Raw genomic sequence first — 72,089 nt, forward strand, 5'->3', positions numbered from 1 at the left:
AACTAACACTCGGTACAGGAAAAGTCGATCGAGAAAAGCTACCCTGAGACTGCTGGGAATTATAACCCTTCTGTCTCCTACCATCATTCTGACCATCCTGACTCCTCTTGGAGCCCTTCTGCCCTTCCTCCTCCTCCTGCATCATGATCTCCATATGGGCTGCAGCATCAACCATACGCCCATAATCTCGAATCATAGTTCCCCCAACTCTCAGCTTGAGGCCACGCCTCAACTTCTTCTCAAACTCAATACAACGGCGTTCCTCAGACGCCACCAACTCAGGTGCAAACCTGGACAAACTAGTAAATGCAGCCTCAAATTCGGCCACTGAAGAACTCGCCTGCTTAAGCTGACAAAACTGGTCTCGCAGCTTCTCCCTGACTGCCGGAGATAAAAACTTCTCCTGGCATGCATTCACAAAAGCCTCCCATGTACCTCCTATACGCCCCTTAGTAAATTTCCACCACTGACCTGCATCCCCCTTCAACTGGAAAGATGCCAAGGTCACTTTCAACCCCTCGTCTTCGATGCCAAGCATCTCAAACGTCTTCGTTGTCTGTTCGAGCCGCTCATCTGCCTTAAGCGGCTCTTTAGGATCACCCACAAATTCATCCGGATTAGACCGGAAGAACTCCCTCTTCAGAAAGGAAGGTCCTGCATCTGCAGCAACAACCTGAGCTTGATTCTCAGCTCTAAGAATGCCTACTGACTCCCTGAATGCCCCTGCTATCTCTCGGGCAAGAGCGCCCATAGCCTGCTGGCCTACTGGCTCGGCCACATTGGCCTGGCCAACTCCCTCCTGAACTGCCGGAATCTCCTCTGGCACAGGCACCTCCTGCCTACCCGGCCTACCACGCCTACCGCGTCCTCGTCCTCGTCCTGACATCCTAATAAAGGAAACAAAGACATTAGCACATTAATAAATGTGCCGAAGCTAAACACTCGCGTCCTAATGCAATGGACAACAATAATTCATTCCACATAAGCACATAATCACATAAGCACCTACGAATTTCATTCCCGGATAATGATAGTCCCAATGCGTTACTATAGTTCCAGTTGGAAGCAGCAGTGATCAAGTGCCTTTCCAACAAGACTACTAGAAACTCAAGGGTCCAATCAGCATCCTAGAAACTACATTCCATACCCACATAATCACATAAACATGTTATCACATAGGCATATAACATTACACTAAGTCTCTATCAAACGAGACGAACCCATTGTGATACTAATCACTTCCCACGTACCCAAAGTATTCAAACCCGGTACGCTCTGATACCAAGTTGTAACGCCCTCAAATTAAACCCATAATGTACATAACATTAACGTGCATTATTAAAAGAAAATGAATCTTTTGAATTATTCATCAGAGTACTTTTATTAAAAGTCATTACATGGAACATCAAAATAAATGCCCTAAGGGCTTACATCTTTCCAAGCTAACACTTGGACACAAAAGAATGAGTATTAACCCATTTACAAGTTAAGCCCTTGGCTTGAATGTTTACATGTAACCTTATTTAAAACAAATAACTAAAGACAAGTCTTCAAAATCCGCATCCTTCCAAACTAAGTCCTGGGAGGTTGCTTATCACCTGTTCCCATAAAGGGTGAGCCACAGCCCAGTAGAAATATACTAAACCACATATAAGCAATGAATAAAGCAATAGTATTTGACAGATGGTTAACCAAGATAATCAACCACTTCATTTTACAGTCTCATGACACTATTGTCTAAGATACAATTTACTCTCCAATTTTATCAACATGGCTCAGAACCTGGCCAACCTACAACAGTGAATTACATATACCATATTCACATCCTTCCAATATCAACAAACAAATGAGACTCAAGCTCAATTCACAACACTTCATACTTCCAGATTGATACACATTTTAGTGCTGTATCAATAAAACACTTCTATATAAATAAGCACACATAAAAGTGATGCTAATGGAGTCCATCCCCTATCTCCTCCCAAACAAAATCCGGTTTAGAGGTCCATCCCCTATCTTCCCCTAAACCGTGGAGTACATCCCCTATCTCCTCCCACACAAAACAATGTATGCAAATGCAATGCTCAATCAATACACGTATTTTCTGTATCAATGCAATAGTCAAAGTAAATGACTTAACCAATGTGATTAGTTTCAGTTATTCCTAATCCACATGCAATGTCTACAACAATCACGACTATCCTCCACCGATAGCCCAAAACAGTTATTTCTAAACAGGAAATAAATGTATCAACTAACATAATTCCAACATTTTCATAGGTGAGTGATTAAACTAACCAACTACACCATTTAATCAATAAATTCATTAATTCCATGAATTCAACTAATTTCCCCAATTTTCCCTGAATTGATTATATAAATTAATTTATTACAACAACTAGGGTTTTCCCGAAAATTACCAAAGTAACCCAACACATCAAAATACCAAAACTTAGAGCAAAACCTATAAAATGGAGTAGGAAATCCCTACCTCAAAGAAAACAACCCAAAAAGGTGAAGAAATAGATGAATGCCCAAAATACCAAAGTGCTCCAAATCGTCAAATGCTCAGATTAAATGGTAGCCCTTGCCTCACTCTATCTTTTTAATGAAGGATCTAGGGTAGAAACACACCCTATGTGGATCAAATCTAAGAAAGAAGGTGAGTAGGGAGAGAGAGAAGTCGAACCTGGGGTTTTGAATCAAAAGAATATGAAAAAGACTGATCAAATCCCGCTGCTGTGTATATAAACTGGACAGGCTCGCTCGAGCGAAGACTTGGTCGCTCGAGCTACCAGACACAGAGAAACTACGCTCGAGCCAAGGAAGCCTTGCTCGAGCCAACAACTCAAATGCTCGCTCGAGCGAAAGAAAGCTCGGTCGAGCGAAAAACTCAAACCCTCAGGTCTGAACCCAGACACACGCTCGAGCGAAGGAACTATAGCTCGAGCGAAGGATGAACTAACTCGCTCGAGCGAAGAAAAGCTCGCTCGAGCCAAGAATGCTCAGCTACAGGTCCAAATCAAACACTACCTCTCGCTCGAGCGAACAACTACTCGCTCGAGCGAAGAACCAAAAACCTGGACAGCAACTCTTGGTTTCTAAACCCAACCAACCTGAAACAAACCTGCCCAACACATCCTATAATTCCAAAAGAGAAAATAAGGAAAAACAACAACAACCATTATACAATGACAAAATCTACGGAACAGTCCGGATACAATAATTAAATGGGAAAAGACCAGGGTCGCTATAAAGCCCTTGTATCCTGTTTGTTTTCAGAAGTAGAATGGAGGGGATTGATAGTGAGGGAATTAATAGTAAGGGGATTGATAGTGAGGGGATTAAGTAAAATTGTGTTTGTTTTGATGATAGTTGTTAGTGTAGGGATTGTTAAATTATTTTTATATAAAATAATAAAACAAATAAAAAAATACAAGAACATTAAACATTAATGTTTAAAAAAAAATGCCCAACATGTAAAAAATTTTAAAAAAATAAAAATAAAATAAAATATTTTCAAAAAAAAATAAAATAAATAAAATAATGAGTTTTACTTAACAAAAAATACAAAAAATTAAACATTAATGTTCAAAAAAAAAATGCCAAGCATGTAAAAAATAAAATAAAATAATTTTTTTAGTCCGCCGGACTATTTTTCTAATACTAAGTCCTGGAGGCCCATCCGAATCCCATCTGCAAGGCCTATCCTAAGCCCTTCAGCTTAGTAGTCCCTTTCTCAACTCTGTAAACAAACAGCACATTAAATAAGGCCCACAACTATCCTAATCTCAATCCCCTTCTCATACCCCAAAACAAACGGGGTTGTGTCATTTTACTCCTAATTTCAATTGGCTCAATTTTGACCCTAAATTTATAATTTTATCTTCATTTGGTCAAATTGATTACAGTTGCTAGCATTTTTTCGATGGAAAATGTGCACATAAGTGCCATGTGTCATACTTTTGTAGGCAAAAATTGTGAACTTGTTTAACTCAGTGGGTTAACTAAAACCAACTTGGTGACTTTAAAAAATAATAATAATAATAAATAAATAAATAAAAACCCTAATTGGCGTTATCAATTAAACTAAATTCTCAAAAAATCTAAAATTGGGGGTCAAAATCGAGCTAACAAAAATTATAGGAACCAAAATGACACGAGGCAAAATGTAAGGACTACTAGTGTAATTTATTTTTTATTTTCTTGCGAAGTGCTAACATAGCTTAGTAATTATATTCTTTTTGGTCTTGAACAGAGACTAACAATTATATTTAGGCTCTACAACCCTTAGAACAAAATTTACGACAATGTCCTTTGAATTAGCACAGAGTGTTTCAACTTTCACCAATTTGGTGCAAAACTTCTTCAAATTTCAATATGAGAGAAATTAACTACTTGTGCTACTTCAGCTTGACAATGTCCAACATTATTAAATATGATTTCTTTGCAATCAAAGACCCACACAATCCCCCACACCTTTCACTAGTCATCAACCAAAGAGAGATTTTTTTTTATTTGTATCCAACTGTGATGTCAAAACATACTTTCAAATTATAATATAGTCAAAGCTAAAATCATTGTCCATAACCCAATTCTAAAGATATACAAACATTCTAATACAGATATATCAATTTGCAAATTTTGAACCAAAAAAATAATAATAATAAAGAAATTCTCAAAAAGTGTACTTAATACAACAATATTAAAAGAAATGAATTAGAGTTCAGGCATATGACACAATAAGGCAGCTATTATCTATACTATCTACACTACTATATAAAGTCAACAACTCACTTGGTATCCAAGTCATGCTTGCTTCTCCTTATGCCGTGTGTCCCTCATTTTTCTATTTTTTTTTAAAAAAAAAAATTAGATAACTGGGAGGAGTGGGACTTGAACCTTTTACCACTTGAGCAACACACAATATACAGTAAATATTTTGTTTTAATTTTACTTGTTTGAATTGCACATGAATCGCATATGCCAACCGCTAGTTATATATAATTCTTTCCACTTCACAAATTATATTATATGACAATTTCGGAAATGGTAGTCTTAATTACAAAATTCCAATCTGAAAAAGAGCATGCGTACCAGACCTTTGGGGCATCACAAAATGACTTTAGCAGCAGGTTGGTCTGCTCCAATGCTTGCCAAACATGCTCCTTTGCAGCTCATTTTTTTCCACACACTATTTGTAACAAGAATAACAGATAAAGATAACAAAAGCCAAAAAAAAAAAAAACAATAATAATCAAATTTGCAGACACATCAAAGAATCAACACCGCAGGAAAAAGCATTAGGAGTGGGGATGGCCAAAAAGTTCTCAATGTAAGCTACACATTTCAATAATTTCATGATTGTCCACAAATAAATCTTCTATTGTCCACACCTCAATGATTCATTTGTTCCGGGGGGGATTTCATCCCCTAAGATAATAATTGAAATTTTCAAACAATTAAAGAAATAGAAAGTTTCTTTGAAAGCATCTAATAACACCTATCCATCAAAACCCAAAGAAAGGGTTATTTCACAAGGAGAGATGAAGAAATCATCACAAATGACAACATAACTGAAATGTTTTTTCATGATAATTGCAGAAAGGATCCCACAAATGATACAAATTTTTTATTTTTATAAATATATAAATAGAGAATCCTTCTAAATAATACAAGAAAGAAAAGTCATCTAGAATGCTATATGTGTCAAGCCCCGAAAATAATCCATCAAATAACATTCACTAAATAGTCATAGCAAATTCCCAACCTTTACATTAAGAATTTTAAATGTTTATACAAGAGTTCCACGTACGAATTATACATTCAACGATAAAAGAACACATGAATCTATAGTATGTGAAGCATCTAGTCCCAAAACAATAAAATGCCCTAAAGGGCTTACATCTTCCAAGGCAATAGTCTGGTTACACAAAATGGTCTCTCGGACCCATACCCGTTTAGCCCTTGGCTTTACAAAATTTACAACAAAATAAGAGAGCTATTTACTCTTCGCAAAAAAAATCCACTCCTCAGTTCGGCTGGATCACCACATCTTTACCTGCACCAAATCCCATAGGGGTGAACATAAAGCCCAATAGAGAATTCCTTAACAAAGTATATGCATTTATGTAAGATATCCAATATTAAATGCAAATGCAAATGCAAATGCCATGCAATGCCATTTCAAAATAATCCCATGACGTGCTTTTCTAAAAAAAAAAAATCCTCATGCTTTCAATAACGTTTTGCAATCTCATTAACTTTCAAACTTCCATTTTAAACATAAGGGGCGGTAAATACGACTCTGGTAATCCCTAGGTTGGTGTCTGCAAGTAGGCTCATCAAGCACTACCAATAACCCCACTTTACCGGTTGCTAACCGGAAGGGAAGTGGTACCTTCTCCGGGCGTGTTTTCGGTCTTTCACCCCAGACACTCAGGCCAACTTAACAAACTCATCTACACCGCCTAACCGGACTTACCAATGTATTTACCCCAAAACATTTCCAAAATTTCAATCACAATATTACATTCTCAATGGAAGTTCCGATTTCAAAAAAACATTTCTCAAGATATGCAAGGTATTCGTAATGTCAATGCAATAATCAACTATACTACTTTATGTTTCTCTACATTGACCAAAAACATAGTTAACCTTCCATAGAGGTTCATAACCTCCATTTTCCCCTTTCCATGCCATTCCATCAACCAAGAGTGTAACGCCCTCAAAATAAACCCATTATATGTATATCATTGACATGCATTATTTAAAGAAAACAATTTATTCATTCATTCATCAGAGTATTACTAAATAAAAACATTACATGTAACATCAAATTAAATGCCCTATGGGCTTACATCTTTCCAAGCCATCACTTGGACACAAAATATGAGTTCTAACTCAAATACAAATAAAGCCCTAGGCTTGATTATTCATCAAATAAAAGCAAACAACTAAAGCTAGTCTTCAAAATCCAAATCCTTCCAAGCTAAGTCCTGGGAGGTAGCTTATCACCTGGACCTGAAAATGATGTTCCCATAAGGGTGAGCCACAGCCCAGTAGAAATATACTAAACCAAATATAAGCATTGAATAAAGCATTAGTATTTAATAGATGGTTAACCAAGATAATCAATTACATTACTATCCAGTCTCATGACACTAATGTCTAAAACACGTTTTACTTTCCAACATTATCAATCTGGCTCAGAACCTGGCCAAACTTACAACAGTGAATTATATATATCATATTCACATTCTTCCAATGTCAACAAACAATTGAGACTCAGGCTCAAATCAAAACACTTCATACTTCCAGTTTGATACACATTTTAGTGCTGTATCAATTAAACACTTCAATAAAAATAAGCACACATAAAAGTGATGCTAATGGAGTCCATCCCCTATCTCCTCCCAAACAAAATCCGGTTTAGAGGTCCATCCCCTATCTTCCCCTAAACCGTGGAGTACATCCCCTATCTCCTCCCACACAAAACAATGTATGCATACACATAACATATACAACACACAATCAATACACATAATGTCTGTATTAATTCAGCAGTCAATATTGATGACTTAATCAATGATTAGTTTTAGTTATCCCTAATCCACATGCAGTGTCTACAACAAGCATGACTATCCTCCACCGATAGCCCACAACAGTTATTTCTAGATTTGGAAATAAATATACCATCAATTCAATAGGCGAGTGATTTACATTATCCAACTACACCATTTAACCAATAACTTTCCCAATTTCATGAATTTAACCAAATTCCCCAATTCCCTTAAATTAATTATACAAATTAATTAATTAACACAACTAGGGTTTCTCCCAAAATTATCAAAGTAACCCCAACATATCATTATACCAAAACTTAGAACAAAACTTATAAATTGGAGTAGGAAATCCCTACCTCGAAGAAAATAATCCGTATAGAGAAGATGGAGATGAAGACCAAAGACCAACGTGCTCCAAATCCCAAGTTTCTCAGATTAAAACGAAGCCCTCAACTTACTCTAACTTTTTAATAAAGGATCTAAGGTAGAAACTCACTCTAAGTAGATCAATCGTAAGAGAGAAGGTGTGTAGAGGGAGAGAGAGAGATAAAAACACTCCAGGGGCGGTTTTTAGAGGGTTATGAAGGAAAAGTAGGTCAAAAAGTGATCCAAAAAGTGAAATCACGGACTGATATAATCGACTCTACGCTCGAGCGTAGAAAGCCCCGCTCGAGCGTAAGACACAGAACCATGCTCGAGCGTGAAGAAAGCCGCTCGAGCGTCGATTGCACCCTTCCAGAAGTTTTGCAGGCGCTGCACCCGCTCGAGCGTCAAACTCCCCGCTCGAGCGGAGGAGCAAAAACAAGGGATCACGCTCGAGCGTAAAAACTACCGCTCGAGCGGAAGAACTGCAGAGCAAAATACTGGGAGATGGAAAATCCCGCTCGAGCGTCAAAAATCCCGCTCGAGCGGAGAAGCAACAACGAAGGGACCGCTCGAGCGTTAAAACTTCCGCTCGAGCGTGAAGGCCAAAATCTGGGCATCACCTATCGGCATCTAAAATCAACCAACCTGTAACAGACCCGTCCAACACAACCTATACTTCAAATACAAAGAGATTAAAGGACAACAACAACCAAAAAGTAATGACAGGATCCACGGAACCTAAGTCCGGATACAATAGTTTAAAGAGAAAAGACCGGGGTCGCTATAAAGAGTTTGTCATTAAACACCCATGTGCCACAACAAAACCACACTTTGTGTTTCTTTTAACAATTAATCATTTCAAAACATAACATTATGTACATGTCACCCCCATGTCCCAAAATCTTTCATATAGTAAGAAATTCTTCACCAATGAAAATATATTTATATAAACATTTGCATACAACAAACATTTCTTATCCTCTTGTCCACCATGTCGCACACTAGAAATGTATCTATCAATATATATTTATATACACATAAATATAACATCAACATGAGCCTTTCCCCTATTTCATTCAAGAAACCCCCAAATTTCTAGATTTTCACAAAAACCCTAACATTTCCCATCTCTTTTGTAAAACCTCATAACACATCTCAATCTCAACCCATGTGGCTCAATGATTTAAGAAAAATCTTTGAAAGAAAACAAGGACAAATTACTTCAACAAAACTAACCATTTCTTGAGCCATTAAACCCATTTTTCGGAATAGACAAAAGTGGGCTCATGAAATCAATCAAAACTTGCATAAACACATATATAACTCAAAGGAAACCCTACCTCAAAGTTTGATGAAGAAATGGAGATGATGAAAGAAGAAAACCCTAGAAATCAAAGGTTGTGGAAGTAGATCTCCACCGTACACCACGTAGTTCTTGAGAAGTTTTCAATCTTTGATGAAGGAGCTAAGGTTGAATCTCAATGGATGGGAGTGGATCAAAGGTTTTGATCTTGTTTTTGAGATAGAAACGTAGAGAGAAGGAAGAGATATATATATTATGAGAGAGAGAGAGATGCAATAAAAATGATATACAAACAGTCCCGAAAGGTGAAAATAACAGAGTCTCGGATCTGGGTCTCTCCCGCACGTGCGGCTAGTCCTTCCTGCACGTGCGGCCATCACTACCGCACGTGCGGCACCTCCCCCCACCTCCCTCACGTATGTGCATTTATTACCGTATGCACTGCCCAACCTCCCCTGCTCCCCGCACGTGCGGCACCCATCCTGCACGTACGACCTAGGGCCCTGCACGGGCGGCCCTGGCCCAGCAGCACAGATTTTTTTGGTTCAAACCCCTGGGCATTCCGGACTCAACCGAGCATCCTCCGCAACTAGTGAAATTCAACACCGACAAAACTAGAACAAGAACTTAACTGAGAAGACCCTCCGGAACAAAAGAAAAGCCAACTCAAGATGAACAAGTATGAGAATAAAAAGAAAGGGGCGTCCGGACACAACAATTCTAATAAAATGAAAACGAAAATACGTAAAGTAAAACCGGTCATTACAATATGGAACAGATAGAATCCTTTCATTATGTGAACTTCCACATCCCCTGAAGTATTTTGTATTTCGCAAAAGAGAAACAAATAAAAGCAAAAAAGTGGCATACATATGGCAATTATACAATTTGCATTTGATTATTGTCCGAGAATAGGTAAATAAGATGTAAAAATTGAAAAAGAATCCAATTGACAATGTAAAAGCAAAAGTACGTTTTCACACAAGTTGCTCAGTTTAGTTATTGTAGGTCAAACCCAAGAAGCTAGATAAATGTCATAGCCATAAAGAACAATTAGCATGGTCAGCTATAAAATCTGCATATGCATATCAAATAAAAAAAAAAATAAGACAGAAAAATGTACTAAAGATAAAGCTTACATTTAACTTTGATTAAGCACTGATAGTTTGTTTGAAATAACATGACTACCCATTTGATTTGAAAAGAGAATCGCATGACTCCCCTTGCCTTTCTCCCACGTGATTCAAAGCTCAAAAAATTAAAACCAGCTGAAGATTGGAAATGTAATAATCAAAGAACAACAAAATAACCAAGGCAGCTCACCTTCCATAGATAACATTGATGCCATTCTTGTTTCCACAAGTGCATCAGTAGTCCCTGTTGTATTGTATCATAGTTGTCTATTCAAGAATCCTATAACGAATCAAAATCCTAATTGTGTGAATTGTGAATCAAATTGAATCAAGAATCATAAGATTTAGCATAAACTATAAAAAATGGTGTTAGACAATTGTATATATTGTGGTGGGGGTGGGTTTGGCACAAGTTACAGTTCTATTAAAGTGAGTAATACCATCTAATTTCTAAGATACTACCTTCAGATGTGGGTCTAAATCCCACAAACAATAAAATATGAAAAAAATATCAAAAACCAAACAATTAAGAAAATATGAAATAATGAAGAAAATATAAAACAAAGAATTGTGAGACCGCAATAAGAACTACGAAAATCAATAAGAATACACAATGACCAAGTAATCAAATTAAAAACAGTCACTGATAAATTTGCAACAGTTCATTTGTCATATAATTAAGGAAAAAGAGAGAAAAATGTGCCTACATAAATTTCAATACAATCATTTAAAACTAAAACAAAAAAAAAAAAAAAAAAAATCATAATACAAAACAAAATATAGGAAATTTATTTAGAAACTAAGGCTATAATTTTGATTGCAAAGAAAACTTAGAGAAAAGCATAGTCTCAATGGAGACTACAAGAAAGAGAAGTCACTTTTACTAATCCCAAGCACTAAGATCCAAAACTTATGAATTCTTTTATGAAGATATCTTGGCAAAAAAACAAACCAAAAGGCAAAGGAAAATCAAACAATAAATAATATATTTATAAAAATAAAATAAAACTATTTAAGAAAATTTTTGGATAATAAAGAAAATTTTAAGAGTAATGCTACCCTTAAAACATTTTTATACCATCTTTAGTGTACCACCTTATGTGTTAGCACCTGCATTGGAGATAGACATGAGTGGCAGGACCCATTACACCAATGAGGTGCTGACACATGAGATGGTACACTAAAAGTGGTATAAAAAGGTGGTAAGTGTAGCATCAAGATCTAAAAGTTATGAATTTTTCTCTCAAGATTTCCTGGCAAACAAACAAACCAAAAGACAAAGAAAAATCAAGCAATAAATAATATATTTACCAAAAGAAAAACAAACTATTTTTAAAAATTTATGAAATAAGAAGGAAAATATTAAACGAAGAATTGTGAGACAAGAATAAGAACTACAAAAATCAATATAAATATACTTAATTACCCAAAAATCAAATTAAAAGTCATCGTTGATATATTTGCAACACTTCATTTGTCATATAATTAAGAAAAAAGAGAAATTGGAAGAAATGCACCTATATAAATTTCAATACTATCAATTAAGACAAAAAAATATCGAAAAACAAAAGAAAATATGAGAAATTTAACTAGAAACTAAGACTACAATTTTGGGTTGCAAAGAAATCTTAGAGAGAAACTTAGTCTCAAAGGAGACTACGAAAAAGAAATCTGTTTTGACTACTCTTAAGCATTTGAGATCCAAAAGTTACAAATTCTTTTCTCAAGATTTCCAGGCAAACAAACAAACCAAAAGACAAAGAAAAATCAAGCACTTTACCAAAAGAAAACCAAACTATTTAAGAAAATTTATGAAGTAATAAACAAAATATTAAACGAAGAATTGTGAAACAATAATAACTACGAAAATCAAAATAAATATACATAATTACCTAAAAATCAAATTTAAAACCGACACTGATATATTTGCTACAGTTCATATTGTACCAAATTAGAAAACCATCACTTATAAATTTGCAACAATTCAAATGTCATATAATTAACATATATATATATATAAAGAAATTGGAAGAAAGGTACCTATATAAATTTCAATACTATCAATTAAAACAATATATATATATATATATATATCAAAAAACAAAAAACAAAACATGGGGATGTTAATTAGAAACTGAGACTATAATTTTGATTGCAAAGAAATTTGTGAGAAGAAGTTAGTCTCACTGGAGCTACGAGAAAGAGAAGTCGTTTTTTTCTAATCTGAAGCATTGAGATCCAACTAGTATGGACCCATTGTGTGTTGCACAATTGCGGGTGGCAGTGGTGATTAGGAAGTGATAATTTATATACCCAAAAAAGATACTAAAAGAGCTTTAACAACTATTACAAGATTTGAATTAATATACAACAAAACTAACTACATAGTCTTTATTTGTTCTTTGAATCAAACAATTAAACAAATTTATGGATAATCATAAAAGAAAAATTTATAACTCTAATTACACGAACCAGAAATTCGGAAACAAGTCATGTACAGAATCATAAAAGGTTGCCAAGTATGAAACATCTACATACATGTGTGAATTTTCTGAAATAGAGGGAGTCAATGCAAACTATGATTGCTTGTTGGTCTATATATTTGAAGATAACCAAACCAAACCAAGCCGTAAGTCCCATTAAATGGGGTTAACTGCATTAATCCTTCTTCTCCACTAAACTCTACCCAAGGCCATTCCATTAGTCAAATTAAGGAGATTCATATCTGTATTTACTATACTAGTCCACGTCAATCTAGGTCCACCTCTTCCCCTAACACTACCATCTACCGCCACTATATCACATCTCTTCACTACTACTTCTATTGGTTTCTGTTGTATATGACCAAACCATCTCAATCTATTCTCTCTCAACTTATCTTCTATCGGTACTACTCCTACCAATTCTCGAATATACACATTCCTAACTCTGTCTATTTTAGTTTTGCCACACATCCACCTTAGCATCCTCATCTCAGCAACACTCCTCTTCTCTACATGTTGTTTCTTAGTTGCCCAACATTCTGTCCCATACAACATTGTTGATTTAATAGCCGTTCTATAGCACTTCCCTTTTAGTCTTATGGGAACTTGTTTATCGCACAGTACTCCAGACACACTCCTCCACTTAAGCCACCCCGCCTTAATTCTGTGGACCACATCCGCTCCAATCTCCCCAGTCATTGTGATAATCGATCCTAAATAACAAAAATATTTACTCTTAGGTAGTTCTTAGTTCTCAATCTTTACTTCTCCTCTGCTCCCATTGTGACTGTTACTAAAATTACACTCCATATACTCTATCTTAGTCCTACTTATCTTAAATCCTTTAGATTCAAGTGCTTTCCTTCAAAAATCCAACTTAGTGTAACTCATTCTTTAGTCTCATCCATTAACACGATATCATCTGCAAAAAGCATACACAATGGCGCATCATCCTGAATATCGCGCGTCAACTCATCCATAACTAAAGCAAAAAGATAAGGACTTAAAGTTGATCCTTGGTGTAACCCTACAGAAATTAAAAATTCACTCGTCTCTCCAACAGGTGATTTAATAGTGGTCGCCACAGCTTCATGCATATCCCTAATCACATCAATGTAACGTTTTGTCACCCCTTTCTTCTCTAACACCTACCAGATTATATCCTGAGGCACTCTATCATATGCTTTCTCAAGATCGATAAAAGCCATATGAATGTCTCTTTTCTTTTCTCTGTGCTTTTTTATTGCTCTCTTCAAAAGATAGATCGCTTGCATTGTTAACCTACCAGCTATAAATCCAAATTGATTATCCAACACCTTTGTTATATCTCGCAATTGACGTTCCGTCACTCTCTCCCACACTTTCATTGTGTGACACATTAACTTGATTCCTCTATAGTTGTCACAATTCTGGACATCTCCTTTATTATATATTGGCACTAAAATACCCTTCCTCCACTCCTCTGGCATTTTCCTAGTCAACAAAATCTTGCTAAATAACCTAGTCAACCAAATAACTCCCTTCTTACCCAAACATTTCTACGCTTCAATAGGTATATCATCAAATCCTAAAGCCTTATTCAATTTCATCTTCTTTAGTGCAAATTCTACTTCAAAGTCCATAATCCTTCGATAGAACCTATAATCCTGGTTTCCTTATTACTACCTACTTCCTCCCTTTTTGACCTACCTCCATGTTCCTCATTAACAACTTCTCAAAATAGTTCTTCCACCTCTCCTTAATCTCTTCATCCTTCACCAACACCTTAGTGTCCTCACCCTTGATGCACTTAACCTAATTAAAATCTCTTATTTTCTTCTCTTATCTTAGCCAGTTTGTATATCCTTTTTCTCTCCCTCCTTACTATAGGTCATCATAGGCTTTTGTTTGGGATAACCTACAAAAGCCAAAAAGTCAAAAAGTTACTAAAAAGGCCAAAAAGTCCATACTATTTAGGGGAAGCTTGTGTAGGAAGCCTAGAGGGCAAAATTATTCTTTTGCCCTTCGAATTCAACTACCCAAAAGTCAAAAAGCTAAAGGTCAAAAGTTAACAAGGGTAGAATGGTCATTTTAATTTTACTATAACATTTTATTACACATTTTTTCATAAAAAGTCAAAAAGTTATCCCAAACATACATATTTTTTTCTCTACTTTTTTAGCCAAAAAGTCAAAAAAAGAAAAGAAATGGATGTATTTCTCTAATTTGTTTGGATAATTTAAGTAGAGAGAAATGAGAAGAAATAGAAAGAAACGGAGAGACACCCATTTCTCTTATAACCCTCATTTTCAATCTTTCCAAAAGTAGAAAGATTGGGAGAGACAAGAAATCAACAGGTTCTTATATTTTCATAATACCAATTTTGTCCCTGTAAAAATAAAAGAAATAAAATGATTGACACCCATATGCTCAAGGGCTTTTATGTTATTTTGGTAATATAACATAAAATAGTTTCCTTTCTTTTCTGTTGTGAAATCTAACCAAACAAGGAGAGAAATCACAATCATTTCTTCTTTCTTTTTTTTCTTACTTATCCAAACAAGGAGAGAAATCACAATCATTTCTTTTCTTTTCTTTTCTCTTATAACTTAAGTAATCATTTCTTTTCTTTTCTCTCTTAGGTTCCCAAACATAAGGTTAATCATTCTGCCACTTTTTAAGGCTCTCTTTTTTTGATGTTATTACCGCTTAGACCTCCTTCCTTCACCACCAAGTTTCTCTAAAGTTGGGTCCCTTTCCTTTCGACTCTCCAAGAACTTCCTTTGAGATTCTCCTCATACAATTGGCCATTGAGTTCCACATAGTGTTAGCATCATTACAATATATGAAGAAGATATGAAGAAGAATATTCTTGGGACTCCAAATCATTACAATTTTAGAGAAATTCCATTATACGAACACCACTCACTGTTGTAGTAGCTCATTAACCAAATGGATACCTATAGTAATTATCATAGTTAAAGTAATTGGCAATGGTTTGGGAGGAAGAGAACATCTAATTAATGGATTTGAATGACTGCATGATGCTGCTTTTGATAAATTCTAATTATAGCCGAACACGCATTTCAAGGACTTCATCCTCTTCAATGGCAAGTGTGTTACTGAGTAGGAAACTGAAATCACAGCAATTTATACTCATGTAGTCTACTCAGACACAGAACTAAAAGTATTTTTACATGTACTTGCATGTATATGGAATCATTTAGCTAATAAATATCGGAGGAACCTGCTGCACATATATTAGAGCCAGAGCAAATACAATGTTATTATTAATTACATATGAGCACAACCCGTAGACAGCTCCATGCTTAACATGACAAACACCAAATGAAGCGAATACTTGGAAAACACACCGACAAATAAACATTTAGCCTTTATTTTGTTGCCAACAAAAAAGATGAACATCATTTCAAAGAGTTAATTGCCTCAACTATTATGCTTCAAACATAATGAACACAGCAAAATGATTGTATGAGAAAAAGACATGATGGATACCAGGGATTTTTACTTTCTCAAGAGAAAAAATGCCCATAAAGACTCCCATCTAAAAAAAGGCCCATAAAGACAAAAGTTCAATTGTGAGAAAATTTTAGGCTCTGTTTGGTAGAGCTTTTGAACTTTAATTCCACCCCTTGGTTTTCACTTGGTGTTTGCTTATAGTTTTCAAAAATTGATTCCACATCCACTTTTCAAAACACGTCTACCCGGACGTCCGGCCGGTTGACCAGAATAGTGTTCGTGTTTTTTTTTTGGCACCTGTTGTTTTCATATTTTAAATAAAAAATATTTGCAGATTTTTTTTTAAAACTTTTTATGAGCTTTGAATAGAATTTTGGGTTGTGTGTTTAGTTATAAGTTGTAAATTTTTGAATCAAATATCATATGTCACATCATTCAATTCAAACTCTATTCAAAACTCATAACCAAACAAATTTTCCACTATCAAATCATAATTTCAAAACTCACAAATTCAAAATATAACTCTATTCTCAAATCAAAATTATAAAGCTCTACCAAACGCATGTTTGGTATAGTTTTTGAAATGAATTTTGAGTTGTATTTTGAAAGATGAGTTGTTCGAAAAGCGTTTTGAAAGTTGGAAATTTGTGTGGTTATGAGTTTTGAAAATAGTCGATGATTTGTAGGTTTTTTTATTTTTAATTGAATAGATGGGTGTGAAAGAAAATTTGATTGATTGATTGATGTATAGAATGTGAGAGAATGATAGAGGAGAGAGAAAAAGTGATTGATTGATTTATTAATAATAAAAAAAAGGGAAGGAGAGATGAGAGAGAAAATTGAGTTTTGAGTTATACTGTAAAAGTTTGCTAACCAAACAAACTTATATATATATTTTTATTCTAATCATGTTTTCAAAACTAAACTAAACATTACCTTACATTTATATGTGCAGACATGCAGGGACAACACTCAGAACCTAAGAAGCACGGACACAGATGCAGATGCAGATACGGGAGACGGCAATTTCAAAAAAATGGGGATATGGACACGACGAGGACACGACAATAAAAAAATATTTTTATTTTCTATCTAGATTAATATTACATCCACAAACAATCAATATTAACAAAAACTAACTCTAATTCTATATTTCATTTTGTTTAAAAAAAATAAATAAATAAATTAACACTTACCATTACCGTTTATATATTTTTTTATGGATGATCTATTAAGTATTTAAATCTATAAAAAAAAATAACAAGCATTCAACATTCATCAAAAGTACTAAAGAAAATGAGGGAAAAGACTAGTTGGCATATCCCTAGTGTGTCCCCGGCGTGTCCCCTGAAAATAAATTAATTAAATAAGGGGACATGCCACACGGACACTTTGGGGACACATATGGGACACGCCCGGAAACGACACTTGTTTTGAAGTATTGGCGCTTCATAGCTCAGAACCAGTTTCTATACTGGGTAAAGCCCCAAAAAATCTAATTTAAAACCCTCCATATTATTTCCTTTAATAAATAAATAAAAAATATATTTAATTATTTTTCTATGCACGTATAACCAGGCTACATACTAAACGAGCAAGCTAACAAAACAAACAATCACAACAAATATACCTTCAACCAGAGAAATGCAGAGCAGACAACTTTTCTTGTTTATGCAAAGGAGTGATCTGCATAACAGAAGAGGTCGTGAAATGAAGAACATGTTTAACAGATATATAACTACAAAAGCAGGAGCCCATGTCTAAAAAGCCAAGAAAAACCAAACCTTAAGCCAGAGAAATGCAGAGTAGGCAACAAATCTTCTTTTCTCATGAAATAAACTGGTCTACATAAGAGAAGACGACATGAAAGGAAGAACATGTTAAAGAAATTTATTTCAAAGCAAAAAGGAGGGTCACCATGCCTTAAAAAGAATAAAATAAAAAATCGCACAAAACAAAAGTAATAAATAGTATATTAAATAAGACACATGAAAAGGCTTGCTGGCCCCCTTCTCCACCACCAGCAGCTACCACTATCCTCCCCTAAGTTTACTACTTGTTTACCATGACCACCATCCCTTTGTCCACAACAACAATTTTGGCCCCCTCACAAACCTCATCTCCTCCACTGCCACGACTGCCACCAGTCTCACTACTGCAACCATCTGACCTCCCCTTCAAATTCCAACCCAAATGTGATCCACAGAGACCATGTATAGTATGCCCTCTAATTCATGAATCAACATAATCATCATCAAAGAATAATAATTTCTAATTCATTAACGATGAACATATAAAGTAAGCAAAAATGAGCAAGTTTATCTACAATTTGCCTCATGAAAGGAAGTTCTCATAATTCATGTACTATTCTAGCCTTGTCAGTCTGTAGTTTTTCCTTGTCACAACAGATCTTTCCCAAAAACTAGCCTGAAACTCAAACTGGTGAAAACAAACAAAAATAAATAAATAAATAAATAAATAAATAAATAAATAAAAAACCCATAATTTAGTGAAATACAGAAAAACAGTAACTATTGTTTGGTGTTCCAATCTAATACGAACAAACAATTAGTTAAGTAATCCCAAGTTGCAACAATAATATATAGAGCTAGATTAATATTGCAATAAAAATGGTTAGGAGGGAGAAAGAAAACAAATCATATCAAAATCATCAAGGTCCATTTCTAATAACAAACTGCCTTGAGATATTAATATGAATCCTAATAAAATGTAAACACAGTCTCTAAATGTAAATCTAATTGAGGCACACTTTCTAAAAAACAAAAATCAACAACTTCCTGTGAATTAAATAATTGGCAGCACCACAAAAGCAAAACATATCAGTTAGAATCAAACATGCAATACACTGCTCGTATGCAACTATAACAGACAAGGGAGAACAATAATCTACATGTCAACCCTATAAAAAATAAACACAACTTCAAGATCACAATATTATATCCACCGGTTACAAATAGAACCACTATAAAGATCCTTTGCAAGAATTACAAGAAGATACATGACAGCACACAAATATCATTAATCATGATATGTTCAAAAAAGACAACTCTCAAACTTGCGAAAGAAAACAATGGGCATTCGTTTTAAGGTAACCACAGATTCTAAAAAAATTATAAGTGGGTTAAATGGAAAGAAAATAAATTTTAAAAAAAAAAGAAAGAAAGAAAAGAAAAGGAAAGACTGCGAATCAAACCTAAATTTACAGACACAATACAAAGAACCAATACGACACAGAACTAGTGTGGTTAGCAAAATTGGCGTTCACATATAATTTCAAAAATTTCAACCAATTTAGTTAAATCATACAAGAAACAATGCTAATGGAAGATTAATATGAATACTGGCATGAACAACAAAGAAGAAGAGATTTGAAAATAGTCACTGACCATTGTGTAAAAATATCCAATAGGCTGTGTTTGGTTCATGGAATCCGTGAACCAAACACAGCCTTAAGCAAAGTTAATTATATATGATTTCCATCACTTAATTTTGTTAGCCTTCTAGATTCTGGAACCACCACATCATTCTGCATTTTGATTTGTTGATTTGCAAATACGAGAGCAAAATAGAACCGATCAATCTCGAAGATGAGAGATGAGAATGGCTGAAAGGACTGAAGTTTTGAAGAGTGAAATATGAGAAACCGATGCTCACATTCTCTGCGAGAGAACAATAAGGCTGTAATCGAAATTTACATTCGAACTCGAAAAGCACAAAAAAAAAAAAAACAAACAAACAGCGAGAGAGAAGAATGAATCAATTCTTGGCATCGATATCTGAGAGCATCTCCAATGCATGCTCCATATCTTCAAATATGGAGGATCCTCTCCCAAAAACAACTCCAACCCATCCTCTATATCCTCCTCCATTTGGGAGGAGGATGAATTGATCCTCTAAATATAGAGGGAGGATGAAAAAATGGAGGTTCACTCTAAAACACTATTCACTCTTTTTTTATCTTTAATTTTGTCTTTATAACTTAATATGTATATTCAATATTTATAAAATTAGTTTCATTAAAAAGATATTAACAATACCTTTAAAATGAGACCAATATTAATTATGTTTAACAAAAAATTAAATAAAATAATTTAAATTTTGGAGAAAAACTGGGTAAAATTTGAAAGAAAAGTGAGAAGATGTTCAAATTTTTGAAGAAATAGAGATGTATGATTGGAGTTGTCATAAATAATAAGATCCTCTAAACTCACTTTTTGAATAAAAAATATTATTTTGTTCCTCTATATTAGAGAAATAGAGATGTATGGGTTGGAGATGCTCTGAAGAAGACCAAAACAGAGAGAGGACACGCGTGCGATGAAAGCTTGTTTGGCATGTTTTAAAAAAGTCAAAAAATTATTATTTTATTTAAATCATATCATTTTATTTAAGTCAAGTCACATCACATCTCTAATACATCATTTCAAACCAATAGTGCACTTATTTAGATCATCCCAAACTACCCAATTACCTTTTTTAAATAATTTTTTTTTATTTATTTATGTTTAAGATCGGGCGTTTAAAATTTGTAAAAATTGTTTGATTATAGTTTTTAAAAATTATTTTTAAATGATTTTTTGTTTGTTTTTACTGATTTTTTTTTCATGTTTTAGTTATGTTTTTACTTTATATATTCATTAAAATTAGATACAAAGAAAATTTAACTAAAATACACACAAATTTTTGTTTGTTTTTAGTGATTTTTTAATACTTTTAGTTAATTTTTTTTTTATTTTTTAGATGCATCTAAAAAAGTATTAAAAAATTAATTAAAATATCAAAAGTAATGATAAAAATTAAATAAAAACTCCTCTAAAAATAATTAAATAGACATTTCAAGGCTATGTTTGGTAGAATTTCTAAAATTAATTCCACATTTACATTCTAATACTATGTTTGGTTTGAGTTTTCAAATCATAATTCCAAATCAATTTCAAAATACATTTTGAAAACATGTTTGGTGAAGCAGAAATTTTTTGAATTTTTGGTCTACCCGGTCGTCCGGCCGGACATCCTCCCGGATGTCTGGCCGGTCATCTGATCGATTGACCGAAACAGTACTCTTTTTTTAACAATTGTCAATCGCCACTCGTCATTTGAAAAAAAAAATATTATATTTGTTTTTGATATTTTTTAAATATAGAAATTATTTTTTTAGACCAAAATGATAAATTATTTTTTTGAATTGAATTTTAAAAAGAGTTTGGTTATGAATTTTGAATAGAATTTTTAATAAAGTTTTGAGCTGCATGTTTGGTTATGAGTTATAAGTTTTTGAATTAAGTTTTGAAAACTTTTTTCAAAACTCATAACCAAACAACTTTTCTCATTTTATATCTTACATCAAATATTCAAAACTTAATTCAAAACTCATAACCAAACAAATTTTCTTTTTTCAAATCATAATTTCAAAACTCACAAACTCAAAATATAACTCTATTATCAAATCATAATTTTAAAACTCTACCAAACACTGCCTAAGTTTTTAGATTCAGCTCTACGAGACAAATAAAAAATTAAAATCCTTCAAAACAATAAAAATAAATACAAAATAGTAGACTTTTTTTTTATTTACTTTAATTTTATTTATTTTTTGTATTTGTCTACACAAAATGTGTTGAAAAAATAAATTTTTTTAATATAATTTTTTTAAAAATCATTAAAAATAAATTTAAAAAAAAAACGCTTTCTTTTTAGATATATCCAAACATCAGTAAGAAAAAAAAAAGTGATCAAATAAGCAAACCAAAGCATTGCACCCTCACCGACCTTAATATTGCCAAGCTATTCTATGTTGGGATGGTCATGGGATGAGTTTGGAGCGGGTTTGTCATTTCTGTTTCTGTCCCTGCTTTCTAACCCCACCCCCATCCCTGCCCCCGTCTTGCTATACAGGTGGAATTTTTCAATCCCATCCCCACTCCCGCGGATACCCCGACCACATTTCAAATAGCCAAAAAAATTGAGAACCATTTAAATCATTTACACACTAAATAATTTCTCTTGTTTTCATATATATAAACAACGAGACTTTTAGTATTATTATTTAGGGATATTTACCAATAAATCCCAAATATTGATCTTATGATCCAATTGTTCCCATATATATATATATTTTTTTTTCTAATGATCCGATCAGTCTTAGTGTTTTTTTTGAAGACAGGAATGCCCTCAATTTACATATTAATATATGGATTACAGTTGTGTTTGGGGGATCTGGGTTAGGCGCGTATGGAACAAGCGTGTGAAACTTAGAGGGCGGTATTGTATGTGTGGCATGTGATACATAGTAGGGGTGTCACAAAAGCTTAAACTACAGTAGGGGGTTTTGATCTTAACTTGTGTATTTTGTGGTTGACACCAGGCACACAGCCCAATGTATGTAGGGGTTTGAATTAAACCTGAGTCCATATCCTCATTCCTACACACATGCAATGTTAACCCGTTTTGTACATCCATAGTCACATAGCCATTGTGCTTGGATGATTAGGAACGTTGGAAACCCTAGATTTGCAATTGCCAAAAATTTTACACTTTTGATTGACCATATATGCCATTGTGTTATTCGAGGGTGGAGAGGACAAATTGTGGAGGTTGATTGGGTCAATATTGTTGTAGCTGTGTTTCGTTCGTGGAACGACGGTGTCACATTGCAAACAATTGACAGCAACGGAACCCTAGTGCGCATATTTTATGGCCGTTGCTCTGTTAGAGTTCTGCTATGGACGAAATGGGTATGTTCTGTGACATTATGTATTGATTTGTTTGTGTCAGTGTGCTGCATTGGATTTATGTTGTTTTCTTGTCGATTCCATTTGTTTTATGTAATAAATCATGTTGAGTTTCGTTGTTGTATGATTGTTTTTTGTTTTGTGTAGGTGTTTGTTGGAGGAACATGAGGTTGTGTGTATGCAAATAAGTGGTCAAATAAGTTGTGGTAATGTGCCAATGATGGTTAGGACCACATATAGTGCTAAACAATGATTTGGTGTGGGGCTGGGTATGTGTGGCTTTAGGCTTTATTATATTGTTTGTACTGTAGGGGCATGAAAAGGGATTTTTTTAAAAAAAAAAAAATCTTGTATGGAAGGTCATAGGCCATGGTTTGGCAATGTGACTTTAGGGTAATTGACTGTGTTTGGGGGGTTTTGTTTGTTGTTGTGGTTTGTGTTTGTGAAAGTGTGGTATGTGCAGTATAGTTGTGTTAGTAGTCGGGGTGTCATCGGCAGTTGTGTGTGTGGTGGCATTAAGGAGTTATGTTAGTGTGGAAATGAATTATGTGGGGGTGTGGACTTTATTAATTTGGTGTGCTGCAGGGGCATGAAAGGGATGTGTGTTGATTTTGTTTCGCCTGTGTAGAAGGTAGGTATAGGCCATGGGCTATATGTTGACGACGTGGCTAACAGGTAGTTGTGGCATTTTTTATTTTTTTTATTTTTAGTAATTGCTTGTGTGTGTGTTAGTGTGGTATGTGCAATTTAGTTATGTTAGTAATTTTGGCGTGGGCATCGGTTGTGGGTGGTGCGGCATTAAGGTATTGTGCTAGACTGGAAATGGTTGGTGTAGGAGGGATATGTGCTGTTTGGGGGGGGGGGGTGGGGGGTAGTGGGGGAGGGGGTAGGGTGGGCGTGTTAGTCAGGGGATGGTTGTGTTGTGACGATGGTTGTGTGGTGAATATTGTTGCGTGAATGGGTTGAAGCAGGGTCGAGGGCACATGTAGTTGTTCTTTTCCATTGCTGTTTAGGAACAATGAGTTGGGGATGTGTGTGCATGGCATGGCCACGTAAGGGGTTTGTCATTTTGTTGCTACGTGGTTTTTCTGCGTGACGTATGGTTTTTTAAAATGGGTTGTGTTTGGTGTTGTAGATTGCAGTAGAGTACATAGTCCGTGGATACGGTCATGTGAAAAGCGCCGGGGTGTGGAAGTATCTAGGTCAAAGGCAAACGGTTTGAGAGTGAAAATGCAGGGTCGCATCCTATTCAAGCAGGCTAAAGTCGTGCACAATGTAGTGGGCTGCAATGTGACTAAGTGTACAAAGGTCCAACAATGGCAGGCACACACGAGGCGCAACGACCGATCAAATTTTGCAGGGATAGTGAAACTTGTTAGCTCAACAAATTGAGGGAGGCACATTTGAAATAGCTACGGAAAACGCCGTTTTGGATTATGATCGAGGCAATCCACACCAACAATTTGAACCACAATGAATTTAGGAAGTGTGATGATTTGATTTCGAAGATTGTAAGAACGTACGATCCGCGGGATAATGCATTTCATATTGGAGGGGCCAGTGTCAAATTTGGTAGTAGCGACGTGAGATTAATTTTTGGTTTGCAATGCGGGAAGAGGCATTTGGATTTGTCTCCGGGACAGTGGCCATTGTCGGACTTCATTCAGCGAAGGTGTCGTGACACATTGCGGTTAACATCGAAGCTAAAAACTTTGTTCCTGGAAGCTGTGAATGGACGGACCAAACAAGATGAGGAAGACGCAACAAAATTGTTGGCATTGTACAAGTGTGGCAAGCTTTGAAACAATAAGTTGGGCATTTGTTAGGTATATGAACGACTTGAACACTGTGTGGATATATGACTGGACTGGAGCAATACTAACAACATTGATGGGTTCAGTAAAGGAGTTTCATCACACGCCAGGGAAGGTGACGGGCTGCATGGTCGCGTTAATGGTATGTGAATTTTACATTTAGATAATGGTTATCAAAATACTAATTCCATTTGCTGGTATCAGTAATTGGCTGATATTTTGTTTTGTGTTTTGTTTAGTATTGGATATGTGAACATTCGACAATACTTGAGCCGCAAACTGACAACATGTTCCCCAGATTCCTGAAATGGGACATTGGGAAATTGCTGAGTAAAGCTCAAGGGGTCGATCTCTCTGGTCTAGTTAACTTTCAGGTATGGGTGTCGAGTTTTGTTGCTACATGAATGCATGTAGTGTACTGTTAGGGCTTGTGTTGAGTTTTTTGTAATTTGAAATGTTGGTATGTTTGTGTATGCACAGGTTAAAGTTCACCAACTAAGGTTGTTTGATTATGAGTGTGAAGCTATGGGGGCAGACGTTGTGGTGTGGGAAAATGTTAAAGCAGATGTCGTTGAGTGTGACGGAGGCGACGAGCATTTCGTGGATGAATTGACGGTAGATGGGGGACACACTGAGGCAGCGGCGCATGGAGGCAATGTGGAATTTGGATGTGGCAATGGACGTGAAGAGTGCCATTCATAGGTAGGGCAACAACCAGACAATAGTGGAAAAGGCAATAGGGGGTGAATGACAGGAAACTGAACGAAGCATTAACTGCAATCGCCGCCCTGGAATTGCAGAATAAAAGAAAAAAGGATGAAATGGTCGCGTTGCTTGACAAAGAAGTTGCTGGGATGAAAAGGAAACTTGAGGCGCAAGTTGTGAACATAGTAGGGGGTTTTGAGTGTGTACTGGAAATTAAAAACGATGAGGTGGAGAAGTTGAAGAGTGAGAATATGGAATTGCAGAGGAAAGTAATAGTACTTGAGAATCAGCTTGCGGATCGTGATGTGCACGATGTGATGCAAGCATTTAGGAATGTGGAAGTACGGCGTGATATCGGGGGTGATGGGGAGGGAGGAGTTCGATTTGGAGGTGCAGTGGTGTGCAATGTGCTACCAATGAAGGCCGTCAGGCAGGGGGCGTGATAGTTAGGAGGTTGGTGGTGTGAAGGTTGGAGGCGTAATGGCAGGTACGGTTAGTGGGCAGTGTGAGAGTAGTCACGCTGTTTGTGTGAATGTAGGTGTGACTAACGTTGATAATGATTTAGCGGTAACAGGGTTACAAACGTCGTTTGTGCGTAACATTAAAAACAAAGTGAGACAGGTATGGAAATTGCTGAAGTTCGAGTACCTGCTATTAGGTGGGCATAATACGAAGCCAGTCACAGACAGTTGCGTTGTGGTGCGAGAAAATGATTGTGTTGGGAATAACGGAGTTATTGACGTGGACGCAATGGTTTTAACTGAGAAGAATTGTCTGGCTTTGATATAAACAACAGGTTGGGTGTGTGGAAAATGATCACAAAGGGTTACGATAGACACAGTGATGGGTACGCATGTCTTTTATTTGTTTTATTTATTTATTTATTTGACCTGTTTGCATGTAACTATTTGTCAATTCTGAAAATTTTGTTGTATAGGGCGGTCATGTGGGAGGATGCTACGATTGGTTTGATGGTGTACTTTAGCGATGTGAAAAACCTTATCCGCCAAAATTGCATTCGTGGAAATATGAGGCTTTAAATGTTTTGCATGAAATATGATATTCCTTCACACATGTGGTGGACTGGATTTGTATGGAACAACATTCCAAACTTTGGTTTTATGTGAAAATTGTTGTTAACTTGGTTTTGGTGTTTGGTAAGTGATTGATGCGTATGCGAAGTTGCTTAAAAGTGATCAGTTGAGGATGTATGGGGATGATGAGTTGGCAGACAAGTCATACTTCTTCAGTAGTGTGTGCTCGGTGAGTTGTGGAGTAGTCGTGTGTATGTTGTTTGAGTTGTGTGCTTGTGTAACTAGTTGATGGTCGGTTTCATTTACAGGATATGGTGAAAAACAATGATGTTCGGGCAATGGAAAAGTTTGTTCGGAAGAATGTGTCTGCTACGAGTGAGTGTGGGTTCATACACTTCCCCATGTGCCACGTTGGTCATTGGACGTTGGTAGTTGTAGACACCCCATTTTTGACCCACCTTAAGACTCAGACGTCATCGATTGAGCGCTCGTTGATCATGCATATTGTGCTCGTTTCGAGTTTTCGGAGTTTTGGCTGAGAGCCTTGCCTCCGGGCCACTGAACTCTTTGTGCTTTGGCTCAGTTTGCAGATCAAGCCTTGTTTCTCTTCTCTGGATGGAGGGAGAGGTCTTGCTGACCACCTCTTTGTGGTCGTAGACCACTTTTCGCTTTGGAGACTAGTTTCTGATTTTCGGAGCCTTCGGCCGCGCACCTTGTCTCGGGACCCCTTAACATTCTCCGTTTTGCGTGGTTTTTGAACCACACCTTGTTGCCTTGGCCTAGAGGGCCACTGTGGTCTGGGAGACCACTTTTGTGGTCATACACTTTTGGTGACAATAGACTACTTTTCGAGGTTTTCGGCTGCGCACTTTGCCTCCCGAACTTTTGTCTTGCATCCTTTTTGGTTTGTTTTTGGTACAAACCTTGTTTTCCTTGTTTAGAAGGTGGTACAAGGGTGGGAGACCAGTTCTTCCCCTTGGAGACCACTTTCCTTCCCGCCAGCCAGTTTTCTGGTCTGCTAACTGGTTTTCTTGGTCTTTGGGCCACCTTTTTTGGTCAGCCACCACACCACCACTTTGATTTTAGTGTGCAGACTTCTCCTACCCCTGGCCAACCAGTTTTTTGTTTGGGAGACCACTTGTGGTGGTCGGCCGACCACTACAAGTAGCTGGCCGACCACTTACCACTTCAAGTGGTCGGAAGCTTTCCAACACCTTTTTGGAGATATTTTTCGGCCAGCTGTTACAGCTGGAAGGCACAGAGGACATCCTCCATACACGTGTATGGAGGGATGGCTTTAAGCCCCAAGCTTGTCCAACAAGCTTGGGCATTGTTTTTCTATATAAGGCAACCTTCTCCCTCATACCTTAGGTTCAGATTTTGTTGCTTGAGATATAGATACACACTTGTCTCTATATTTCCTTCTTTGCTCTTGTTTTGTGCCTTAAAGTGCATATTCATCATACTTTAACACACAAACACACACTCAAACACCATCCTTTTGTTGCTAAGGCTCTTAGAAGCTAGTTTTGGTGTTTTTGGTTTGGTTTGAACTCAAAAAAGTTACTGGAGTTGTAGCATCAAAGTGGTTCTACAAGGGTGAGCCTTTAACCTCTTAAACCTTGGTTTTTGCTTAAGCTTTTGGACCTGTTTGTATGCTTATTTAGGCTTGACTGTAACGCCCTCGAAATTAACCCATTATATATCATTAACATGCATTATTTTAAGAAAACAATTTATTAATTTATTCATCAGAGTATTACTAAATAAAGCATTATATGTAACATCGAATAAAATGCCCTACAGGCTTACATCTTTCCAAGCCAACACTTGGATACAAAAATATGAGTTCTAACTCAAAACAAGAAAAGCCCTAGGCTTGAATGTTTACATGTACTAATAATTAAAGACAATTAACTAAAAGTAGTCTTCTTCAATCCAGAAGCCAAACCTTCCCAAGCTAAGTCCTTGGAGGTAGTTTATCACCTGAACCTGAAAATGATGTTCCCATAAAGGGTGAGCCACAGCCCAGTAGAAATATACTAAACCACTTATAAGCAATGAATAAAGCAATAGTATTCAACAGATGGTTAACCAAGATAATCAATTACTTCCTTTTTACCATCTCATGACACTATTGTCTAAGATACGTTTTACTTTCCAATTTTATCAACATGGCTCAGAACCTGGCCAAACTTACAACAGTGAATCACATATATATTATTCACATCCTTCCAATATCAACAAACAAATGAGACTCAAGCTCAAATCAAACACTTCATACTTCCAGATTGATAGACATTTTAGTGCTGTATCAATAAAACACTTCTATATAAATAAGCACACATAAAAGTGATGCTAATGGAGTCCATCCCCTATCTCCTCCCAAACAAAATCCGGTTTAGAGGTCCATCCCCTATCTTCCCCTAAACCGTGGAGTACATCCCCTATCTCCTCCCACACACAAAACAATGTATGCAAATGCAATGCTCAATCAATACACGTATTTTCTATCAATGCAACAGTCAAAATTTATGACTTAACCAATGTGATCAGTTTCAGTTATTCCTAATCCACATGCAATGTCTACAACAATCACGACTATCCTCCACCGATAGCCCAAAACAGTTATTTCTAAACTGAAAATAACTATGTAAACAATTCAATAGACAAATGATATCAATTACCCAATTACGCCATTTAATCAATGAATTCCCCAATTTCATGAATTTAACCCTCTTTCCCAATTCCATGAATTACTTATACAAATTAATTCAATAATACAACTAGGGTTTTTCCCAAAATTTACCAAAGTATCCCCAACATATCAAAATACCAAAAATTAGAACAAAACCTATAAAATGGAGTAGGAAATCCCTACCTCAGAGAAAACAACCCAAATGGTGAAGACAGAGATGAGTGCCCAAAGACCAAAATGCTCCAAATTGCCAAATGTTCAGATTAAATGAAAGCTCTCGACTCCCTCTATCTTTTTAATAAAGCAACTAGGGTTGAAACACTCTCTAAACAGATCAAACCTAAGAGAGAAGGTGAGTAGGGAAAGAGAGAGGTCGAACCTAGGGTTTGGAATCAAAAGAATATGATAAAGACTGATCAAATCCCGCTGCTGTGTATTTAAACTGGACAGGCTCGCTCGAGCGAAGACTTGGTCGCTCGAGCGACCAGACACAGAGAATCTACGCTCGAGCCAAGGAAGCCTTGCTCGAGCCAACAACCCAAAATCTCGCTCGAGCGAAAGAAAGCTCGATCGAGCGAAGAACTCAAACCCTCAGGTCTGAAACCAGACTCACGCTCGAGCGAAGGAACTATTGCTCGAGCGAAGAACAAACTAACTCGCTCGAGCGAAGAAAAGCTCGCTCGAGCCAAGAATGCAAAGCTACAGGTCCAACCCAGACGCAAACTCTCGCTCGAGCTACCAAACCCCGGCTCGAGCGAAGAACCAAAACAACATCTCGCTCGAGCGACAAACTCCTCGCTCGAGCGAATAACCAAAATTCTGGACAGCAACACTTGGTTTCTAAACCCAACCAACCTGAACAAACCCGCCCAACACATCCTATAATTCCAAATGAGAAAATAAGGAACAACAACAACAACAATTATACAATGACAGAATCTACGGAACAGTCCGGATACATTAATCAAATGGGAAAAGACCTGGGTCGCTATAACCTCCCCCCCTTCAAAGAATTTCGTCCCCGAAATTAGGCACAAATTTGAAAACAGGTTTTTCTCAATACCCAAAGATAGTATATAACAATAATAAACAACTTGACCCAATACTGGTCACTTCATCTCTTTATCAAGAGGCATCTCACAATATATATAAAACAACATATATTTCAACCTGCAACACTATTATGCATTATTCCTTTCAATGTTAACAATTTCCATATCATATTCAATTGCATGATATATATAACACATCCAACAATGTAATCAACATATACAATGTTACACTAATCTTCTATAATGAAACAAGTTTCAAGATACACCCATTTACCAAAACATACTCAATGTTTTACAACTTAAGACATATGTAAAGCTCTTAAGTTCAATAATATAACAGAATCTAATTATAAGATTACAAATCAACAAACATGTCCGGATATTTCTCGCGGACTTCCAATTCACGTTCCCAAGTGGCTTCTTCCACTCCGTGGTGTTTCCACAAAACTTTGACCAAAGGGATGATCTTGCCTCGCAAAACTTGATCCCGCCTATCCAAGACTCGAATCGGTCTCTCCTCATACGAGACATCCTCATCAACTACTAAATCGGTCCAATCCAACACATGTGATGGATCCGGCTCATACTTCCGAAGCATACTCACATGAAACACGTCATGTACTCCGGACAACTGCGGCGGCAAAGCTAAACGATAAGCAGCCTCGCCAATCCTCTCAAGGATCTCAAACGGACCAATGAACCGAGGGGACAACTTCCCACTCTTCCCAAACCTCATCAAACCCCGTCTAGGTGATATCTTCAGAAAAACATGATCACCCACCTCAAACACCAAAGGTCTCCTCCTACGGTCGGCATACGATTTCTGACGACTCTGTGCTGTAACAAGCCTCTTACGGATAAGCTCAACTTTCTCCGTCGTTTCCCTCACCAACTCTGGACCCAACAGAGGTGCATCACCCACCTCGGCCCAACACACAGGAGATCTACACGGTCGGCCATACAAGGCCTCAAATGGTGCCATACCGATACTAGACTGGAAACTGTTGTTGTAGGCAAACTCCACCAACGGCAAGTGCCTCTCCCACGACCCACTAAAGTCTAGAACACAACCCCGAAGCATATCCTCAAGTATCTGAATAGTACGCTCGGACTGTCCATCAGTCTGAGGATGATAAGCCGTGCTAAAGGTCAACTTAGTGCCTAAGGCACTCTGCAAACTCTGCCACAACCTGGCAGTAAAACGAGGATCTCTATCTGAGACGATCGTCACTGGGACCCCGTGTAACCTCACTATGTCCCGAATGTACAAGTCTGCAAGATGATCTACCGAATCTCTCACGCGCATAGGAATGAAGTGCGCCGACTTAGTCAACCGGTCTACAACCACCCAAATAGCATCACTACCCCGCTGAGTCCTCGGAAGACCTACAACGAAGTCCATAGTGACATGCTCCCACTTCCACTCGGCAATGGGCAAGGGTTGCAACAAACCCGCTGGCCTCTGATGCTCGGCCTTCACTTGCTGGCAAGTAAGGCACTTAGATACGAAAGCTGCCACATCTCTCTTCATACCCTGCCACCAAAACTGGCGACCCAAATCCCGATACATCTTAGTACCTCCCGGATGCACCGCAAGGCGAGAATGATGAAAATCTCGGAGTACCTCTTCTCGACAAGACTCTGGCACAAATAGACGGTCTCGGTATCTCACACTCAGGTCGGGATACACCGTCAAACCCTTCTCAACCTTCCCACTGGAAATCTTCTCACGGAGAGATTCTACCTCAAAGTCACCTCTCTGAGCCTCTAACACTCGAGTCACAAGTGAAGGCTGGGCAATAACAGAAAACAAGGCCGCAGCCTCAACGGATTCGCCCAGAAGTAAATCAAACTCCCCAAGTGCACCCAACATCTCCCATTCTCGGATGGCTATACTAGCTATGTCGCCAACAGGTTTCCTGCTAAGGGCATCGGCCACCACATTGGCCTTTCCCGGATGATAATGCAACTCAAAGTCATAATCCTCTATAAATTCCATCCACCTCTTCTGCCTCAAGTTCAAGTCTTTTTGTGTAAACAAATATTTCAGACTCTTATGATCCGAGAATACCTCAAATCTCTCACCATAAAGATAATGCCTCCAAATCTTCAAGGCAAATATCACAGCTGCTAACTCTAGATCATGCGTAGGGTAATTCTGCTCGTGGATTTTCAACTGACGTGAGCCATAGGCAACTGCTTTCCCTTCTTGCATTAACACACAACCCAGACCCTCTCGTGAGGCATCACAATAGACTGCATAACCCAACCCTCTTTCCGGAATAATCAAGACCGGAGCGGTAGTCAGTCTAACTTTCAATTCCTGAAACGACTTTTCACAAGTCTCACTCCATACAAATTTGACTCCCTTCCGAGTCAATCTAGTCAAAGGCGAAGCTAATCTGGAGAAATCTTTCACAAACCGACGGTAATACCCAGCTAATCCCAAAAAACTGCGGATCTCAAATACACTCTTAGGCTGTGCCCAATCCTGTACTGCCTCTACCTTGGATGTATCAACAGACACTCCTTCACCGGATACCACATGGCCTAAGAATTTGACTTCTCTCAGCCAGAACTCACACTTCCCAAACTTGGCATACAGCCTATGGGCTCTAAGTAACTCAAGCACCACCCTCAAGTGTGCCTCGTGCTCCTCCTCAGAAGGCGAATAGATAAGGATGTCGTCCACAAAAACGACTACAAACCGATCCAAGAATTCCCGGAAAATCCGGTTCATCAAGTACATAAAGACTGCCGGTGCATTGGTGAGTCCGAATGGCATCACCAAAAACTCATAATGGCCATACCGCGTACGGAATGCCGTCTTCGAAATATCCTCTTCCCTGACCCTCAACTGGTGGTAACCCGATCTCAAGTCTATCTTAGAGAAACAACGGGAACCCTTCAACTGGTCAAACAGGTCATCTATACGGGGCATAGGGTACTTATTCTTGACCGTAGCCCGATTCAACTTCTGGTAATCTATACAAAGTCTCAAAGCACCTCCTTTCTTTTTAACAAAGAGGGCCGGTGCTCCCCACGGCGAAACACTAGGACGTATAAAACCCTTGTCTAATAACTCCTGGAGCTGAATCTTCAACTCAACTAACTCGACTGGGGCAAAACGATAAGGTGCCATAGAAATCGGTGCTGTGCCTGGCACTAGGTCAATGGAAAACTCAATCTCCCGATGCGGTGGCAAACCAACAAGATCCTCAGGAAAGACGTCCGAGTACTCACAAACCACCCTTGGCAACACAATCTGTGTCTCCTCATCCTCGCTAATCGAAAGGTTAGCAAGTAAACTACTAAGCTCACTCCGTCCTCGTGGAACATACCCCGGTGGCAACACATCACCAACCCGGTCCCCCAGAAAATGAAAATACTCTCCGCTCAAGGTACAACAAGTGACCCTCTGGCGGTAGCAATCAATAACTGCCCGGTATGACGATAACCAGTCCATACCCAAAATAACGTCGAAACCCCTCATAGGCATAACTACAAAGGAAAATGGGATTCTATGATAATCTACCTCTATATCACAACCCCTAACACCTTGTTTCAAAATCAATTCACCCCCAAGAGGTGATATTACACATATAGGAGATGCTAACTATGCTAACTCCAACTCCAAAACAGATGCAAATGCAGCAGACACAAAGGAATGAGATGCACCCGTATCAATCAAAACATTAGCAACCGAGTTGCAAAACAAGAAGGTACCTCTCACAACTGATGGTGCTGGTACAAGATCCTGCGCGGTAACAGCATATACACGCCCAGACGACCTCTGATCAACCTGCTCACCCCTAGGAGCATAAGATTGCTGCACTGTCTGGGACGATGAAGCCCCCTGATTAACCCTCGAGGCCTGACCCGACTGACCTGGCTGCTGACCCTGAATCGGCCTCAAACCAGATGCACCAGGTGTGCCACCCAACTGTGGGCAATACCTCTTCATGTGCCCTGGCTGACCACATTGATAACACGAGAGTGGCTGACCTCTACCCTGACTCTGGCTCTGAGATCGAGTCGATGATGATGCTGCTCTCTGCACTCCTCCCCTCTGAGGACAAACTGGAGACTTGTGGCCCAGCTGGCCACACTTGAAACAGGTAATGTCTCCCTGACTGCCTTTCCCCGAACTAGCACTCGGTACAGGAAAAGTCGATCTCGAAAAGCTACCCTGAGACTGTTGGGGATTAAAACCCTTTTGTCTCCTACCATCACTCTGACTATCCTGACTCCTCTTGGAGCCCTTCTGCCCTTCCTCCTCCTCCTGCATCATGATCTCCATATGGGCTGCAGCATCAACCATACGCCCATAATCCCGAATCATAGTTCCCCCAACTCTCAGCTTGAGGCCACGCCTCAACTTCTTCTCAAACTCAATACAACGGCGTTCCTCTGACGCCACCAACTCAGGTGCAAACCTGGACAAACTAGTAAATGCAGCCTCAAACTCGGCCACTGAAGAACTCGACTGCTTAAGCTGACAAAACTGGTCTCGCAGCTTCTCCCTGACAGCTGGAGATAAGAACTTCTCCTGGAAAGCATTCACAAAAGCCTCCCACGTACCTCCTATACGACCCTTAGTGAACTTCCACCACTGACCTGCATCCCCCTTCAACTGGAAAGATGCCAAGGTCACTCTCAACCCCTCGTCTTCGATGCCAAGCATCTCAAACGTCTTCGTTGTCTGTTCGAGCCATTCATCTGCCTTAAGCGGCTCTTTTGGATCACCCACAAATTCATCCGGATTAGACCGGAAGAACTCCCTCTTCAGAAAGGAAGGTCCTGCATCAGCAGCAACAACCTGAGCTTGATTCTCAGCTCTGAGAATGCCTACTGACTCCCTGAATGCTCCTGCTATCTCTCGAGCTAAAGCGCCCATAGCCTGCTGGCCTACTGGCTCGGCCACATTGGCCTGGCCAATTCCCTCCCGAACTGCCGGAATCTCCTCTGGCACAGGCACCTCCTGCCTACCCGGCCTACCACGCCTACCGCGTCCTCGTCCTCGTCCTGACATCCTAATAAAGGAAACAAAGACATTAGCACATTAATAAATGTGCCGAAGCTAAACACTCGCGTCCTAATGCAATGGACAACAATAATTCATTCCACGTAAGCACATAATCACATAAGCACCTACGAATTTCATTCCCGGATAATGATAGTCCCAATGCGTTACTATAGTTCCGGTTGGAAGCAGCAGTGATCAAGTGCCTTTCCAACAAGACTACAAGAAACTCAAGGGTCCAATCAACATCCCAGAAACTACATTCCATACCCACATAATCACAAAAACATGTTATCACATAAGCATATAACATTACACTAAGTCTCTATCAAACGAGACGAACCCAATATGATACTAATCACTTCCCACGTACCCAAAGTATTCAAACCCGGTACGCTCTGATACCAAGTTGTAACGCCCTCGAAATTAACCCATTATATATCATTAACATGCATTATTTTAAGAAAACAATTTATTAATTTATTCATCAGAGTATTACTAAATAAAGCATTACATGTAACATCGAATAAAATGCCCTACAGGCTTACATCTTTCCAAGCCAACACTTGGATACAAAAATATGAGTTCTAACTCAAAACAAGAAAAGCCCTAGGCTTGAATGTTTACATGTACTAATAATTAAAGACAATTAACTAAAAGTAGTCTTCTTCAATCCAGAAGCCAAACCTTCCCAAGCTAAGTCCTTGGAGGTAGTTTATCACCTGAACCTGAAAATGATGTTCCCATAAAGGGTGAGCCACAGCCCAGTAGAAATATACTAAACCACTTATAAGCAATGAATAAAGCAATAGTATTCAACAGATGGTTAACCAAGATAATCAATTACTTCCTTTTTACCATCTCATGACACTATTGTCTAAGATACGTTTTACTTTCCAATTTTATCAACATGGCTCAGAACCTGACCAAACTTACAACAGTGAATCACATATATATTATTCACATCCTTCCAATATCAACAAACAAATGAGACTCAAGCTCAAATCAAACACTTCATACTTCCAGATTGATACACATTTTAGTGCTGTATCAATAAAACACTTCTATATAAATAAGCACACATAAAAGTGATGCTAATGGAGTCCATCCCCTATCTCCTCCCAAACAAAATCCGGTTTAGAGGTCCATCCCCTATCTTCCCCTAAACCGTGGAGTACATCCCCTATCTCCTCCCACACACAAAACAATGTATGCAAATGCAATGCTCAATCAATACACGTATTTTCTATCAATGCAACAGTCAAAATTTATGACTTAACCAATGTGATCAGTTTCAGTTATTCCTAATCCACATGCAATGTCTACAACAATCACGACTATCCTCCACCGATAGCCCAAAACAGTTATTTCTAAACTGAAAATAACTATGTAAACAATTCAATAGACAAATGATATCAATTACCCAATTACGCCATTTAATCAATGAATTCCCCAATTTCATGAATTTAACCCTCTTTCCCAATTCCATGAATTACTTATACAAATTAATTCAATAATACAACTAGGGTTTTTCCCAAAATTTACCAAAGTATCCCCAACATATCAAAATACCAAAACTTAGAACAAAACCTTTAAAATGGAGTAGGAAATCCCTACCTCAGAGAAAACAACCCAAATGGTGAAGACAGAGATGAGTGCCCAAAGACCAAAATGCTCCAAATTGCCAAATGTTCAGATTAAATGAAAGCTCTCGACTCCCTCTATCTTTTTAATAAAGCAACTAGGGTTGAAACACTCTCTAAACAGATCAAACCTAAGAGAGAAGGTGAGTAGGGAAAGAGAGAGGTCGAACCTAGGGTTTGGAATCAAAAGAATATGATAAAGACTGATCAAATCCCGCTGCTGTGTATTTAAACTGGACAGGCTCGCTCGAGCGAAGACTTGGTCGCTCGAGCGACCAGACACAGAGAATCTACGCTTGAGCCAAGGAAGCCTTGCTCGAGCCAACAACCCAAAATCTCGCTCGAGCGAAAGAAAGCTCGATCGAGCGAAGAACTCAAACCCTCAGGTCTGAAACCAGACTCACGCTCGAGCGAAGGAACTATTGCTCGAGCGAAGAACAAACTAACTCGCTCGAGCGAAGAAAAGCTCGCTCGAGCCAAGAATGCAAAGCTACAGGTCCAACCCAGACGCAAACTCTCGCTCGAGCTACCAAACCCCGGCTCGAGCGAAGAACCAAAACAACATCTCGCTCGAGCGACAAACTCCTCGCTCGAGCGAATAACCAAAATTCTGGACAGCAACACTTGGTTTCTAAACCCAACCAACCTGAACAAACCCGCCCAACACATCCTATAATTCCAAATGAGAAAATAAGGAACAACAACAACAACAATTATACAATGACAGAATCTACGGAACAGTCCGGATACATTAATCAAATGGGAAAAGACCTGGGTCGCTATATTGACTTTCTACTGTAAAAAGTTCTGATTTTGCATGCTTATACTGTTTGTTTAAGGTCACTTTTGTGTTGGGGGTGGTCTATCCCCTCTTAGGCCTTGTTTGGCCTTGTTCTTGTGCCATCCATTTAAGCTATTGGGACCACCTTGTTTTGGCCTTCTCACCACTGAAACTTAGAGGAATTTCAGTGGTGGAAATGGTGTTTTGAGGTCCCAAATAGGAGAGGGTCATCCCCTCTCCTTGTGTCTTGTGTGCTTGTTTTGTATGCCTCATGTGTGAGCATGTTTGTTAAGCTTGTGTTGGCTCCATCTTAGCTTGTATTTAGGATTATTTTGACATAGCATGCCACTTTTTTTGGTTGTCTTGATCACCTCATGCATGCCTTATACACTTGTAGTGTAAATCTTGCAAACTAGCTTTGTGTGCTTCATGAAGTAGCATGTGTTTCTGGCTTGTTTTGAGTCTATCTCAGCATGTTCTTGGTGTTTTTTTGCCATGATATACCTCTGTTAAGGTTTGGTTTGATAGCCTCATGCATGCTCTACGCACTTGTAGTGCAATTCCATTAACTAGCCCAATGTGTATCATGCTTTTGATCATCATTCTAGCATGATTTTGGCTTAACTCCAAGAAGCTTTTGTCCATGTTTTAGCATGCTCTAGCTCTGATTTGTGTTGTTTTGATCATGCATGCCATGCTTTGTATAGCTATAATGCATTCTAGCTTGTTAGCTTTGTGTATCAAGTCCACTAGCATGCATTGCTTGGCCTATTTGAATGATTTGGCATCATTTGTTACGTGATTTCAGTGCATGTTTCATGTTCATGCATTCACATCTTTCACTCTTTTGATGCCTTGGATGGATTGTCCTTTATACCTTAAACATGAGTCATTGCGTATGCCTTCATGCCTAAGCTTGCGAGCTATCATTTCAGTGTGTATTTGGGGTTATTTTGCCATGATATAACTCTGATTTTTGTTGGTGAAGCCGTCTCATGTTTGGTCTTGGTAGGTGTAGTGTAATCCACCTTATTTGCCTTGCCTATTCCATGCCTTATGCCCTTCATGCTAGCTTCTTTTGGCTTCCTTCCATACATGTTTTAGTATCATCTTGACAAGTTCTAGAACTGTTTTGGGTTGCCTTGGCCATATGCTTCATGTTTTGCATAGTTGTAGTACAAATGCATATGCTAGCTTCAAGCTTTGAGCACCATAGCATGCTTCATTTGTGTTGTGTACATGATTTGACATCATTTACCATGACATTTCAGATCATGTAGCATTGCCATGTTCCCACTTCATTCACTCTTTAAGTGCCATTGAGGGTTATGCATTGTTGCCATGTTTATGGCCTAGTGTGTATGCATGCATGCCTATGTAACGCCCCAACTTCTGGGCCGTTAACTAATCAAATCAACCTCAAATTTATAATTGCAGATAACTCATAATCTCAAACATACAAATCATCTCCATAAATAATTAACTCAAATGTCTCCAAAATATAAATTATACAAATCTCCAAAAATAATATACAGTTGTGGGCCCAAATATCTCCAACTCAAGTAATCTCTTTAGAACTTCGAATTCGATCTCCGCTAAATTCCTCCGCACCTAAAAAATAAATTAATTCGAGAAGTATACAATACAACAGGAATAACAAGGCTCGGACAGAGAATAAATCTATAGGGATCCAACAATTACAAAACCGATTAGATTCGATAATCAAGCAATTTACCCAAATTGCACAAAAAAGTCAACTCAACAGATGATAATTTATCCAGGACCAAATACCCAGTCCTACTCGGTACATGACCAGTGACCGGCCTCACCCACCTCACCCAAGCACAACCGCGTATCCGGGCTATTGGTCCAAGCTATTGGCAAGTTCTACTCGATCCATGTACAGAGCATTTCCACGTCATTTAGGCAGACAAATCAACACTGACTACACAGAACAACTTCACATAATTTATCAAATGACCAAAGCACTCAAACGTGTCAACAGAATGATTTCACAGGATCAAATGATCACAATAATCAAGAGGATTGCAAATTTGAAATAATTAAAATAAACACTCTTTGCAAAGAGATTTAAAGGAATCATATTGTGTACCACCCGAATTACATCAAATTAATCTCCTCCGTTGCCAACACTTGAATCTTGATATTTCTCCGTGGATCTCCAAATTCTAAGCCATAAGGTATGTAAAATTTCACAAAATCTATATAACTCTCCTCCAATACGAAAATGCTTACTCTCACTCTAAACACTCTCAGTCTAAACTCTAAATCGATATAACAAATGGAGAGAGATATGGGAAGAACCATAGAAAGAATTTGAGAGGTGAGCTCAATTTGTAGACAAGGATACTTGGGGCAAAAGAAATGCAAAAATAATAAAGTAAAGTTTACTTGGTGGGCAAGAAAGGGTTGTACTTAGGGAAAAAGAAAAGAAACTTCCTTGAATACAAAGTAACTTGGAGAGAAAGGAAACTAAAATAAACAAACAAATATATAAAAGACATGAATAATGATAATAATGAGATGGAGGTAAAAAGAGATAAATCAAATAGAGAAAATAAGTTAGATTCTCATCTAAAAATTTTACCACCAAACAATCACCAATATCTCTCGTTAAAATATTAATACCTCAAAAATACGAGGTTTCACAATCTATCCCCCTTAAACGAATTTCGTCCTCGAAATTCACAAGCTCTAATAATCCAAAATTTAATAATTACAAACTCCCCAAATAACACGCTTTCGCTACGCACTCTAATATAAACAACTATTTTTTTTTAATTTTTTTTTATTTATTTTTAACTTGAAATAACAATCTTTTTTTTTTTTTTTTTTTTTTACCCCAAAAATTGAACCCAAATACTAATCACCCAATAGATCTCATGTAAGATCTAATCCCTATGCTCTGATACCATTTTGTAACGCCCCAACTTCTGGGCCGTTAATTAATCAAATCAACCTCAAATTTATAATTGCAGATAACTCATAATCTGAAACATACAAATCATCTCCATAAATAATTAACTCAGATGTCTCCAAAATATAAATTATACACATCTCCAAAAATAATATACAGTTGTGGGCCCAAATATCTCCAACTCAAATAATCTCTTTAGAACTTCGAATTCGATCTCCGCTAAATTCCTCCGAACCTGAAAAATAAATTAATTCAGGAAATATACAATACAACAGGAATAACAAGGCTCGGATAGAGAATAAATCTATAAGGATCCAACAATTACACAACCGATTAGATTCGATAATCAAACAATTTACCCAAATTGCACAAAAAAGTTTACTCGACAGATGATAATTTATCCAGGACCAAATTCCCAATCCTACTCGGTACATGACCAGTGACCGGCCTCACCCACCTCACCCAAGCACAACTGCGTATCCGGGCTATTGATCCAAGCTATTGGCAAGGTCTACTCGATCCATGTACAAAGCATTTCCACGTCATTTAGGCAGACAAATCAACACTGACTACACAGAATAACTTCACATAATTTATCAAATGACCAAAGCACTCAAACATGTCAACAGAATGATTTCACAGGATCAAATGATTACAATAATCAAGAGGATTACAAATTTGAAATAAGTGAAATAAACACTCTTTGCAAAGAGATTTAAAGGAATCATATTGTATACCACCCGAATTACCTTCAATCAATCTACTCCGTTACTAACACTCGAATCTCAATATTTCTCCGTGGATCTCCAAATTCTAAGCCATAAGGTATGTAAAATTTCACAAAATCTATATAACTCTCCTCCAATACGAAAATGCTTACTCTCACTCTAAACACTCTCAGTCTAAACTCTAAATCGATATAACAAATGGAGAGAGATATGGGAAGAACCATAGAAATAATTTGAGAGGTGAGCTCAATTTGTAGACAAGGATACATGGGGCAAAAGAAATGCAAAAATAATAAAGTAAAGTTTACTTGGTGGGCAAGAAAGGGGTGTACTTAGAGAAAAAGAAAAGAAACTTCCTTGAAGACAAGGTAACTTGGAGAGAAAGGAAACTAAAATAAACAAATAAATAAATAAAAGACATGAATAATGATAATAATGAGATGGAGGTAAAAAGAGATAAATCAAATAGAGAAAATAAGTTAGATTCTCATCTAAAAATTTTACCACCAAACAATCACCAATATCTCTCATTAAAATATTAATACTTCAAAAATACGAGGTTTCACATTCTATCCCCCTTAAACGAATTTCGTCCTCGAAATTCACAAGCTCTAATACTCCAAAATTTAATAATTACAAATTCCCCAAATAACACGCTTTTGCTACGCACTCTAATATAAACAACGATTTTTTTTTTTAAAGTTGAAATATCAATCTTTTGTTTTTTTTTTTTACCCCAAAATTTGAACCCAATATTAATCACCCCATAGATCCCATGTAAGACCTAATCCCTACGCTCTGATACCATTCTGTAATACCCCAACTTCTGGGCCATTAATTAATCAAATCTACCTCAAATTTATAATTGCAGATAACTCATAATCTAAAACATACAAATCATCTCCATAAATAATTAATTCAAATGTCTCCAAAATATAAATTATACAAATCTCCAAAAATAATATACAGTTGTTGGCTCAAATATCTCCAACTCAAGTAATCTCTTTAGAACTTTGAATTCGATCTCCGCTAAATTCCTCTGAACCTGAAAAATAAATTAATTCGAGAAGTATACAATACAACAGGAATAACAAGGCTCAGATAGAGAATAAATCTATAGGGATCCAACAATTACACAACCGATTATGTTCGATAATCAAGCAATTTACCCAAATTGCACAAACAAGTCAACTCGACAGATGATAATTTATCCAGGGCCAAATACCCAGTCCTACTCGGTACATGACCAGTGACCAGCCACACCCACCTCACCCACCTCACCCAAGCACAACAGCGTATCCGGGCTATTGGTCCAGGCTATTGGCAAGGTCTACTCGATCCATGTACAGAGAATTTTCACGTCATTTGGGCAGACAAATCAACACTGACTACACAGAACAACTTCACATAATTTATCAAATGACCAAAGCACTCAAACATGTCAACAGAATGATTTCACAGGATCAAATGATCACAATAATCAAGAGGATTACAAATTTGAAATAATTAAAATAAACACTCTTTGCAAAGAGATTTAAAGGAATCATATTGTATACCACTCGAATTACCTCAAATCAATCTCCTCCGTCGCCAACACTTGAATCTCGATATTTCTCCATGGATCTCCAAATTCTAAGCCATAAGGTATGTAAGATTTCACAAAATCTATATAACTCTCCTCCAATATGAAAATGCTTACTCTCACCCTAAACACTCTCAGTCTAAACTCTAAATCGATATAACAAATGGAGAGAGATATGGGAAGAACAATAGAAAGAATTTGAGAGGTGAGCTCAATTTGTAGACGAGGATACTTGGGACAAAAGAAATGCAATAATAATAAAGTTTACTTGGTGGGCAAGAAAGGGGTGTACTTGGGCAAAAAGAAAAGAAACTTCCTTGGAGACAAGGTAACTTGGAGAGAAGGGAAACTAAAATAAACAAATAAATAAATAAAAGACATGAATAATGATAATAATGAGATGGAGGTAAAAAGTGATAAATCAAATAGAGAAAATAAGTTAGATTCTCATCTAAAAATTTTACCACCAAACAATCACCAATATCTCTCATTAAAATATTAATACCTAAAAAATACGAGGTTTCACAGTCTAGGCCTTTGAGCCCTCCCATCTCAGCATATTTTGGTCTTTGTTTAGACCTATTTGAGCTCTATCCATGATTGGTTCATGCATTTGTGCCATGTATTGCATGTCCCCTTTGTAGTTTTCTTTGCTAGCTCTAATGCTTAAGGACCTTTGCATGCTATACTTGTATTGTTTGGGTGATTTGGCATCATTTCATACCTTATTTCAGTGCACTTAGTGTTGTTACACTTCCACGTTTGTCACTCTTTGACCACTCTTGAGAGTTGTGCTCTTATGCCCGGTCAATGGGCCTTTGCATTATGCATGCATTTACTTTGTACTTCATGCCTTAGTTTTAGCATTATGGGCACTGATTTGGGCATGACTGAGGTCTGTCCATTTTGGTTTAAGTCCATCGAGCATGTTATGTGAATGTTGTAACATTGTATCATGTTGTTGCATGCTTATGTTGCCTTGCATTGAGTATGCATGTCCTTAGCATTGATAAGTTTTTCATGTTGTATTGCATTGTGCATGGATGCATTACATTGTGTTTAAAATCTCATGTTACATGGCATTCTGAATGCCATGTTGTTACATTGCATTGTGTATGCCATGTTGTACATTACATTAAGTATGTATATTGTTGCTTGCATTTGTTTGGATTAGGTGTTAGTCCAAACACGAGAAACGAGGGACGTTTCATACTTGAAGTGATGAAACGCGCCTCAATTCTTGATCGCCGACCCTCTTGATCAAGCATGATAGAGGTCAAGGCTTTACGTGTTTATGTGTGCATTCATTTTACATTGAATTGTTCAATTTGGCTTCTCAGCCATCATGCATTGAGATGCGTGATTGGTGGTCCGAGGGTCGAGAACTGCACTCCCTTGAGATCATGAAATGATAGGGAGGGTGGTTGTGCACACATATCTTGCAAATACATTGCCATGCCTTTTCTTGCTCTCTATTGCAGCAAGCTGGAAGAGTGCAGTAACAACTGGTCGGCCGACTAGAAAATCTTGCTGGCTGACCACTTTTTATGGTCTATAGCAATAGAAAGTGGTCAGCCAGTGGCTGACAACATCCCTGGGTGGTTAGCCATGCTCCTATAGGTCCCCAAGGTGAGTTAGAAGCTTGCTGGAGCTTGGTGCAAGGTTCTGAGAACAGTTGCAAATAGAGGCAAATCAGGGCATCACAACGGATTTCCGAACGAGGTGACCGAGCATGCGTGCATTCTTCTTCCTCTGAGGACATTGCTTTACAGCTTTGCTTAGCTTATTTCCTTAGCTAGTTTATGCTTTGGTTCTGTACTTAAGTAGTTAATGCGTTTAGCTGCTTATTTGTGTTGTAATAGCTAGTTAGTTAACTTGTTAGTTAATTAGCTTCGTTTTGTACTTAATTAATTAGCTTGTTAGTTAATTAGTTTTGTGATGTAATAATTAGTTTAATTAGTTTAGATTAGTTAGTTGGCTTCTTATTTGGATCCTCCGTCGAGAGGGCCAACTGTTGTAATAAGCGTGCGTGTGTGTGATGCATGTCTTCCAACCTCTATTTTTTTCTCCCTTTTACTTAACCGCTTACGATGGTTAGTTTTAGGGCATGTTTTCAATTAGCATACCTTATGCTCACATGCGTGCACCCATTCATCTATATTGCATGCACCGGGCTCGGCGCATCATACTAACTGCATTGTATTTTAATACATTTACTTGAATACGTGTTCAACAACATGTTATCAAGTGTCGCATTTCATATGCCATCTTAGAATAGCAGAGCCTATCTGAGTTGCATTTTTGCATATGTTGCATTAGCCATCTTAACATGAACTAGGATTATGCATGATTTCTAACTAGTTCTTTGTTTTGGCTCGGAGTACACTGTGAGTGTTTATGCTTTAGCATACTGCATGTGTGTTAGTGTTGCTATGTTAGCATGCTTGCCATGAGGCTAACTGTTTAAGTGATTAACTGCTTGAATGCCTGTGGGTGAAGGTTGGATTACTTGAATTAGAACAATTCATCAAATGCGATTTCTGAGCCCCCTCGAGGGTGGAAAAACCACGACTTAGCCTACTTGCAAGTAGCAAACTTCAAAATCATTTTCACAAATGAACAAGAAATGTTTTGTTCCAACTTAGGCGATCTAGTCTATACTTGTGTGCTCTGCGCATCACATAGTAATTCTAGGTTAATAACTGGAATAAGAATACATATGTTTTCAAAAACAAAATATCATGTTAGTAAAGGCCGATCTTTGATCGGGCGAGCGGGGGTGCTCATTGCATGACCTTACCCTCTCGTACCCAAGTTCCCGAGCCGAGGCAACTTTGGTGATGACAGACACGTGGCCTTAGGCATAAGTCAGGGTTTCCTAAATTCCCCCAAAATAAAATATTTAGGTGGCGACTCTGTATCCAGCAAAGCAGTCCATGTTTGACACTTCTTTATAAAAATTAGTTTTCCAAAACGATTTGCCGGATTTGGACTCTTTGGTGATTTATCAGTCTCATATTGCACTTTGTGAGATTAGATTCAGAACTGTGACACGAGTCTGAACTTGTAGTAGCCAAGAGAACAAAACGATTTCGCGCCCTCTGCTGGGCTACTACAAGTTCTCCGGGGCGGTCTACAGTTTCTGGCAACTCTGCTGGGGATTTAGAGAACTTAACTCGAACTCATAATGTCTTGTTTTGACTACCCTTATGTGTTTCTTTGCATTGCATTTGCATTGGTGCGCCTAGGACACTGTGTTCACCGTCTGCTATTCCTGAACGGTTTGCCCGAGGTTGTGTGCCATAAGGCAGATCGGTTACGGGCTCTGCCACGATGGGAACACAAACCTCGGTTTTACCGAGGCACCCTTTTTGACCATTCAACCTAGTGCATATCGGAATCCATAGTGACTATTCCAAACTAGCACAGGTTGCTTACCCGATTATAGGTTGTTTTGAAACCGCTGCGTACGTAGTGAAACCCTAGCTCCTGACAAAATAGGACAGGGAAACCCTACCCCAACATAGGGGTGTTTTGGCTCTCATTTGCTTGCTATGTGCTTTTGCAATGTGCCTCTACAGGAATGCATGTATTAGTTTGCAAGTCTAGGTATCAGGCCTGAGGGCATCAGTGTTTGAAATCAGTTTTACCTGAGGGTATCAGATCTGGGACAGCGATTTGGGCACAGTAAACAGCGTTTGAGAATAGTATATTCAGCCTACAAATACCAACTGTGTGTTGTCATGCCAACTGTATGTTGTCTTTATTTAAGCCGATATGCTGTTGTAGACACCCCATTTTTGACCGTCCTCAAGACTTGGACGTCATCGTTTGAACACTCGGTGATTATCCATGTTTGTGTTCGTTTGGAGTTCCCGGAGGTCTCGGCTCGCGCGCCCCGCCTTAGGATCCCCGAACTCGACCGTTTAGTGTCTGGTTTTGCACCAAACACTTGCATCTTGCCTTTGAGAGGCAGGGTGGGGCTTGTAGACCATCCCCACCCATCACCGGCAGTGGCTAGATGCCACCGGCTGGTTTTTGCTGCCACCGGCAATGTAGTTTGCCGGTCGGCACTATTTGTTGCCGGTCAGCACTTTTTGTGCCGGTCGGCACTCTGTTTGGCCAAGATGGCATTTTTTGCCGGCCGATTGCTGTTCATCTGCTTTTGCAGATATTTTTGGACAGCTGTATAACTTTTGCTCCCCTCCATACACGTGTATGGAGGGATCTCCCTCTTGCAAAGCTTGTCTTGTAAGCTTTACAAGAGGCATATAGAGAGAAGCTCTCTCTAAGGCAAAAGAAAGAGGCTTAGACATTTTTGAGAGAGGAAAATACAGAGAAGAGCTCTGGTTTTCTAGGGTTAGGGTTAGACATACACAATCTATCTCTCTTTCCCTTTCATTTTGTTCACTAGGTGTTTTGTGCCTTACTATTGCACACAAACACCTAGTGTTTCACCTTCCTCTAGGAGCTGAGGTTCTAAAGAGTGTATTTTGAAGTTTTGGTCTTGGATTCAAGCTCAAGGAGGCCATTGGAGCACCATTGTTGAAGAAGGCATCAAGGGTGAGAAACTAGTCCTTTTTTTTTCCTTTTTTGCATTGATTTTCTACTAGTCTTAGAGCTGTTTTTGTGATTATTGTATAACATAAAAAAGTTCTATTTTTAAGCCCTCTTTATTTTTTATTAAGAGTGTTTTGTTGTTTGAGGGGTGTTGACCACCCTTAGGCCTCAAAAGGCCTCATTTTGAGCCATTTTGTGTTAGCTCCGGGATTTTGGTGTTGAGGTCTCTTCACCACTGAAATCTTGAGGGATTTCAGTGGTGAATATGATCCTTTGAAGTCCCAAGAAGGAGAGGGCCATCCCCTCTCCTTGTTGTCCTTGAAAAGGACACATTTTGGCCTCTTAAGGAAGCCTATGCTTGAGTGTGTGTTGAGCATGTTTGGTTTGTTTTTCATGCTTATATATCCATGATATAACATGATTTAAAGTTGGTTTTGGAACTTCATGCATGTTTAGCATAGTTGCCTTGTAATGCCATGTTTGTGCCTTGACATGTCTAGGTTGTTAGCCTTTGTTGGAGCATGTTTTAGGCTTGTATTTGTGAAGATTATATGCTTATTTTGCCATGTTTTAGATCTGTCCATAGTCGTTTGGGTCGATTTTAGCATGCATTATATGGCTCCTTTGCATTTGGGCTTGTTGGCCTTGAGTATGTGCATGTGTAGCATGACATCTTTGCATGAATTTGATGAATTGGGGTCACCTTGTATGCCATTTCAGTCCTATTTCCATGCTTGTTTGATTGCCTTGCATGCCTCTTTAATGCTTTGAAAGCATGTGTTGCAATGCTCCATGTTTTGGTCATGATGTATGCCTTTGAATTTGGGCCACTTAGATGCCATCTAAGGAGTCCTTTGGCCTTGTTTTAACATGCTAAAAATCTGTTTTTAGTTGTTTAATGCATGCCATGTTTGTTGTGGTAAAACATGCTTCAAAGCTTCATGATTCGCCTCAAGTATTTAGACCATGTTTGGTGCATGCTTGGCTTGATTTGTTGCTTGGTTTGGCATCATTTTATAACATGATTTTAGGGCTCATGTTGCATGCTAATTGTCCATGTTTCCTCCCTTTCAAGTGTGCTTGAGGGTTGTTTAAATTGTGCCCAAGTGTAGGCCTTCCATCATGTGTATGTGTGCATGTGTTTTGGCTTCTTGTTTTGGTCATTTTGGCCACTGTTTTAGGCCTATTTTAGAGATGCCTAATTCATGTATAAGTCCATCTTGCCATCCATTTGCATTGCTCTATGTATGCTTGCATGATTGCATAAGTGCCTTGCCATGTCATGTTGCATTCCTAGCTTGTATGCCTAGGTTGCATTGCATTTTGCATGCATGCCTTGTTCCTTGAATTGGTGATAGGAATTGGGCCTGATTTGTCTGATTGGTTTGCATGCATTTGAAACCAAAGTTGCATGCTTGGTTCCTCGGGCCATCATGCATGGAAATGCGTGATTGGTGGTCCGAGAACCGAGGCACATGTCCCTTTGAGTCATTACAATGATAAGAGACATGTTTGGTGCATACATGCCTTGAATTGTGCTGCCATGCCTTGTTTTGCCCTCTGTTGCTGTGAGTTGCAGGTTCTGCAGGAATACTCTGCCGACCGGCAGTGTAATGTGCCGACCGGCACTATTTTCTCTGCCGACAGCTTCAACTTTGTGCCGATGGCCATACAACACTGCCGGTGGAAGTTTCATTCAGCAGGTGATGATCCCCTCTGTCCAAGGATGTAGTCCTGAGGTTTTGACAGCCTCCAGAGGAGGAAATGGAGGAAAACAGAGGCAGCTTGCGCATGGTGGCGCGTTTCCCGAGACGTTTTCCTGCTTTAATTAATTTGTTTAATTTGTTAATTAGATTAGGCAATTTGTAATATTAACTAGCTTGCATAGTTAGTTAATTTGTAATATTTATTCGGTCCCTCCGAGCGAGGGCAAATCTGTAATAAGTGTGTGTGGGTGGTGTGTATGTCTTTCAACCTCACGTCTTTCTTCCCTTTTATTTACCTGCTTATGATGGTAGATTAGGGCACATTTATTTCAGCATACCTTATGCTATGCATGTGTGCATCCATGCATTTGTATTACATGCATTAGGCTCGGTACATCACGCTAACTGCATCAGTACTTCAATTCAAAAATTGAATATGTGTTAATCGTGCATTTTCACATGACATGTCTAGGATTAGCCGAGCCTATCTTAGCGACATTTTGCATGTGATGCATTAGCCACTTTTAACATGAATTAGGACACGCATGTTTGCTAACTAGTTTACTGTTTTGGCACGGAGTACGATGTAAGTATTTTTGCTTTAGCATCCAGCATGCGTGTGAATGTTGCCATGATAGCATGATCACCATGAGGCTAGTTGCTTATGTGATATAACTGCTTGAATGCCTGTGGATGGAGGTTGAATTACCTAAATTGGAATAATGCATTAAAACTGTGAGTTTTAAGCCCACTAGATAGTGGCAAAATCATCTTTTCTAAAAGCCCACTTGAGGGTGGCAAAATCTGCATTTTAGCCTACTTGCGAGTAGCAAACCATTTTCAAAACGAACAGGAAATGTTTTGTTCCAATTTGGGCGATTTGGTCTATACTTGTTTGCCGCGCGCATAACATAGTAATTCTAGGCTAACAATTGGTTTAAGAACACATAAAGTTTTCAAAAACGAATATCACGGTTAGTAGAGGCCGGTCTTCGGACCGGGCGAAAGGGGGTGCTCATAGCTGACCTTCCCCGATCGTACCCAAGCTCCCGAGCCGAGACAACTCCGGTGATGACGGACATGTGGCCTTCGGCACCGAGTCAGGGTTTCCTAAATTTCCCCATTTTAAAATATTTAGGTGGCGACTCTGTATCTGGCAAAGCAGTCCATGTTTGGCACTACTTTTTCAAAAATCTGTTTCTCAAAACGATTTGCCAGATTTGGACTCTTTGGTTCAGATTTAGAACCGTGACACAAATCGAGTCTGAACTGTAGCATTGAGGCCCCTCCCCGGGCACTGTCTACAGCTGTCTATTTTTCTGCTTATTGTTTCCTTATTATGCTTTATTTATCTTATTGCAAGGTAGTTTAGCACAATTGCATCCGACCAAGCAAATATTCCCCAAGCACTCTGGGTTAGAGGTCGCAGACTTAATCGATCCGAGGATCTGATAGACGGACAACTAGTGTTCCACTCATTACCCTCGGTTATTAGACGGAGATCAGTAAGGCGCAGTGTATTGGTACAGCGATTACCAGATCAGTGGCCCTTATCCATCCCACCAGTGAACAGTCAGGCTGAGGTCTCAGTTTCTACTACAGGGACAGATATACCGGTTGTTCAGATAAACCAGCACCCTATGGCAGGTATGGAAGAGATGATGCGTCAGCTCCAGGAAAGTGTGCAAACCATGCAGTGGGATGCCGCCCGCCAGGCAGAAGTGGCTGCACGTCAAGCAGAAGTAGTGGCCCAACAGACAGAGTTAATTGCCAAGCTACAGTAGCAAACCGGAGCATCTGCTTCGCACCCACCTCCTCCCCCACCTAGGGTTCCAACACCTGGGGAGACCGCCAATGTCCAGGAAAATACGAATGTGACAACGGGGCCAGCTACGCCCCCAATCCTACCTCAGTTGTCTAAAGCACCCACCAATCTAGTTGATTCACCGTTTGAATTTGAGGTGGATCCAACGGCATTAAAAGTGAGCAAGCTAGAAAAGCTTTTCAAGAAGGCTCAAGGTGTGAAATCCATTCCGGATATAGAGGATGGATATACCGACTCGGCTGTGACGCTACCAGACCGGTTTAAAATGCCGCACATAGACCGTTTTGATGGGTCTGGGGATCCTACGGTGCACCTGCGGCTGTTTTCAGATATCCTAAGGCCGATGGGCCTCTCCAAATTGCAGAAGCTTTCCCTGTTTGGCTAGACCCTGTCGGGTGTAGCGGCTATTTGGTATGCAAAGCTAGAAGACTCTGTCAAGAGGAATTGGGAAGAGATGGCTGAGGCCTTTATAGCTCAATACTCCTATGATACGCAGATCGAGGTTACAATTCATGATCTCGAGACAACCAGGCAAGAGCAGAAGGAGAGCTTCTCCGATTTTATGACCCGTTGAAGGGCCAAGGCCTCGATGATGACCATCAGGCCGGTTGACAAAGATCAAATACGGATGGTTGTGTACAACCTCTAGCCCAAGCTCATGCAGAAGATAATTATCCTCCTCGTTTCCACCTTTGCAGATCTACATGAGATTGGGGTGCCGATCGAGGACGCCATGAAACAAGGTCTGATTGACAATGACAGAGCAGCCTAAGAGGGCATTCAACCGCAGTACGAATGTAGGCACGAGTAGTGCTGCAGCTGCCAGAGCTTCAGATGTGGGCATGGTCACTACCACCCCTCCAAAAACCCTTGTAGCTACACCCTTTACCGGCGTGTCTGGAAGTGGCTTGCAAATAGTTAGATATGCTCCCCAATGCGAAAGAACCTTCACCCTACTATACATGTCTTTGTCCAAGGCTTTAGGGGTTTTGATCAAGAAAGGGCACCTAAAGCCCCTAGAGCCGCGACCACTACCAGAAAAACTTCCTCCCTCCCATAACCCAGCAAAGTACTGTGTCTATCACCAATAACATGGTCACGAAACTGACCAGTGCTTTCGATTATGTCATGAGATTCAGGATCTCATTGAAAACAGGGTGATTATGCCTCCGGAGAAACCGAATGTCACCACCAACCCACTCCCACCACATAACCAAGCTTCACCTCCCAAACACATCAACTTAATCCAAACCTTGGTCATTCCTTATGACCCGAGCATATACATCACCCCTTCCCACCTACCCAAGCCAGAGGTATTCATTCCAGATAGCACGGACTTGTGCATGATGGATATCTCCCAAACCTAACCAGAACCGGTGGTGGTGACCATCGAAGATAGAACATGGATCACTTTGGGGGCAGAGAGGAATTAGGATTCAGAGCCTAAGGGGTCTGTGAGATTTGTGTACAACCGAAGCGGCTACACCACACCAACGGATCAGCCTAAGCCAAGGGTGGAATTGCCAGTGGGGGCCGAGATCAGTGTAGTACGGGAGGATTCTGATATCCCTGTTCCGTAGTATGCTAATTGGCCCTTATTATAAATATGATTATGTGCTTGATATGATTTTGTCTTCCATTTATGCGAAAATATGTGGTTTTGAATTTCTATCTATTCACCGTAGGAATATCTGTTTGATTATCTGTTTTGGAAATTAAATTGAAGGCCCTATCGGCCACATAAATCGAAATTGATTGCACCATTGTGATTGGCATAATTTTTAGAGCCTACGGTGAAATTTAATTGAAAATGGATCTGGATCGAATTAAATAGATTAAATTAATGACTTAGTACTCAAATATGTAATGTTGATAATTTTAATTAAGGAAAATTGTACATAGTGGGGCACTAAGCACAAATCTCTCTCTCCTTATATATTTTGGCTGATAATAACTCTTGAAAGAGAGAGTGAGGGTCGGTTAGAGAGAGAGGGAGCTCAAAAATTGGAGTTTGCTCTTGAAGCTTGGAAATCTTGAAGATTGCTCAAGAATTTGCTATAGATTGGAAGAATTGAACCTCTAGGTGAGCAATTGAACATGAATTCATGAGTATATGTTTGTAGATTGTGTATTCAAGCTAGTTGAGTAATCAAGAGCAAGAATTAAAATGGAATTGAGTTGGTTTTGATGAATTGGAGATCAATGTATGCATGCATATGTGTAATTGCTTTGGATTTCCATATTTGAGCACAATGCGTATAACCCACATTGAATTTTTGGTTTAAGTCCATGTATTTGATCATCTCTTCACCAATTAAGTTGAGAATAATGAGTATCTCCCACATGCATATGCAAATCATGGAGGTGTGAGTTTGAATGTTTGAATTTAATGTGTGGGTGATGAGTTTGGGTCAATTTGAGGCATGCATGTAAGTAATTCAAGGAATTGAGCTTCATTGTGTTGTAATTTGGTGTTTGTACCATGTTAGTACATGTTTATATGAAGTTTGAGCGATTATATGCAAGAAATGTTGGTTGGAATGTTGAATTTGAGCTCAAGAACCATTTTGGAAAACCCAGAATTTTTGATGTACGCTCAAGGGAAAAACGGGCTCCCAGCATTTTGGCAGACATGGACGTCCACTCGAGCGGAGGAAGTTCACGCTCGAGCGGGGAGCCAAGTAGTGAGGCCTTTCGCTTGAGCACCAGAATTTCCGATCGAGCGTAAAAATCACATAACCAGTACTTTTGCAGGCCTCAAGGGTCCGCTCAAGCGGGGAAGTCCACGCTCGAGCGGGGACCCTGTTTCTGAAATTTTGAAAATACATTCTGTGTTTCGTTTTTCGTTCTCTTTCACTTCTAAGTACTCTTAGGCATACATTGAACATTGTAAATGAGTTAAAAGGATAAGAAAGAAGCCTAAAGAGGAATATGTGAATTAAGGAATGGATTGAATCGTTTGTGACCCATATATGTTATGTTATGTGATGTGTAGGGTCAAGCTCCAGGGCAAACCAACCAACCGATCACTGTGAGTAATATCTTGACAAAGATATCTGAAATATGTTGTTGTCCAATTGCTTACTTCTATGTAAGTTTGTAAGTTGTTAAATTGATTGGTGGACAATGTTTGCTATGCCAAATGAATGGGCCTAAGGCAGTTTGACATGAATAAATGAATGAATGGGCCAGAGGCTAGTATGATTTGAATGGTAAAATGAATGGGCCAAAGGCCAGTTTGACATGAAAGTATGAACGGGCCAAAGGCCAGTTTGACATGAAAGAATGAATGGGCCTAAGGTCAGTTTGACATGAATAAATGAATGAATGGACCAGAGGCCAGTATGATTTGAATGGTAAAATGAATGGGCCAGAGGCCAGTATGATTTGAATGACAGAATGAATGGGCCAGAGGCCAGTCTGACATGAATGAAAGACAAATGGGCCAAAGGCCAGTTTGACATGAATGGGATGGGCTTGAGGCCATCCGAAGTGTTTGGAACCGAAGTTACTTGATCCACATCTATTTATGTACTAGATAGAAATATGAATTGGGCCTAAGGCCGTCTGATGTATATTGTTCCAATACATCTTCTTTAATTGATATTATTCACTGGGCTTTCGCTCACGCTCATTCATGTGTTTGTAGGTGAGCTAAGAGAGGTCCAGACCCAGCCTCAGTGAAGTCTGTGTGGAACAACCAAGGTTTTGAAGAGTCAGCCCTTGCGTCTCACGCACGAGACTTGTCTTTGCCCTTTTGTTATGTATTTATATTTTGTCATGTTGGCGAAGACTTTGAATCTATTGTACATAGTTTCATGGGTTGACTTAGACTTAAATGATCCTGTTTGTATAGAACTTTATGTTACTGTGTTTTCTGTTGTGAGTTATTAATATGTCTATGTATGGTTTTGTTATGATGTGCCATGTAAGCACAGCTCTATGGACAAAGATTTAAATTTTGCTTCCCTTTGGCCCCCTCTACTCTGATGAGTTATATCCGGTTTGGTTTGAGGCCGTAGGTAATCTCATGATTACTGGCTGGCTATGTCCTTAACCCTTGGGGACGGGTTCGGATCATGACAGAGTGGTATCAAAGCACGAGTTAATAACTCACACACTTGTCCAAAAGAGCAATAAGCGTCTTGAAAAGATCTAGGATGCATTCATATGATAAGTATGGATTTGATAGCATCAAGAATGCACCTAAATGTTTTAATGTGGACAACTATGTGTTATGAGTTTGTGATTTGCTTGTATTGCAAATTATTTGAATATGTATGCTCTATAATATATGCATACTTGTGAATCTTTTGTACAAATAATAATGTAAGTTTAATCAGATGGTGAGAACAAGAGGTGATGAGATAAAAGAGTCCTCTACTGCCTGAATAGATAGAACAGAGAGATTGATTTAGGAAATGGAAGAAAAATTGAGGCAACAACAGGAATGGCAACAACAGTGGCAGCAACCACATCCTCCACCTCCACCTTTGGCACCTCTTGTGCCAGATAATCAGAATGATGATCGGATAATAGCTCTCACCAAAGAGTTCAAGAAAATGAAACCACCACAGTTCCATGGTGGATTAGATCCGTTGAAAGCCGAAGCGTAGGTCCTTGGCATCGAGAAACTATTTGAAGTGTTCTCGTGTTCAGAGACACAGAAAGTACTTCTAGCCACTTTTATGCTAGAGGACGAAGTAAGAAGGTAGTGGATGTTGATGCGTGAGAATCACAAAGATGTTGACTGGGTGAAATTTTTGGAGATTTTCTATGACAAGTACTTCCCACAATATGTTCGGGATAGGAAAGTGTCAGAGTTCATGGTGCTTAGGCAAGACAGTATAACTGTAGCCGCGTATGAGGCCAAATTTACTGAATTGGCCAGGTTTGCACAACATGTGATTGATACTGATTATAAGAAGGCGAGGCCTTTTGAAGGTGGGCTTTGAAGCGACATTTTAGAAAGGGTGAATGTCTTGAAGCTAGAAACCTATATTGGGGTGCTAGACCGGGCCATAATATCATAAGCTAACATAGTTAGACAGACTAAGTCAACAATTGACTGGAAAGGCAACAAAAGGCAAGGCTTCATCTCAAAGAAGAAATTTTCGAAAAAGTAAAACACGGGCTCCTCAAATACTTCGAATTCTTCCCGAGACACATCTCCCATGTGCAATATTTGTAGTAAAAGGCACCGTGGGGTTTGTTATCGTGTGTCAGGAGCTTGTTTCAAATGTGGGAAACAAGGGCATATGGCCCGAGATTGTAATCAGAACAGTGGGAAGATAGCTGCTAGTTCCACTGCATCGATCCCAAAACTGAGAAATACTGTGAGATCTACAACTGCCGGAGATACTGTGAGGCAAGGGAGATTTTTTGTGCTTGTTCCGGGCAATACACGGAATGCCAACGCAGTTGTCTCAGGTACTATTTCTATACGTAATCAGGATGCTTTTGTGTTAATTGACTTCGGATCAACACACTCTTTTGTGACATGTGCATTTGCATCTAGACTGAGTAGACCTCTAGAATTATTCCCATATCTGCTATGTGTATCTGCTCCATCCGAGGAATCTGTGTTGTGTGAATCTGTATATCATTTTTGTGACATACGTGTTGGGAATGCCATTTTATATGTGGACTTGTTACCCTTGAACTTTAGGCATTTTGATATAATTCTGGGCATGGACTGGTTAACTAAATATTGTGCCACCATTGATTATGTGACAAAACAGGTTGTGTTTAGACCACTAGAATAGGAAGAAATCGTGTTTGTGGGTAACGGGGTAGTGCCTCCACCTTATTTGATATCTGCAATGAAAGCATGTAAACTGATCAGGAAAGCGTGCCAAGGTTACTTGTGTTATGTGTTGTCTGAACAATCTGTAGATATTGAATTGAATAATATCTCTATTGTTAGAGAATTCCCAGATGTGTTTCCAAATGAATTATCAGGGGAATTGGTAGACAGGGAGATAGAGTTTACAATCGAGATTATGCCAGGCACCCACCCCATTTCCAAAACTCCCTACAAATGGCTACTGCCGAAATGAAAGAGTTGAAAGAACAGTTGCAAGACCTGCTTGACAAGGGGTTTATTCGACCTAGCACTTCACCTTGGGGTGCACCAGTGTTGTTTGTGAAAAAGAAGGATGGAACTTTGCGTTTGTGTATTGACTACCGGGAATTGAACAAGGTAACAATAAAGAACAAATACCCCCTACCTCGTATTGATGACCTGTTTGACCAGTTGCAGGGATCACAAGTGTTTTCCAAGATTGATCTGAGATTCGGGTACCACCAGTTGAAAGTAAAGGCAGAAGATGTTGAGAAAACCGCATTCAGAACGAGGTATGGTCATTTTGAATTTCTTGTTATGCCATTTGGAGTGACTAATGCTCCGGCAACATTTATGGACTTAATGACCCGAATTTTTAAAACCTGCCTTGACGAATTTGTTGTGGTTTTTATTGATGACATTTTGATATATTCTAAGGATAGACTTGAACATGAACATCATTTGAGAATTGCCCTACAAATACTTCGGGAAAGGAAATTGTTTTCTAAACTAAAGAAATGTGAGTTTTGGTTGGATGAAGTTGTTTTCTTAGGGCATGTTATCAACAAGGAAGGGATTTCAGTGGACTCGCAGAAAATAGAGGCAATTGTGAATTGGGCCACACCGACAAATGTAACAGAAGTTCGCAGTTTTATGGGCTTAGCTGGGTATTACAGGAGATTTGTGATGGATTTCTCAAAAATAGCTCTACCTCTTACCCAACTGACACGTAAAGGGCAACCATTTGAATGGAATGACGAAAGGGAATCAGCCTTTCATGAACTGAAAACAAGACTGACCACTGCACCGGTATTAACATTGCCCACAGGTATGGAAAACTTTGTAATTTTTAGTGATACGTCTTATAAAGGTTTGGGTTGTGTGTTAATGCAGAATGGAAAGGTTATTGCTTACGCTTCTCGACAGTTGAGACCACACGAGAAGAACTACCTAACACACGATTTAAAATTGGCTGCAGTTGTTTTTGCTTTGAAAATCTGGCAGCATTATTTGTATGAGGCAAAGTGTGAAGTCTACACGGATCATAAAAGTCTGAAATACTTCTTTACACAGAAGGAATTGAATATGCGACAGAGGAGATGGCTGGAACTGATAAAAGACTATGAGCTTGAGATTTAGTATAACCCCAGGAATGCTAATACAGTTGCTGATGCCTTGAGCAGATAATCAACGGGGAGTGTGGCTTGTTTTCTTACTGAACAGAAGGAAATGTTGCAAGATTTTGAAAAATCTGAAATTGAAGTGGTATTGTGTGAAGAGGGCGGATTGATAGCCGCTATTTCAGTTGAACCAACAATCATTGAGGAAATTAAACAGAAACATAGAGAGGATGAACTCCTCAAGAAAGTTATTGATGAATTTGAGACAAGTCCGAAAGCAGAATTTAGCATTGAAAATGAAGTGTTGAGATTTCAAAACCAAATATGTATCCCAGATGTTCTGGGACTAAAGAAGAGGGTTTTAGATGAAGCCCATAAATCTGTGTTTGCTATGCATCCGGGTAACAATAAGATGTATCGGGATTTGAAGCAAAGCTATTGGTGGCCAAAAATGAAGAAAGAAATTGCAGAATATGTGTCCAAGTGTCTTCAATGTCAGCAAGTTAAAGCTGAACATCAGAAACCAGGCAGTCTACTTCAACCTCTCCCTATTCCTGAATGGAAGTGGGAACATGTGACTATGGATTTTGTCGTTGGCCTACCTCGGACTTCTCGAGGCATGGATTCTATTTGGGTTGTAGTTGATAGGCTGACTAAGTCTGCACATTTTCTACCAGTTAAAACTACATTTAATGCTTATAGGCTGGCTACAATATATGTTGATGAGATTGTCCGTTTACACGGAGTTCCGGTATCTATTGTGTCGGATAGAGATCCGAAATTTGTATCGAGATTGTGGAAGAGTTTGCAAAAAGCCATGGGGACAGAACTGAGGTTCAGTACTACATTCCACCCACAGACGGATGGGCAGTCAGAATGAACAATATAAACTTTGGAAGATATGCTTCGAATGTGTGCTTTAGATTTTCAGGGGAGTTGGGAAGACTATTTGTCACTTGTAGAATTTGCATACAATAACAGCTTCCACTCCAGCATCGGTATGGCACCATATGAGGCTTTGTATGGTAGAAGGTGTAGATCACCGATTTGTTGGACAGAAGTCGGGGATAGAGCTTTACTTGGGCCTGAAATTGTACAAGACACTTCTGAGAAGATCAAAACTATCCGGCAAAGGCTCAAAACAACTCAGGATCGACAAAAGAATTATGCAGATGTTCAGAGAAGACCTCTTGAGTATGAGGTTGGTGACCATGTGTTCATCCGTGTATCTCCGATGAAAGGCCAAGTCAGGTTTGGCAAGAAGGGCAAGCTGTCGCCCCGTTACATTGGGCTGCTTCAAATTCTAGAAAGACTTGGACCAGTTGCTTATAGAGTTGCTTTGCCACCAGGATTTGAGCAAATCCATAATATGTTTTATGTGTCAATGTTACGGGGTTATCTTCGACACCCGTTTCATGTGATTGATTATCACCGGGTAGCTCTCGACGAAAATATGGAGTATGCCGAATGGCCGGAACGAATCGTTGACCGGCAAGTGAAACAATTGAGAAGCAAGTCCATCCCAATGGTCAAAGTGGAATGGAAAGAACACTATGGGATGGATGCCACGTGGGAAAAAGAGGATGAAATGCGACTATGCTACCCACATTTGTTTCCCAATGAAGGTAAATTAAGTTTGGAGGACCAAACTTCCTAAAGAAGGGAAGACTGTGATATCCCTGTTCCGTAGTATGCTAATTGGTCCTTATTATAAATATGATTATGTGTTTGATATGATTTTGTCTACCATTTATGTGAAAATATGTGGTTTTGAATTTCTATCTGTTCACCGTAGGAATATCTATTTAATTATCTGCTTTGGAAATTAAATTGAAGGCCTTATCGGCTACAGAAACCGAAATTGATTGCGCCATTGTGATTGGCATAATTTTTAGAGCCTACGGTGAAATTTAATTGAAAATGGATCTGGATCGAATTAAATAGATTAAATTAATGATTAGTACTCAAATAAGTAATGTTGATAATTTTAATTAAGGGAAATTGTATATAGCGGGGCACTAAGCACTCAACCTCTCTCTCCTTATACATTTTGGCGGATAATAAATCTTGAAAGAGAGGGTGAGGGTCGGTTAGAGAGAGTGGGAGCTCAAAAATTGGAGTTTGCTCTTGAAGCTTGGAAATCTTGAAGATTGCCCAAGAATTTGCTATAGATTGGAAGAATTGAACCTCTAGGTGAGCAATTGAACATGAATTCATGAGTATATGTTTGTAGATTGTGTATTCAAGCTAGTTGAGTAATCAAGAGCAAGAATTAAAATGGAATTGAGCTGGTTTTGGTGAATTGGAGATCAATGTATGCATGCATGTGTGTAATTGCTTTGGATTTCCATATTTGAGCACAATGTGTATAACCCACGTTGAATTTTTGGTTTAAGTCCATGTATTTGATCATCTCTTCACCAATTAAGTTGAGAATAATGAGTATCTCCTACATGCATATGCAAATCATGGAGGTGTGAGTTTGAATGTTTGAATTTAATGTGTGGGTGATGAGTTTGGGTCAATTTGAGGCATGCATGTAAGTAATTCAAGAAATTGAGCTTCATTGTGTTGTAATTTGGTGTTTGTACCATGTTAGTACATGTTTATATGAAGTTTGAGCGATTATATGCAAGAAATGTTGGTTGGAATATTGAATTTGAGCTCAAGAACCATTCTGGAAAACCCAGAATTTTTGATGTATGCTCAAGCGGGGGAACCGCCACTCGAGCGGGAAAAACGGGCTCCCAGCATTTTTCTAGACATGGACGTCCACTCGAGCGGGGGAAGTTCACGCTCAAGCGGGGAGCCAAGTAGTGAGGCCTTCCGCTTGAGTGCCAGAATTCCTGATCGAGCGTAAAAATGGCATAACCAGTACTTTTGCAGGCCTCAAGGGTCCGCTCGAGCGGGGACACTGTTTCTGAAATTTTGAAAATGCATTCTGTGTTTCGTTTTCCGTTCTCTTTCACTTCTAAGTACTCTTAGGCATACATTGAACATTGTAAATGAGTTAAAAGGATAAGCAAGAAGCCTAAAGAGGAATATGTGAATTAAGGAACAGATTGAATCGTTTGTGACCCTTACATGTTATGTGATGTGTAGGGTCGGCCTCCAGGGCAAACCAACCAACCGATCACTGTGAGTAATATCTTGACAAAGATATCTGAAATATGTTGTTGTCCAATTGCTTACTTCTATGTAAGTTTGTAAGTTGTTAAATTGATTGGTGGACAATGTTTGCTATGCCAAATGAATGGGCCTAAGGCCAGTTTGACATGAATAAATGAATGAATGTGCCAGAGGCCAGTATAATTTGAATGGTAAAATGAACGGGCCAGAGGTCAGTAAGATTTGAAAGGTAAAATGAATGGGCCAGAGGCCAGTATGATCTGAATGAAAGTATGAATGGGCCAAAGACCAGTTTGACCTGAAAGTATGAATGGGCCCAAGGCCAGTTTGACATGAATAAAAGAATGAATGGGCCAGAGGCCGGTATGATTTGAATGGTAAAATGAATGGGCCAGAGACCAGTATGATTTGAATGAAAGAATGAATGGGCCAGAGGCCAGTCTGACATGAATGATAGACAAATGGGCCAAAGGCCAGTTTGACATGAATGCATTGGGCCTGAGGCCGTTCGAAGTGTTTGGAACCGAAGTTACTTGATCCACATCTATTTATGTACCAGATAGAAATATGAATTGGGCCTAAGGCCGTCCAATGTATATTGTTCCAATGCATCTTCTTTAATTGATATTATTCACTGGGATTTCGCTCACGCTCATTCATGTGTTTGTAGGTGAGCCAAGAGAGGTCCAGACCCAGCCTCCGTGAAGTCTGTGTGGAACAACCAAGGTTTTGAAGAGTCAGCCCTTGCGTCTCACGCACGAGACTCGTCTTCGCCCTTTTGTTATGTATTTATATTTTGTCATGTTGGCGAAGACTTTGAATCTGTTGTACATAGTTTCATGGGTTGACTTAGACTTAAATGATCCTGTTTGTACAGAACTTTATATTATTGCATTTTCTGTTATGAGTTATTAATATGTCTATATATGATTTTGTTGTGATGTGCCATGTAAGCACAGTTCTATGGACAAAGATTTAAATTTTGTTTCCCTTTGGCCTCCTCTACTCTGATGAGTTATGTCCGATTTGGTTTGAGGCCATAGGTAATCTCATGATTACTAGCCGGTTATGTCCTTAGCCCTTGGGGGCGGGTTCGGGTCATGACAAGGATGGACCTAATAAGGGGCTGGATGACCTAGCTGAGCTAGAAGAGGACATTGCCAACCTTCAGTTCTTCAATGAACAGGATCCAGGAGACGTGACTGTCAACTGGTTCTACTTGGAAGGGTCAGCAGAAGCTACTGGGTGGCTCAGGGACGAGCCAGATGTTGTTGAGTAGCCTCAGCCAGAACAGGGTCCGTCAGAGATGGGGACATTAGCAGTGGCCGGAACGGCGGGGAATCAGAATGAACCGCCGGAGAGCACCGGTGTTAAGAATTTTGCTTGGGATCAGAGCATTTTGAGTACAGAAGATACTGAGCAGTAGGCTGCACTGAAACAGTTCGAGCAGGAAAAAATCGAAGATCTGGAGAGGGTTGATTCCCACCTTTGGGATATGTAGGCAACTTCATTCTGAAGTCCAGCCATGAACACTTCCCCGATCAACTTTGTCCGTGTGATCATGTTGGTCATCTTCGTCTATCCCGCATTCAAGAGCTCAGTTGTGATCTCCAGTGCAGTGCTATTCAGACTAGGGGCAACGTTCCAGTTGCTGGAATCCGGGGTTGTACATCTCAGTGATAGATCTCGGGCATGTCCAGTTTTGATCCACATCGAAAATGGTTTTGAAAAGTTTTAATAAAAGTTGATTTTGCTCAAATTAATCTTTTTACAACATAGACCATTTTTGGACTAAACGGAAAATTTTCAATACCCACAACCTTCAATTACATTGATTTCAGTACAGAGTTCTCTTGCTCTTGAATACAAATTGAAGTTGCTTTTTATTACATTCATAAAGAAAACTTGAAAGTACTGATTAAAGCAAATAAACTCAGGGCATAGTCAGGTGTTCCTGCCTCCTCTCCTAGAGCTGGTCGAAACCTCTGATATCAAAGTAGGCCTAACCTGTGCCTCCTCATCAAGCCAAGCTATGCACTCATTAGAGAGGGTGCAACTAAAAGTAGGAGCGGGGGCCAGAAGCTCTCTCGTCCTCCATGTTGTGGCATACCGAGCTAGCTGTGTGCCTCGGACCGGAAATGCAACAGGGTACTCTATCCCCTCTGCCGGGCAAGTCTGATCATGTCTGAATTGGCACCGGAATCGAAACGGGAAGTAGAATACACAGTGTGTCAGGGCGACCAACTGAATCCCTGACTGGCGAGACATGCTGTCACTCATCGCCGACAGATTGAGCCAAGGGCAGCGCCAAGCAATACTGGTAGTGGATAGACTGCACATCCATTCGTACCGCCATCCCTCATCATGGGCATTGACTAGACGTCGCCGGAAGAAGTAGCCGCGAGCTGAATATGATGGGCATGAGTCCATAACCTTCAATTTATCCATCAACCATATCTGGGGAAGGATGAAAAATGAGAGATTAAAGAATAGAGAGGTGTACGCTGAGAGAAAAGTAAGGAAAAGGGTTTTGAGAGAAAAACCGAGCCTGAGGGCCGAGTGATGTGAGAAATATATGTGAGATAGGATGGGAAACATTACCTACAGCAGTAGTGGACTCCCTGTGAATCTAGTCGTCTCTCGGCGATGAAAAGCATCTAAATCCATCAATGTCTCAGCTAATGTCATGGCGATATAGCTCTTGCCCTCTTTTAGGCCTTGGGCAACTTCAATCAAACGGACGCTAGACCCTCCGGAGCCTGAGGCAAGCAAGAAATGAGATAGCATGCACAAGCAAAGCTCATGTCACCGAAAACCCTACCAGTAATGATCGCCGCGGTCACTGGCATTAGAAAACCGATGAACCAAGCTGGGGATGTTCAATTCTCCATCACGGATCAAAGACCGAGCGTCATGCATAGTGAACCCGCACATCCGTCCTAAGGCTTGGATGTGGCCAAAGCGAAATTGCAGCAAAATCTCATCCTCGCGTTTGGACTCCATCAAAGCTTGGAAGTCTTCAAAGGTGGGACATATCTCTTGTCCGCCAAAGCTAAAGACGCGTGTTATCAGATTCCAAAACCTTGCTGCGGTATGAAGAAACGGAAAACGCAGTGGGGTGCGACTCAACGTGAATAGTGCATTTATGTTGAAGCCTCGTAAATTCACCTTTTCCGAGCCATCCAAGGTAGCAATCCAATTTGTGAGATTTTGGACAAGAAATGCCTCCATTTTGGTGCAAAACTGAGTTAGAATGACGGAACCACGAAGCTGGAATCTTTATGGAGGATAAGGCACTGTTTGGATGACAAGTGTTAGAAAATTGGAGGTCCCGAGGCCAAGTGGTCGGCCGACCACTTTTTCTGGTCGGCCAGCTACTTTTCTGGTCTGCAGACCAAAGAAACTAGTCGGCAGCCCTCTTTACTGGTCGGCCATGTGCAAAAATGTGGTCTCCAGCTCTTTCTTGTCTCCAGAAGTGAGTCTCTAGTTTTCCTGTGTGCCAAGAGTACTGAAGGTCTGAGTTTATCTCTGTTTCGGATGAGTTCCGTCGCTTTGTTTCTCCAAAATGCATTTTCTTATCGAGTTGTTAAGTTTTGGTTATCGAGTTGTTGTTCTTTGATTATCTAGTTGTAAACTCATTAAGTTTTGTTGTTGCGTATTGAGTTAAGTTGTTTAGCCTGTTGTGTTGGTTCACTACCTGACCTGGCAACACACGATGTTCAATTTGCATTCAATCTCATTTTTGTGCAAAATGGTGCGATGCGATGCTTAGAATACAAACACAACACTTTTTGAACAAAAAGTTGTTTTCATTCCATCATAGCTTCTTTTTACAACATTTTACAACAGGGTACAAGTTTTGAAGAAAATAAAACTACCTAAGTTGTACAATGTGCTACAACTACATGTAAAAAAGAAAAATAAAGCAAGAACATCTGTATCGGTGCTATGTGGCTTAAGGCCGAGAGGCCTTCTTCACCCTCTTCGGCTGAGCAGCCTCTGCACCACCGCCGCCGGCACCCCTGTCTGAATCGGAGTCACCATCCTCGGAATTCTCCTCGGCACCACCTCCGTCCTCAGAACCGGAACCAGAGTTGTCATCCCTACCTACAGATGTCTCTGACAGCGGATGCGCTGACTCCTCCTCATCGCTGGACTCCTCGTCATATCTGACAGGTGCTCTACGTCTCCCCCGGCAGCGAGTCGAGACCCCTCTCCCAACTGATCGAGAAGGCCTGGATGGCCCTGCTTGCAGTGATGTGACCTGAAAAGGAAGTTTTGAATACATCAGCTAGAGTATGTATATTAGATATCAGATGCAAGAATGATGCATGGAGTGAGTGCATGCAGATATAGTATGTGAATGTGATGTGTCAAATGTGCTCTACACATGCAGTGAATCAATATAGTGAAATGTTCAGTTTCCATATGTCATCAGAAGTATGATAAATGCAAGGAAATTGAAAAGTACCGGAATGCCGGAGGCGTACAGCAGCGTCTCCCTCCGCAAGACCATGCTCTCGAGTGAAGCCACCACTCCGAACAACCCCTTAGTATACTCTCTGGGAGGCTGCAGATGCAAGTTCAAGTCATCAGTGAATAAATGAATGTCTAAATATCTTAGTGATAAGTGAAAACTGTGAAGCATACCGGTGGTGAGTCAGGGTCACTGACGTATCGATAATCGGGTAATGGAGGCTCCAGAGGAATTAGGTAAGATGTCCCATACTGCCAGCCCGTCAGCTCGGTCGGAAGATCTGGCCACCCAGCATACTGGCAAGTCGAGGGCATCCCTCTAGCCCCATCCCTCAATGTGCCGGCCCTGCTAGTCGAAGGGACGTCTGTAGCTCGAGCGCGACTCGATGACGGTATATCAGCAACCCTCCTCGTAGGAGTACGGACACCTGTCAGAGGAGGCATCAAGTATGTATGGCGGTATGTCGCGTACTCCCCATCCTCCAGGAAACGAACTGCGTCGACACCCAACATAATGTCGTCAACCTTCCGGGGAGTGAGGCTCCTTGTGGACCGCATGTCCAGTGGAGGCGGTGAGGGGATCTCCTGAGCGGGATTGCCCATCGTCTGACGCATGAAGCGATCTCCGAGAAACCAGGCTCTACCGATTGGTCCCTCAAACAAAACCCTATATCGGGAGGCGCCCCATGCCTTGGCGAACTGGAACCAAGCATACCCGGGCATCTCTAGCCAAGGCTGCCTTGTGATCTATGGATAACAAGTGCATAAACTGATAAGATGTCATAAATATGCAAGATAAATCAAAACTGAAACCATGAAGAACGGAGAGTTCTGGATTACCTTTGTCGCTCGCACGGTGTCAAAATACTGCCTCAGATATGGCAGAGTCTCCCGGGGCCTAGACCTGCACCGACCATCGAATCTGTGTGAGTACGGTATCTCAAGCGGTGCCTCAACCTCTAGGTTAGGGGCAAGTGTCGGGAAGTAGGCGTAAACCCATAGTTGTGAAAAGCAAGATAGTGGTAATGAGTACAGAATGTATAGAAAATACAGAATGCTGAGTGCAGAATACGAGTACAAAATGTATAGAAAATACAGAATGCTGAGTGCAAAATGTGAATACAGAATATACAGAATGCAGAATGCTGAGTGCAAAATGCAGAATGCAAAATGCTGAGCGTAGAATGCAGAGTACAGAATGTAATGTGTGCAATGTATGCAGTGCACCGTCTATAGATAATGAAAAGCAAGAATGAAAATTAAGAGGGCAGAATGTACCTCCCAGGCTCGCTAGTAGCCACCTACTATGGTCCCCCGCTCTCGGGAGGTCGCGCTCATGTAGTAATAAAGGGTAGCGAGGCCAGCGCTGCCCGAATCAAAGTGCCGGACCGGTGATAGGTCTACCAGAGCACTGAGAAGATAAAGCCCGACCGCGTTCCCCCTGTCGGAGAACAGAGTGGTCCCGAGGAGGAACATCAAAAATCCCCGGGCATACTGCTGTATGGCCTCAATAGTCTCGGGCGTAGTCCACCTGTGCTACTCTGAAACTAGGTGTACCGGACCCTGTCTGATGATCTGTTGGTCGGCGAATGGGCTCCAAGTAGATACGTCTAAGTCGCCTCCCACTCACCTATATCGGTATCGTATGGGATCGGCTGGCCTGCTACGTCAAGGCCCGTTAGTATGGAAAAGTCATACGGGGTCATCGTCATGTCCCAGGTGGAAAAAAATGGAAGGAGTTGGTGGTGTCCCACCATCTCTCCACAAGTGCGCCCAAAAGGGTCCTGCTCGCTGGATGACGCGACAACCCCATAAAAAACGGGCCAAATCCTGCCTCATCAACGATGTGTCGAACTGCATCTGGGCGCTCCATATACCACACCCTTGCAATAATCGATCCGTACCCCCGGGTGAAACGGGACGATACCTACATGTAGAATGAACAGATGTCTTCAATTCAAAAGTAAATAGAATGCTGTGTTATGAGCCGTGTGTTCAGATTGAGCAGTGTTGTGTTATGAGCCGTGTGTTCAAAATCAAAAGAATACTGTGTTATGAGCCGTGTGTTCAGATTGAGCAGTGTTGTGTTATGAGCTGTGTGTTCAAAATCAAAAGAATACTGTGTTATGAGCCGTGTGTTCAGATTGAGCAGTGTTGTGTTATGAGCCGTGTGTTGAAAATCAAAAGAATACTGTGTTATGAGCCGTGTGTTCAGATTGAGCAGTGTTATGAGCCGAGTGCAAAGTAAACAAAACCCTGCGTTATGAACTGCGTGTTCAGATTGAGCAAAACCCTGCGTTATGAAGTGTGTGTTCAGATTGAGTAAGTACTGCGTTATGAACTGCGTGTTCAGGTTGAGCAAAACCCTGCGTTATGAACTGTGTTCAGATTGAGCAAAACCCTGCGTTACGAACTGTGTGTTTAGATTGAGCAAAAACTACGTTATGAACTGTGTGTTCAGATGAGCAAAAACTGCGTGTTCAGATTGAGCGAAAACTGCGTTATGAATCGTGTGTTCAGATTGAGCAAAAAAACTGCGTTATGAACTATGTGTTGAGATTGAGCAAAAACTGCGTTATGAACTGTGTGTTCAGATTGAGTGAAAAACTGCGTTATGAATTGTGTGTTCAGATTGAGCAAAAATTGCGCTATGAACTGTGTGTTCAGATTGAGCAAGAACTGCGTTATGAACTATGTGTTTAGATTGAGCAAAAACTTGCGTTATGAACTGTGTTCAGATTGAGCGAATACTGCGTTATGAACTGCGTGTTCAGATTGAGTAAGAACTGCGTTATGAACTGTGTGTTCAGATTGAGCAAAAACTACGTTATGAATTGTGTGTTCAGATTGAGCGAATACTGCGTTATGAACTGCGTGTTCAGATTGAGCAAAAATTGCGTTATGAACTGCGTGTTCAGATTGAGCGAAAACTGCGTTATGAACTGCGTGTTTAGATTGAGCGAATATTGCATTATGAATTGTATGTTCAGATTGAGCAAAAACTGCATTATGAACTGTGCGTTCAAACTGAGCAAAAACTACGTTATGAACTGTATGTTCAGATTGAGCAAAAACTGTGTTATGAACTGTGTGTTCAGATTGAGCGATTACTGCGCTATGAACTGTGTGTTCAGATTGAGCGAATACTGCGTTATGAATTGTGTGTTCAGATTGAGCAAAAACTGCGTTATGAACTATGTGTTCAGATTGAGCAAAATACTGTGTTGTGAACTGTGTGTTCAGGTTGAGCAAAATAATGTGTTATGAACTGTGTGTTCAGATTGATTAGAATACTGTGTTATGAACTGCGTGTTCAGAGTGAACAGTGCCCTATGTTATGAGTTGCGTGCCAAGTGAACAGAATACTGTGTTATGAGTTGTGTGTTTAGAATGAGCAAAATACTGTGCCCAAATGAGTTGTGTGCCCAAATGAGCTATGTGCCCAAAAAAGCTGCGTGTCAAATGAACAGAATATTGTGTTTTGAGCTGCGTGCCCGACGAACAAAGTGTTGTGTTGTGAGCTGTGTGCCAAATGAATGGGATACTATGTCGTGAGCTGTGCGCCCATATGAACCGGATGCTGTGTGCAAGTCGTGTTCAAGAATGAGCAGAAGTACTATGTATGTAAATGTGTTCAGAACGAGCAGATAAAATACATAGCGAAAGCATGAAATGTGCGAAAAATACAAAGTACTTCACAGAAAATGTAAAAGTGAAGTACGCACCTCGCGCGCATGATGAGATAGATGAGACTCCAGCTCCCGTAGCAGCAAGTCTGCGGGCACCCGTCGCGCGTAGTCCGTAAAATGGTGGAAGGTGCTAGGAGGTAGTATGTGCTCCTGCGGGTGATACCTCTCTGGGTCGAACAGCCGAATCCTCGGAGGCAGTGGCATAACGTTCGGCTCGTCATCTACTCTCGAGGAAACTCCGCCGTATGGAATATTGTCGGCCATCTGAAGAAATTCGCAAGAATGAGCAAAAATAAGCGGAATGAGCCAAAATTACAAAAAGTCAACAAAACTCAACTCTCGAGAAGAGAAAAAGTCAACAAAAGTCAATGCCTGAGAAAAGGTGCTAAGCTTCGAGACAAACTTACCTCAAGTGGTGAAAATGGAGAAAGAAGCTCCGAAAAGAAATTCTAATCGGTTCAAAACGAAGAGAATCAAAAGTTTTCGTGAAACAACTTCGTGTGGGGCGTTGGAAAACGTGTATAAAGTGCAGATCTGAGAGAGAAAAGGGTCTAGGGAGGACGAGAAATGTATTTCGGCCTTGAAGGTGTGATGAAAAGTGTTTTGGAGTTGAGTTTTTAAAGATCTCCATGTGAAAAGACCAAGCTGCCTCGAAATTGTGTAAACTGGTCGTCCAGCCAGTTTTTCTGGTCGGCCGACCACTTTGGTGGTCAACAAGTGGTTGGCCACTGGCCTAGGTGGTTGGCCATTCCTCCTGGGTGGTCTCCAGGGCTTCATTGTTCTCCCTGTGTGTTTTGATGATGATTGGAGTCCTCGGCTCCCGGGAAAGTGCAAGAAAAGTACACTTTTTGGTTCAAAATTGTCCCCGCGGGAACTTTAATTCAAGTCTTCGATGCGTGGCTCATCATCACTCGGCAAGAGCAGGGTGTATCCTTTTTACGTATGTTGCGACCCCTCCGAGAGGTAACTCAGAGGTTACGGTTGAATTGCTCGCATTAAGGCTTGTATCTCATTTCTCAGCATTTTGTTTCAAATATGCTTTCGGAGTTGCACCTCTCTCGCATTATTATGCACACTTTAAGTGCATTGTTATGCACATTTCTCCCGCATTGTTATGCGCACACCTAGGTTGCATTGTCATGCAGCCCTTCCACCTGTATTGTCATGCACTCTTCACATGCGTTGTCAGGCATGTTCCACTCACATTGTTATGCGCACACTTAGGTTGCATTGTCATGCACCCCTCCATCCGCATTCTTATGCGCATACTTAGGTTGCACTGTCATGCGTACCTCCATCCGTGTTGTTGCGCACACTTGGGTTGCATTATCATGCACCTCTTCACCCGCATTGTCACGCATACTTAGGTTGCATTGCTATGCACTTTTCACTTGCATTGTTATGGACCTTTTCACTTGCATTGTTATGCTCGTTCCAGTTGCATTGCTGTGCACTTTTCACTTGCGTTGTCACGTGCTTTTCACTTGTATTGCTGTGCACCTTTCCATTGGCATTGTGTGTGCACGCGTTTATCTCGCATTGGAATTGTATCTTGATATAACGTTGATCATATGCTTCTACTATATTGTACCTGTTGAGTTTCTTTCTTTTGTAGGCACGATATTATTTGTACGATTCATTTGAAGCTAGCGCGACCAGACGGTATTGTATGTACTCCGCGGGAGACATAGTGAGAATTTTCTTACATCCTTTCTACATGTAATGTAGTTTGGTTCGTATTCGTTTGCTTAAACTGTTGCATTTATTTTGCATAATTGTTTTATTATTGCTTTCTTTGCATGATCCTAAGTTATGTTCGGCTTTGTGCACGTCCTTTGCATTTTGGCCCAGCTTGCAGGCGCATCTCTTTGCTATCTTGCCTGTTTGTCTAAGTTTTCGGCCTTGTCAAAAATGGGTCGTCTCTAGGCTTTGACATTCACTCCCGTCACTTCTTAACTTCCGAGTTCTGTCAAAGAGGGGCAACTGTGGACACCCCATTTTGACCGACCTTAAGACTCAGACATCATCGATTGAGCGCTCAGTGATCGTGTATGTTGTGCTCGTTTCGAGTTTTCGGAGTTTTGGCTGAGAGCCTTGCCTCTGGGCCTCTGAACTCTTTGTGCTTTGGCTTGGTTTGCGGACCAAGCCTTGTTTCCCTTCCCTGGAGGGAGGGAGAGGCCTTGTAGACCACCTTCTTGTGGTCATAGACCGCTTTTCCTTCTTGGAGACTAGTTTCTGATTTTCGAAGCCTTCGGCCGCGCGCCTTGTCTCGAGACCGCTTAACGTTCTCCGTTTGGTTTGGTTTTTGAACCATACCTTGTCGCCTCTTCCTAGAGGGACACTATGGTCTGGGAGACCACTTTTGGTGCCGGTAGACTAGTTTTGAGGTTTCTGGCTGCGCGCTTTGCCTCCTGAATGTTCGTCCTGCATCCTTTTTGGGTTGTTTTTGGTACAAACCTT

This window comes from Camellia sinensis, chromosome 6 (assembly GCF_055761805.1).
Source record: "Camellia sinensis isolate YWXY chromosome 6, ASM5576180v1, whole genome shotgun sequence".
In the NCBI taxonomy this organism is placed as follows: Eukaryota; Viridiplantae; Streptophyta; class Magnoliopsida; order Ericales; family Theaceae; genus Camellia; species Camellia sinensis.